The sequence below is a fragment of the Mercenaria mercenaria genome, chromosome 17, assembly GCF_021730395.1.
Source record: "Mercenaria mercenaria strain notata chromosome 17, MADL_Memer_1, whole genome shotgun sequence".
Lineage (NCBI taxonomy): Eukaryota > Metazoa > Mollusca > Bivalvia > Venerida > Veneridae > Mercenaria > Mercenaria mercenaria.
The window spans coordinates 15,759,039-15,831,127 of record NC_069377.1 but is presented as its reverse complement, the minus strand read 5'-3'; the positions used below and the strand labels follow the sequence as shown (position 1 = coordinate 15,831,127).

Genomic DNA, 72,089 nt, shown 5'->3' with positions numbered 1-72,089 from the left:
AGTTTAGATTGGCAGACCTTTAGTTCATCTTTCAGTTTTATTTCAAAACTTGAGTGCATGTAGTAAGATAAAAACCATATTGCCTCTTCAGTTTTCCACTTTGATACAGTTTTGAACAGTTTATTTGATCATCATTAATTCAAATGATGTGCACAATGTCATGCAAATAGATATTATCAGACAAACATTGAATATGATATGAGAATCGTGAGGGAAAAAAACACAAATGGCTTTCGGGGAAATAGTGATAACAAATCGGTATTACTACACTGACAAGCACTAAAAGAATGATTTTCATCAAAAAACTCAAATTCATCATGAAAATGAATTTTAAGTAGATAAATTTATCTATTCTTGGATATTATCTGCTTTTAAATCAACTTTTCTCTGTTTTTGTTTACCCTGTATTAAGGTATTTGTTACATTAGCTGTTTCATGATGTTAGATGATGAAAATTGAGGAAAACATGTATTGTTATAAACCTGTTTGACAACACACGATATTATTTTTTATGTGAATTTTTAATGACCATTCATGATTCTATAAATCAAATCAAATAAAGATTTTATAAGTTTAACACTGAATACAGAAGGCTTGAAAAGAGAATAGTTGTCAGAAGTCAGTAGTACTGTCTTTCATTTGAAACTGAATTAAAACATGGGTACAATTTATGCTTTATGAAAATCTGTTCTTTATTCCATAGGAATCCAGCCAGGATAGAAATAATCTGAAAAGTCTGCACTGAATTGTTGTCGTAGATAACTGTCTTCTTTAACGTAGTTTTTATAGTAAACAGTTGTCCCCCCTGCCAGCCAAGCGGCCCACCAGCCGAATGTTCCCGTTGTCATTATTGTATGATTGCACATACTCAAAACAGCTAAGTCAACTTCTGGTTTCTTGTGAATGAAAACTAGATTCAACAGCTTCTGATAACGTCCCAACTGCCATATGACCCATCTTATATCGTCTGAACAAATGAAGAATGTCACTCTTGGAAATCGCTTTTTAAAATAACCCATCGCATTTTCGATGTAAGTTATGGGAGCTATATTGTAAGCTGATATCTTGCTTTCATTTTTAATCTGAGCAAAAAACATATCTCCTCTTCGTATATGAACACCAACATACGTTGAATTTTGCGCGTAGAACTTTGCCTTTCTGGCAGCACTATGAAAAACTTCTTCTGCCTTTATTCTCACATCGTCATGAAATTTAAATTCCTGTCTTAACGCATTTGCAACAGAGCCAAAGTATTTCCATGATTGTAGATAGTAATAGAGTTTAACATAAATCTGTGTGAAATTCAACAAACTGGGATCAAAAGCACAGTGAAGGTTTTCAAATTTCTGGTAAGCGTACTTGCAGTATTGTTCACAGTGCACCTTTTGTGCTGATGTGTTGAAAATCTTAGCTATTTGGTCATGTTTGCTAATGCGTAATGTCATATTTTTGTGTTTTGCTATTCCAAAACCGGATGCATACTGGAACATGAGGTTTCCAAGGCGACCCCTGAAGGAAACACAGAGAACATTTCTGGGTGAATACCGTATTTCTGGTGGTTTTGACGTTGTCTGAATCCTCAGGCTGTAGTCTTGGTGTTTATTATATGTCTGGTTCCCAGCATCTAACTTCAGTAAAACTGTTAGTAGCAGTATTGATACCAGAAGAAATATATCTAAAATTAAAACAGTATAGATTGTGATTTACATTTAGCACAGTGAACACTTTTACAATTGCTTCCAGATGAATTCACACATCTACTTTTATTTAACTTCACTTCAACATAGATTTAAATGAAACTCAGTTAGATAAGTTTCTTGTAAGTTTTAATGAAGCTTGATAATAGATAGAAATAAATATTATTATTATCATCAACTTACATTTTAAAGCTCTGGCATGGTTAGGGAAATTCACAATAAATATATTCATCCTGATACTGCCTGACTGCTGTATGCTACTTTATAACAAAAGACAACACATTTTGTCTTCTACTTCAGCTAAAGGGTGTGACTAGATAATTGTCATCAATAAATAATGGCATACACATATACAAGACAGGGGTGTTTCTATTTCAGCAAAAATAAATATAAGGTGATTATTGAATTAGTGATATTATTGCAGCATTTAGATTGCAAGAATCAATGACAATTCTGAAATATAGTGTCAAAGTAGCTGTAGTTTTCATACAATATTGATGGCAATCTAAATTTATTTTGTTTTCAACTTTAATCTACAAAGATTCTGTTGAGACCAAGTAATCTGTAACAATGTTTTTTTTTTCTTTATTATGACTGACACTGATGTTTTCTCTGAAAAACCTTTTCTCTTTAGGCTCATCTCAACAGAGTTAGAGTCAGAGATAAGAGAAATTGTAAATGTTTTCTGAAAGCTTATTCAAACTAAACTAAGCAGTTATGAACATAATGTAAAGTGTAATATACATAATTGCTGTTATAAGCTCGCTCGTAGTGGGCTCCACAAAGGGAGGTAATAAAGCAGTTGATGAAATGTTCATTGCCTCATTTGCATAGCTCTTTTTGCAGTACATTCTAACAAGAATTCTTTACCCTTTAAAGCAACTGGTTCAGAATTTTGGCAAAATGGGGTCAAAATAAAGTTCTCAAGATTTACAAGTGGGCATTGGTTTAAACTTCATGATATGCAGCCTTTTTGCGAAGTAGCAATATAAAGTGGAAAAAACAATGATTCAGACAGAGTAAACTGTGAGATAGTTCTTTTGAACTCATTAACATAATCCGCATTATGGAATTTTACAAATGTTCCATATACCTTTCCACCTTTTTTCTTATTTTTCCTTAACAGGACATACGCTTTATATCAAACATCAAACAGATAAAAATATTCAAATTTCTCACTCCAAAAGTGGGAAAGGGTAGCTTTAATATGGTTAAAGTCATTTATTAATTGATGTGAAAGAAATTATATCACAAGGGTGCAGCCCTATTGATATAATAATATGCATCTGAAAGACAATGATTTTATTCAAGAGAAAATCAAGGCTTTGATTCTAACATGATATCAAGGATTACAATCTACATCCTTGACAACATCCACCAAATTTGTGCCTTTATTTTCAGGGTGCCGCTATGATGTTTGTTGCAGTGACAGAATAATTGTGACGTAAAAACAATGATTTTATCTTATAATAACACACTATCAGACTTCTTTGTAGGAAAACAAATAAGCGTGTCCTAGAATTTACTCTATTACTTAATATGTTTGTGTTGTATATTTTTTCCATCTTTCTAATAATAACCATTGTATTTCAGCTCTACAGTGCCTGATTTTACTAGTTCAAAGAGACTGTGATATTACATTAGGAGACAACAATGGCTATCTGGCCTTGCATCACTGTGCCAAGAACAACAAACTTGACTGTGCCAGATTTCTTGTCAAACAGGGAACATCATTAGAAGCTACACAGGCGGATGGCAAAACACCAGCTCATGTGGTAGGCTCATAACATATAATATCTGTTTGCTTTCTTGTATGTTTGTTGCATTCAGCTGTTTTTTTTTTCAAAAGTAATTTACTCATACAAGGCACTGACAGTTTACTTAAGCAGTATGCAAGGGTTTTTATTAGTATTGATCTGTTTTTCTCAAGTACTACTCCCGCACGATAATTTAAACAACAGCATGTTTATATTATCGTTTGATTGTTATGGTTCTCATGCATCATTGAACTCAAAAAGGTTGTCAATGATAGAAGTTAAATGCATACTGTAATGTTATACAAAAATATTTTCTGTATTGAAACGTTTTAATGAAGAAAAGTCATAATTATCAAACATGTTATCGTTTGAGTTATCGTTCGGGATTTATAACCGACAACCTCTCCACATGAATCAGAGGTAGATGGTGCATTGCTACATGTATATTGTCTTCAGTCAGTCATTCAGTTATACTGTACTTTAAAATGATATGAGCCGTGCCATGAGAAAACCAACATAGTGGGTTTGCGACCAGCATGGATCCAGACCAGCCTGCGCATCTGCGCAGTCTGGTCAGGATCCATGCTGTTCGCTAACGGTTTATCTAATTGCAGTAGGCTTTAAAAGCAAACAGCATGGATCCTGACCAGACTGCGTGGATGCGCATGCTGGTCTGGATCCATGCTGGTCGCAAACCCACTATGTTGGTTTTCTCATGGCGCGGCTCATATATGAATTTTATTTTTCAGGCAGCCTTGAATGGTTCAATAGATGTGTTACATTGGTTACTGGATAAAGGGGCAGATCCAAATAGTCAAGATTGTGAGTTTCTTTTTTGAACTTAGATAATTTAAGTGAATGTGATTAAAACAGAAACATTTTGTGTTTCATATATTTTCTTTAAAGTCTTTATCATCTTTTGAATGGTAAAAAACTGAATATGACTTATGACTGAGAAAGTTCAGTAAGGAGAGAATATGCCAGTAGAGGAGTAGATACCCAAAATTAAGGTGATTGACTGGTAATGGACCAGTAATGATAATCAGCTACATCCAGTGTATGTGTTTTTGCCATTCTTCATTCATAACAAAAAATATTTTTATAATAACTGGAGAATGCCGAAATCACAGATGGAAAAAATGTGAACAAACAGAAATTACCATATGCCATTATAGGTCCAGTTACCTTAACTGCCAGAATACACTTTAACTAGTGAGGCACTTTAACAATGAAAACTATTTCCAAATAGCATACCATGGCTTTAAAGTGTGAAATAGTTACCTATGATTATTTACATGTGTGATGCCATCATAATTATGGTACATATGCAATGAGTTTACTGGAAGTTTTCTAAATGTTTTCAGATTTTGGAAACACACCTGGTCACTATGCCAGTGAGGGAGGGTTCCCAAATTGTTTGAACTGTTTCCTACAGCATGACGGAGAGATTGACATACAGAACATAAAAGGTGACATGCCGCTTGATACAGCCAGGAAATATGGTCATCCTTTACTCATGGAAAAAGGAGGTTTGAATTTTTTAATTTGTCTTTTTGATAGTAAAGCAGGAATGATTTAGGAACATCATGATCATGTCTCTGTGATTAATTTGTTGATTTTAGATTTGTAAATTATGTAGTTGATGTTGTAGTTTTATTAGCTCCACTATTCGGAGAAAAGGGGTGCTATTCTACTCGTCCTGGCGTTGGTGTTGGCGTTGGCGTGAGCTTTCTTGGTTAAAGTTTTTTGGCAACCTTTGTTTTTCTTTGTTACTGTTGCTTATATCTTACTGTATCTTCACATTAACATTGTTCAGCATGCAAACAAAGTATGTGCAGGGGCTGGGCCCATTATACCCAAGGTCAAGGTCACCAAGGTGTTATACTTAGGTTATTTTTAAGGTTAAAGTTTTTCGGCAACCTTTGTTTTTCTGTCATGTCTTTGTTACTATTGCTTATATCTTACTGTAACTTCACATAAACATTTCCAGCATACAAACAAAGTATGTGCAGGGACCGGGCCCATTATACTCAAGGTCAAGGTCACCAAGTTCTTATACTTGGAATTATTTTCAAGTTAAGTTTTTTCGAAAGCTTCGCTTATAGACAGATCTTTGGTACTTTAAAAGATGATGACTTGAAATTAAAAATATTTCTTTATAATCATCATCTGCATGTGTGGTTACAATCCCCATATCTCTAAATGTATTTTTGACAGAATTATACCCTTTTTATACATAAAGGTTTTTGGCAAACTTCGCTTTCTGGATATAACTTTAGTACAATATAAGATAATGACTTGAAACTTAAAATGTATTTTTATCATCATCATCTGCATGTGTAGTAGGGTCTTTTTATATCTTGGTATATCTTCCTTTTAAAGTAGAGGTCTCTTATTGAGACATAAACTCATTTTACTGTCATATTGCCGAAAAGTGGAGCACGCTGTCTTACGGACAGCTCTTGTTTAATTATGCTGTTGATATATGAATTATTCCGTTATTTTGTTCTACTGTAAATTTATGGATTATTTAATTCAGTTGTGGAATATTAAGCTAATTTTTTGATTACTTTGTACTTTGGTAGATTATTCAGTGGATTTTTGGGTTGTATGTAAATCTGTAGATTATGCTGTTGATTTATGCACAGTTGTTTCATGAACCAGTGACATATTTGAAACTAGGTCAGCTGTACAAGGTTTATGCATGTACAATGAAACATCAGTAATAGTTGATGCACAGGGTCTCTCTCAAGGCGTGTAGTCCTCATCCATTATTAGCGTGTCTGATTTTTAAAAAAAATCTATGAGGTATTGTCGTCACTTGATCGATGTCATCGGCATTGGTTAAATTTTTCGTTTAGGTCCTCCTTTTCTCAAAAGCCATAAGAGCTGCAGCTTTGAAACTTTGCACACTTGTTAATCATCATTAGTTGACTGCGTAGGCCAAGAACCATAACTCTGATATTATGCATTTTGTCAGAATTTTGGCCCTTTTTGTACTTAGAAATTCTGAACTCTAACTTTTTTCATACATACTGACCAGCACTTGCAGACAGTAGATGGCACCCTTAGGCAGTGCTCTTGTTTTAAATCAACTATGATTGGATCATTTGCAACCCTGGATTACTTAAGCATTTTATTCATCCTCTTGCAACTAGGTGTGACCAGTGTTTTTACTATATCTTAAAAACTGAATGAAACTCTTATTCTTCCCAAATTTTTATTATTATCTTAAAATACAAAACAAGATGTTTGTGGAATAATTAATATAGACTTTACAAGCTTAAAATTTGAAATGTGTTTTGATATATAATCAGCTTTATATAGGGAACTTTGTATTGACTAAAGTTGTATATAAAATATGTAAAATTGCATGATCACAAAGAAATCAGTTACCATCAAACAACTGTCACCATCATAGATTTTTAGGGATAAAGAACATTTTCATTGCTTTTTGGGATAAAAAGAAGTTTCTTCTGCCTTTTTCAGACTAGTTGTAAAAGAGAAACTTTATTTAGATTGATAAGAAAGATTTATTTCATAGATCTAGTATTAGTTTCATTTTATTTACTATTGTTGTATTTTATCGTCAGTCAAGAATGAAGATCCATGTCCTCAGTGCTATGAAAAATACAAGAAGGTACAATGGGACACATTGCACCCACCTGCTAATGTGGAAAGAAATATTACTATTGCTGGTTCTAGTGCTTACAGAAACCCAGTGCCTCCTGGACAGTAAGATTTCATCTTTTTCTCCTTCTTTGTTTGTTCTTTTAAATAATTGTTTTCCTTCTCTACATGTATCTTTCAAATCAAATAACCTTGAAAATACTTTAATAAATCATATTTAAATTGTCATGCAGAACTTTAATGTCACAAACTTGGAACACGACGGAAGCATTTTGCTTTCTTGGAATGTCTGGAGGATACATTTTGCTTTCTTGGATTTTCTAAAGGATACATCTGCTTCTTTGTATTGTTTCCTAGAATTGTTCAAGAGAAATATTTACTTCATTGAATTGTCTAATGGAAAATTCTTTTCCATGAATTGTCTAAGGGAAACATTTGCTTCCATGGATTGTGTTATGGAAACATTTGCATCCATGGATTGTCTTATGGAAACATTTGTTTTCATTGATTGTCTTATGGAAACATTTGCTTCCATGGATTGTCTTATGGTAAATTTGCTTCCATGGATTGTCTCATGGAAAGATTTGCTTCATTGGGATGTTTAATGGCAACATTTGCTTCATTGATTTGTCTTAGGAAAACATGTGTTGTCTTTTATTGTTTAAAGGGAAACATTTGTTTCCATAGATTGTAAACATCTGTTTCCTTGGAAACAGGAAAAGGAAACATAGGCAGCTGCTCAGGATGGAATAAAGCACCACTAGCTTCAGCCTTTAATAGTTTTTCATTTTATAATTGCTTATGTGATTTCCTGAATTTAATACTATTTTAGAACCAAGTCAGATAATCTAGATTGATGCTGTGTTTCCTTTTGCCTATAGTTTATATTTAATCTTTTACAGGAAGATACCTACACAGTTGCAGCAAAATTTGATGAAGCACGAGGCACGGCGTAAGAAAGAAGCTCCCAAGAAAGTAGTCCAAGATAGAGATATGGCATCCAAGTTTTATGGAGATCATCTTGATCCAAATGAACTGTTTAAATTTAAGGTGCCAGAAGGCAAAGAACAGTCACTACACCTGTAGGGTTTATTATGAGATTATTTATTGACATATCGGAAGGTCACAGAGGTCGTCCCTGTGTTTTTCACTGCTTTTTACCAAGAAAGGTTGTTCTAGCATCAAATATATGAAATCTGTGCCAATTTGAATTTAGTTCAGCTCTTTTCCTCAACTTAAAATTTAGTCACAACTTTCAAACAATGTTACATATGTGCTGTCTTGTACATAACTAGACAATTGTTGCCTTGGTTATAACCATTGTAGATTATATGTATTAAAGTCATTATGCACTTTTCGGGAAAGTTATCTGGAAATGGCATGGAGCAACCAAGTATAAACCTCTAAAAATGGGGGCTGCAGCAGTCTGAAAACATTATAACTTAAAAAATAGACAACAAATCTAGCATTTTTTAACTGCATTTAAAATTTTAACGCTTTCAGTGTTTTATTATATTAAGTAAAGAGAATTAAAACATTTTTCTTTAAATAAAGTTTACTCGAGATTTATACGCAATTGCAAGTTATGCTAAGTAATATTGGAATCGGCAGATCTTGACTTATCATTGGATGGAGTATGAGAACTCACTTACTAACTATTTCCGTATATTTGATTTACATCACCTGTAAACTGAGCTGAAAAAATATATAAAATTTTAGATTGAAGTAAGTTAATTGAATTTAACTGGAATTCATCAGGAGTCATTTGTAGTTATATGAGTGATGTGCTTAATTTAAGTTTATTGCCACTAGTAGGCATATTATATGTCAGAATATATATATATAGCGATGTCACATCAACATTTTGGTAAATGACAATCATTTTACTGAAATTCACTGTGCTACATGCCAGTCTGTAGTAAACTTGAAATGGAAAAAAGTTTCCAGTTTTCATAGGCAATGGAAGTTTAGTATACCTTGCAGGGTGGCCACCCACTCTGGAAAACAGGGAAAACAGGGAAAAAGGCTAAAACAAATTCCCTGCATGGAAAATTCAGGGAATTTGAAAATTTTGAAAAAATCAGGGAATTATCAGGGAATTTTTCAAAAATTGAAAGAAAAAATTTAAAAGAGTGTATGTCTTGGCTACTGGTGGTTTCTCTTCTTCATAACAGTTACATTTATTTCATATAATACAGAATACTATACTTAGCAAATGCGCTCACTGTTTGATGATTCTAAAACTGTTACTCATCAACTATAAGAGATATGTTTTTGTTTCTAAAATGGAGAGAAGCTAAAATGGAATTGAGCAACCATTGCCCCAGAGCTCAAATACTAATACATTTATTATGAACAAATAGTTTTGTTTGTCTTAAGATGTTGGAGTAATGATCCTTTTATTAATCCCCCGCCACAAGTGGGGGGGGGTTATAGAAATGGTCTCCATCCATCCTTCCGTAACATTTTGTGTTCGCTCTGTATCTCCTTAACCCCTTGAAGGATTTTCATGAAACTTGGGTCAAATGATCACCTCATCAAGATGATATGCAGAACCCATGAGTCAGCCATGTTGGTTCAAGGTCAAGGTCACAACTCAAGGTCAAAGGTTTGAGCCTTCCATTTCGTGTCCACTCTGTATCTATTAAACCCCTTGAAGGATAATCATGAAACTTGAATCAAATGATCACCTCATCAAGACAATGCAGAACCCATGAGTCAACCATGTTGGCTATAGGTCAAGATCACAGCTCAAGGTCAAAGGTTTGAGCCTTCCATTTTGTGTCCGCTTTGTATTTCCTAAACCCCTTGAAGAATTTTCATCAAACTTGGGTCAAATGATCACCTCATCAAGACGATATGCAGAATTGATGAGTCAGCCATGCTGGCTCAAGGTCAAGGTCACATCTTAGAGTCAAAGGTTTGAGCCTTCCATTTTGTGTCCATTCTGTATCTGCTAAAACCCTTGAAGGATTTACATTAAACTTGGATCAAATGATCACCTCATCAAGAACTCATGAGTCAGTCATGTCAACTCAAGGTCAAGGTCACAACTCAAGGTCAAAGGTTTGAGCTCTGTATCTCCTAAAACCCCTTTTAGGATTTTCATGAAACTTGGCTCAAATGATCACCTCATCTAGACGATGTGCAGAATTCATGGGTCAGCCATGTCAGTTCAAGGTCAAGGTCACAGCTCAAGGTCACAGCTCGAGGTCAAAGGTTTACCCTTTCACTATCCATACCAGTGGCGGGGGATTAAGCTGTCTTTCAGACTGCCTTGTTAAAATACACACAAGTCTCCTGTTAAACATTTTCTGAATTTTTATTTCTGATATTTCAACAATTAAATTTCAACAATAATATTTCTTCACTTTCACAAAGTTACTAAGATTAAAACACAGAGTTTCCTTTAAAATTAATTACACAGAGTTGATCACTAAGAGTCCTTGATTTGTTCACAAAGTAAAGTGACTAGCTTAAGTAACACAAAGTATCTATATATCAGGTTTATATACCTTCTTATGATTTGGCTTATTAAAGGATGCATCACTTTTGAAAATCATCAGACAACAACAATCTGATTAGGTCTAAAACCTGGAAGTCTTTGGTGATAAAACAAATATTTAAATCTATTAAATAAAGATCTTTAGATAAATACCATTGACAACTTCTTAAAGAGACTGGACACAAGTGCTATAAGGCAAACACCTTAGCTTTCTTGACATATATAAGATTTGCACAGATTATGATGATAAAGAAATGAATTTTCAAAATACAAACTAAATCAAACATTGAAATAATATTTAGACCTCAAAATTAAAAGTATAATTTTCAAAATCTACATGTTTTAATGAGAATTTTGAAATACAATAATGTTTATTTTTGTTTTTACATGATATGTTACAGTATATGATGTTCTGTAATAGAAAATTATGCATCATAAAACATTGTACCTTGAAAGCAAGCAGAAGTTGTTACACAACTAAAAACTAAAATGAATTGAGTGTCAGTACATTACTGACATTAACAAAATGTATACCAACATTTGAATCATGCATTAGAAGTACCTGTGTATTGGTAGTAGTTGCTTGTTAGGCTTTTGCTAGTTATTAACAAACATTAACATTAGTCTTGAATAGCATAATCATGAAATGTATTTTTAAAACCATAAAATTAGCAACTTCATGAGAAAACTCTTTGGCTTTGAAACCAATAATGGAAACAAGACTAGCCTGTACATTCTGTGTAGTCTGGTCAGGATCCATGTTGTTTGTTTGTGCACATTAACTGTAACAGCCATAGGTCTATAAAGTTAAAATGAACAGGATGGTTCCTGATCAGAGTACAGGCTTTTTTAATCCATACTGGCCACAAAGTCATTATGCTGGTGTCCCATGTCATGACTTGAGTTTAAATTAAACTCAGTTTACCAGAAAGATGAAATTGTTGTTATGAATGCAAGGTGTTGACAGTTGTATGCTAATTTAGTGGACTAATTCATTTTCGAAGAAACTTTTATGTCAAATCTTGAAGACCATTTGTCTAGATTTAATATTTTTCTTTAAAGTTAAAAGTTAAACAGTGTCTTTGTGGCATTGTAAAGGAGAATGTTAAAAATCAGGCTCAGTTCATTTACATTAAAACATGATAACTGATTAAAGCTGTAATCACATTGTTAATTTGAATAATCAATGTTATAGGCAATAAAAGACACTGGAATTAGTATCACAACAAGTTACAAAATAAATAATGGTATGTACATGTATGTGAAATGTAAGTCATTGCTGCTGAAGTATTGAAGTTTTCTTTTCTTGAGCTGTTTTGAGTTGTTACCATGCTTACTACTCTTACTGAAGTTGCTCAATGAGACCTTAAATTACCTATATAATTGGTTATTCAAACAGGATTCTGAAAATAAAATAAATAATTAATATATTTTGAAAATATAATAACTAAATATAATTTCATATGTATATAAAATAGATGTAAAATAAAGTTTATTGGTGGAGAGGGTATATATAGAAGGGGAGGATGGAGGCCATAATATTACTACATTTATATTCACAATTGTTGCTATGCCGAACAAAGTATCAGGGAAACTGACTAACCTGTCGGGGAAAATTCAGGAAATTATCAGGGAAATTTACTTCGGATTTTTGGTGGCCACCCTGCCTTGGAATACCTGCCTTCATTCAAAGCTGATCTTGATGTAAATGTAGCATTTTTGACATGGTAAGCTTGGCTCTGTCTTTGAATATACTTTACCATTCAGCTGCTTCTGCGATATTTTTTTACTAAGATAATGATCGAGATATCTTTGTTGACTTTTTTTTTTTGTTTTGTTTTTTACAATCTGGAAAATTGTTTCTTTTATGTTCAGTATTTTATTATCTTTGGTCACCTCTTGAATTTCCTGATGAAACGTTTGCAAAGTGTTTCTAAATATAACAATATGTAAGAAAAAAAAAGAAATTGACACACACCATATTCAAATGTGTTTGCTATTGTTAAACATCTTCAGTACTTCTGTTGTAAAAATGTATTCATTTATAAAGTAATTTGCAGATTTTAGCAGTATGACTATGCATTCTAACACTATCCGATTCATTTTCCTATTAAACAAAGAAGACTGAAAACAGTGAATTACTATACAACAATTCACTGTTCTGAAGTCACAATTATTACGTCATAGCGGCGTGCTGGAAAAGAAACCGATTGAAAACGGGCAACTGTTTAATGAATGCCGTCAAGGATGTACTTTAAAGTCCTTGGTAACGTGTTAGAATCGAAATAATATATCTCATTTAGTGATTTGCTCTTGAATAAAATCATTGAATGTCGTTCAGATGCGTATTATTGTATCACTCGGGCTGCGCCCTCGTGAAATAATTCCTTTGCATTTGATCTCCAAACAATGATTTATTCAGCAACAAATCACTAAATGAGATATATTATTTCTTAATCAAAAAATAGTACAGACTTAATTTATAGAGTTCAGTGATTTAATGTAACTGACTTAGATTATAAGAGAATGTTTTTGCATGTATTTATTGAAGTTTTACTATTCCTGAATGAATGACATTTTTACTATTCTTGAATGAATGACATAAAAGTTATTGGAATGTTCTATTCAAGGCAGATATATGTTGTTAAATTACTATTTTTGCTCAAAAATAACAAGACTTGGTAATAGATGATTTTATGATTGCTTGTTTATCTGTATGTTTGAGAAAAGGTGTTATAAGTGGATAGTATTGTTGTCACATCTTCAACTGAATAATGTGATATATTTTTGTGATTATATTGTAAATGTATTAAATTTGTTATTTCTGAATATTGAAAAGTTTTTCTTTTTGTTGACACTTGCTTCTGAAGTGTTTCTTGTTAGTCATTTACTGGGACACACGAGGGGACTGCTTACCCTCTCCTGTCAGTCTGTCTGTCACACAAATTGAGATCCTGTGACTGGGACACATGAGGGGACTGCTTACCCTCTCCTGTCAGTCTGTCTGTCATACAAATTGAGATCCTGTGACTGGGAACACATGAGGGGGACTGCTTGCCCTCTCTCTGACAGTCTGTCACACAAATTGAGATCCTGTGACTGGGGACAAATGAGGGGACTGCTTACCCTCTCCCGTCAGTCTGTCTGTCACACAAATTGAGATCCTGTGACTGGGAACACATGAGGGGGACTGCTTGCCCTCTCTCTGACAGTCTGTCTGTCACACAAATTGAGATCTTATGACTGGGGACACATGATGGGACTGCTTACCCTCTCTTGTCAGTCTGTCTGTCACACAAATTGAGATCCTGTGACTAGGGACACACGAGAGGGACTGCTTGCCCTCTCTGTCAGTCTGTCTGTCACACAAATTGAGATCCTGTGACTGGGAACACATGAGGGGACTGCTTACCCTCTCTTTCAGTCTGTCTGTCACACAGATTGAGATCCAGTGACTGTGAACACATGAGAGGGACTGCTTGCCCTCTCTGTCAGTCTGTCTATCACACACATTGAGATCTTATGACTTGGGACACATGAGGGGACTGCTTGCCCTCTCTCTGTCAGTCTGTCACACAAATTGAGATCTTATGACTGGGGACACATGATGGGACTGCTTACCCTCTCTTGTCAGTCTGTCTGTCACACAAATTGAGATCCTGTGACTAGGGACACACGAGAGGGACTGCTTGCCCTCTCTTGTCAGTCTGTCTGTCACACAAATTGAGATCCTGTGACTGGGGACATATGAGGGGGACTGCTTGCCCTCTCTCTGACAGTCTGTCTGCCACACAAATTGAGATCCTGTGACTGGGAACACATGATGCGGACTGCTTGCCATCTCTCTGTCACACAAATTGAGATCCTGTGACTGGGGACAAATGAGGGGACTGCTTACCCTCTCCTGTCAGTCTGTCTGTCACACAAATTGAGATCCTGTGACTGGGGGACACACGAGGGGACTGTTAGCCCGCTCTCTGTCAGTCTGTCTGTAATACAAATTGAGATCCTGTGGCTGGGGACACATGAGAGGACTGTTTGCCCTCTCTCTCTCTCTCGATCCTGTGACTCGGGACACGAGGGGACTGTTGGCCTGCACTCTGTCAGTCTGTCTGTCACACAGATTGAGATCCTGTGCCTGGGGAGGGGAGTGCTTACCCTCTCCTGTAAGTCTGTCTGTCACACAATTTGAGATCCTGTGACTGGGGACACATGAGGGGGGACTGCTTGCCCTCTCTCTGTCAGTCTGTCACACAAATTGAGATCTTATGACTGGGGACACATGATGGAACTGCTTACCCTCTCTTGTCAGTCTGTCTGTCACACAAATTGAGATCCTGTGACTAGGGACACATGAGGGGGACTGCTTGCCCTCTCGGCCAGTCTGTCTCACACAAATTGAGATCCTGTGACTGGAGACACACGAGGGGGACTGCTTGCCCTCTCTCTGTCAGTCAGTCTGTCACACAAATTGAGATCCTGTGACTGGGGACACATGAGGGGGATGAGGGGGACTGCTTGCCCTCCCTCTGACAGTCTGTCAGTCACACAAATTGAGATCCTGTGACTGTGGACACATGAGGGGGACTGCTTGCCTTCTCTCTGTCAGTCTGTCTGTCACACAAATTGAGATCCTGTGACTGTGGACACATGAGGGGACTGTTAGCCCTCTCTCCGTCAGTCTGTCTGTCACAAAAATTGAGATCCTGTGACTGAGAACACATGAGGGGGACTGCTTGCCCTATCTGTCAGTCTGTCTGTCACACACATTGAGATCTTATGACTGGGGACACATGAGGGGACTGCTTGCCCTCTCTCTGTCAGTCTGTCTGTCACACAAATTGAGATCCTGTGACTGGGGACACATGAGGGGGACTGCTTGCCCTCCCTCTGACAGTCTGTCTGTCACACAAATTGAGATCCTGTGACTGGGAACACATGATGGGGACTGCTTGCCATCTCTCTGTCACACAAATTGAGATCCTGTGACTAGGGACACATGAGGGGACTGCTTGCCCTCTCTCTGTCAGTCTGTCTGTCACACAAATTGAGATCCTGTGACTGGAAGACACACGAGGGGACTGTTGGCCCGCTCTCTGTCAGTCTGTCTGTCACACAAATTGAGATCCTGTGGCTGGAGACACATGAGGGGACTGTTTGCCCTCTCTCTCTCTCGATCCTGTGACTCGGGACACGAGGGGACTGTTAGCCTGCACTCTGTCAGTCTGTCTGTCACACAGATTGAGATCCTGTGCCTGGGGACACATGAGGGAACTGTTTGCCCTCTCTCTGTCACACAAATTTAGATCCTATGAGAACTAAAAGTACCACATATTTTAATGAAACTGCATAGATGGCAATATAGCACATCCTTTCATTATGTTTCTATTGTAGAAATTATGGTTTGTAAGGCAATAAATAATCCAAACACGACAAGAACGTGGCACACCTTGCAATATTTTTTGAAGTACATGATACATGATTAGCTCATCTGGACACAAAATGCTCAAGGTGAGCTATTGTGACTACCTTGTGTCTGTCGTTATGTGGTGTGCACCGGGCATCATCAATATTTGACTTTTAAAGTCAAAATTTAAGCTCAAGCTTTAGGAAGTTCTACACATTTGATAAATCAAAAGTAAAGGTGTAACGTTATTTATCTGGATAATGTAGAAACACACCTAGACTTTGCATTTGAAATGAAATCACGATGAATTAATGGCAAAGTGTCAGTAAATTTACTTCAACAGCAATGCTACTAGTTTTTATACGCCCTTCTCTGAAAGAGCGTGACGTATTATGTGAACACCTGTGGCAGGCTGGTGGTCGGCATCCAAAAGCATGTCCGCTCTCAAAATTACAGTTTTCATCCGATCTTCACCAAACTTGCTGACAATGTTTGTGGGCATAATATCTCGCCAAGTTTTATAAGCAGCCAAATCGCCCCAGGCACTCTTGGATTATGGCCCTTGAATTACTCGAAATCTGTGAATTTTGCCTTGTCCGCCCTCTAAGTCGAACAGTTTTCATCCGATCTTCACCAGACTTGCTGACAATGTTTGTGGGCATAATATTTCGACCAAGTTTGATAACCATCCAAATCGCCCCAGGAACTCTTGGATTGTGGCCCTTGAAGTAGGGGTCTGGTTCTTGCGCATGACACGTCATCTTATTACAGGGAATATTTATTCCAGGTAATTTTAAAATCCCTTCATGGATGGCAGAGTTATGGACCAGACAAGAAACATACCATATTAACCTTTAACCTCTAAGTTTGACCTTGACCTTAGAACTAGGGGTCTAGATCTTGCACATGACATGTTGTCTCATGGGGAACATTTATGCCAAGTTATTTCAAAATCCCTTGATGAACAAAGTTATGAACAGGAAATGAAAGAGACCCTGTTAGCCTTTGACTTCTAAGTACAACATTTACTTTTGAGCTAGGGGTCGGGGTCTTGCACACGACTCATCGTCTTATTATGGTAAACATTTATGCCAAGTTATTTCAAAATCCCTTCATGGATGGCAGAGTTATGGACCGGGCGCTAACAGACCCTGTTAACCTTTGATGTCTAAGTGTGACCTTGACCTTGGAGCTGGTGTTCTGGGTCTTGTGCTTGACATGCTGTCTCAGTATGCTGATTATTTATGCAAAATTATTTCAAATCCCTTTATGAATGGCAGAGTTACAGCCCAGACTAGAATTTACACAGACACACGGGTGGACGATGCGATTTTAATATGCCCACCTTTGGGGGCATAAAAATCAAAGATTTATGAATTGGATACAAATACTAGTTAACGACACTCATTCTTTAGTAGAATTTATTACGGAATGCATTAATGTACCATAATACTTTTCAATACAATATTTGTATGGAGAACATACATAGATGAAATATTTTCCTACCTACATGACTAACAAATAAATATTTTAGAGATATACATATATCTTCCAATATACACAGAGGCAAATTTTAACAAAAATTATTGCCGAAATCTACCTACATTGCAAGCTTCACAGGCACATTGCACACTATTACAGTAAAACCTGTGCTAGACAAACACCTGTGAACAGAGACCAGCTGACTCTTAACACCTCTACTTCCATTTTTCTAATTAACCATTGTTTAGTTTATTCTAACCTGTGACTAAAGATTAACTGTTCATGAACGTTTACTTTCCCAAGCATATACAGTAATTTCAATGATACAGTTCAGTATATTATGTGATATGGAACATATACAGAATTAAGTTGTTCTAAGATTTTAGATTTTCCGAGTTTTACAGGGTATAAATTCTTTTTCATATAAAATTCATATGTTTAAAATAATGTTAATTTCAACATATTTGTTATAAACTGAGAAAAAATGCCCTGGAAATGTCACCAGATGAATAGCTGCTGATGGTATCAATATAAATATATATATGATTGGAAGAATGCTCTTAGCAGGAATGAAGTGGAAAAAAATACTAGTACTCAAAAATGTTAAAATAATGAACTGTTTTTGAATTCTATAACAATAAGTCTCCTAAAGCAGAACTTCTCCAGATTTTCATTTATTGCACATTCCCTAAAGTAAAACTAAAACTACAAAATAATCAGCAACAAATGATTGAACAAATTTATCATCGAACAAAAACTTGTAACAAAACAAAATGTACTTTACTACATTACACAGAGCACACTAGAACGTTGATGTTTTTTTGTTTTATTTTATGAATCCGGCTATCAAGTAAATATGTAACTAGGACAGAGGTATATATGATATTATGTTATGGACTGATTTAAGCTTGACTATTAATCATCAAAACTCTGCATGAGTACCACTGGCTCAGTAGGTAGAACACTAGAATATGAATTGAAAGGTTGCTAGTTATATATCCTCCACCTCTGATTTATGTGCAGAAATTGTCGTGTTACTCATGGAAAACAAACAAAGAACACTGGTTAGGTTAACAGGGCACTGTCATACAACTAGAACACTGTTGAAAAAATGGCATTATACCCCAACAAACAAACACATAACAAAACTTTAAATAGGTAAAAAGCTTATATTAAAGAGATATTTGCAATTATGTTATATCACAGTAAACCACCAGTTTTCTATCAATGTTTGGCTAACTCCATTCTTGTTGATACTGCCAGAAGTCATTTATTTATTCAGAATTTTGAAATAATTTAATTTTACATTTATTATATATATTGTGGTACAAAATTAAATCAACACATTATAACTCACAATTAAAGACAACAAAATACAAAAAGAAATAATGTAATATTAATAACAAGAGCTATCTGAGGACAACAATGCTTGACTTTTCAACAGTCTTGTCAACTGAATGAATATAAAAATTAAAAAAGGGACATAATTTTGTAAAAATGCAGAGTAGAATTATAAAACCTGATCAATGAATGTCAGATTGTCAAAGTGAACAAATGTGTGAAGTTTCAATCCATCCCAATTAATGGGTACCGAGATACCAGCTTACATACAAAAACCTAACTAAAAATTGCCAAGTTGGAAAAGGGGCATAATTTTGTAAAAAGGCAAAACAGCATTATGGAATCTGTGCAATGTAAGTCAGTTAATCACAGTGAATAAGTGTTTTAAGTTTCAATCTATTCCCACAAGTGGTTACTAAGATACTAACTTACATACAAAAACTTAACCAAGTCAGGTTGCTAACGCCGATGCAGGGGTGAGTCCAATTGCTCTACCTATTCTTTGAATAGTCAAGCTAAAAATGAAAGGTTTGGGAGATATGTAAACATTTCACTAACCCTTCAACATACATAGAGATACTGAGAACCCACCCTTGAAAATTCAATACGCAAAAATCCTGCTAATACATTTTTTCAACATTTCGATGTACATTCAGGGAAATTTCCACTTTTCTTACACGACTCCTTATATAAATCATCAGTCTACACTTTCTGCTATATGAGATGTCTATATTCAACACACTTCCTGGCTAATAAGTCAAAAATTAAACTGTTAAAATTAATTCCTGACATCATGTAATAAAATTTTGCTGGTCAATAGTTAAAACTCGTGGCCCTCAAGTTCTCTGGGCCTTAATCAATACTTTTGAGTACCTACTGGCAAGCCATTCAGTAAGTGTACAATATATCAGTTGTGCTAAAACTGTGAATACTCCACGGCAATAGTACAATATTCTTCTGCAATTGTCTGGTCATACTTACATAGTAAATATCACTTGTAACAAAACTTAAACTATAATCTTATAATAATGATATCCAAAAGTTTACATGCAAAGGATCATTACCAGTAAACCACTTTAGTAGCCAGTACTTAAGCTCTAACACTAGTCTGTTGTGTAAAACTGCCATAAAAACTTACTCAATAAATATCTCGCAACACACCAGTTTGATACAAAATTTAACAACATCCTGCAAACCATGTCAGATGAATTTAAACTCAGAAATAATATAGGCCTTATATAGAATAACTGATAAATAAGGCACTAAAATGAAATAAGGCAAAGCCTCATAGCGAGCTCAAAGAATTCAAGTTCAACTTAAAAAAATATTACAAAGAAACCATTCACTACTCAAAAGAAAGTGAAAATGTGCAAGAACATATTCACTTGAAACAAAAGAAGTGTACATTGTCATCATACCTGTTACAGCGAATATCAAACCTTGCAAGTTTTACGAGAAGCCAGTATCACAATGACGTCATTTCCTATTTGCCACATTCTCGTACTACTGGCTTTAGGATTTTTAATGATAATATTTTCCAATTTCTTTCCAATATTTTATCTTTAAAAGGAAAATTATTATTTTTGCAACTCACTGTAAAGCTTTCTTGCATGATTTTTAACTGATAAATAATTTTTAGCAATCAAATGAAGTTCTGTATTCACTGCGGAAAAAACTGCTTCCTGTCTGCTAGGGGCGCCTTGTTCCGGCCAAACTTACAAAATCCATCACCAAGTGTGAAAGTATACTTGCATTACTGTAAAGCTCGATTCTGCTCTTCGAGCTCACTATAAAAATCTTTTGTTTATGAATTGTATATCTTAAAGCACTTTAAAATAAAAACATTTCTCTTAAATGAAATTTGTCATCTCAGAACAATCAAATTACCAACTCACCCAAACAGTAAAGTTAGTAGCTAAACCATGACCTCCTCTGTTTTAGATCCTTATCACTAAACAACAGAATGTTGCTTAAACAAAACTGGACTCAGCAAATTAAAAACATCTGAGTAAGTTGAAAAATAAAGCTGTGGATATCCCTCTAACCCAATATACTATCTTTATGACCAGATATTCATAGTATTACACTTGTACATTCACCAATACCAATACATCAACATCTGCAGTGATAAGCTACCCCCATTACATAAAGCAATAATATCTATCATCCCAGTAAGTATAATTATACAGTTACTATTCATAAGCCATTAAACTATTACCTAGCTCAATTCAAAACATCAGGACAAAGTTAAATAATTTCCATAATAAATCTGTAGCTCAAATTCCCAAATAATATGTAGTACAGTAACACATTACGTCTTGTGTTATATATTTTCTGGCTCTTAATTTGATACTATTTCTATCAATGTTTTGGTCAAATGTCCTTCATCAAATTAAACAATTTCAACTATAATCACTACAACTTTGAATTCATCAATAAATAAAATGTGACCATTTGCATCTGCCATTTGAAACTGGTCAAGCGGGATAATACTTCCATTTAGATGAACTCAACTCTGTGATCTGTACCATAACAATATGTCATACCGCACCACTTGGTATCTCCTTCTACTTAAAATACCATTTACAATTTTAAAAATCATACTTTGCTTTTTAAGATTAAAGAATTAGTTCAAAAGACAACTTTGATTAAGAAACTCAGTCCTGGTGTCTAGTTTCTCTTACAGTATTATTGGAATGTACAGTCTGGTAGTAATAATACATTCAATGTACTTGAAAGACAACTGCGACTCATCACATAACTATATGCTTCCCTTTACATTGACTAAAGAATTTTTAAAGTATCACAGACAACCCCCATGTAATTTCACCCAAACAAATCATCAAGGTCATTTCTAGCAGACGACATACTGCTAGTTGTGTTCTGGGTATTAACTGGCTGAGGCTGCATCAAGTTCTGTCCTCCCATTGGCTGAGACTGAAACATGCCTCCTTGACTTCCCATACTGCTTTGTTGAAAGTTCATGCCACCACTAAATCCTGAACTCATCCCTGAACCCCCAAATCCAGTGTTCATCATTCCTTGTTGTCCCAACATGTTCTGATTACCCATCATGCCTTGTCCTCCCATCATGCTTTGTTGTCCCATCATTCCTTGGTTTCCCATCATTCCTTGATTTCCCATTACGCCTTGTTTACCTATCATGTTTTGGTTACTCATATTTCCCATCATGCCCGTCTGCATAGATGAGCCGCTGGAACCCTGGCTCAACTGGTTCATTGCCATTTTAGGCTTCTGTGAATTACTTGACATAAGATTATCAAATGATGAAAGATCTATGGGCTTATTTCCCTGAACTGTACTTGGGCTCTGACCAAATGAATTCTGGGAAAATGTACTTCCACTTGATGAACCAAATCCACCTTGGTTCATAGATGGCCCATAACCAGTTGAACTCATTACACCCATTCCAGACTGAGCTGTCCTATTCCCCATAGAACCACCACTAATACTGCTATTCATACCCATTCCTGCTGATCCATTGTAACTGCTTGTAGGTTTATTAGCAGATGAACTAAGTCCTATCACATTAGATTGCATTAGGCTAGATGTTAGGTCTTTAGGCTGCTTAGAAGTTTGTTTAGGCTTAATATTAGACTGCGGGGTTGATGATTTCGCATCAAGAGGTTTCGATGCTTTCAAGAATCTTTGTTGCTCCTGTTGTTTAGCAATTCTCTGTTTCTCTTCAAGTGACAATGTTACCTGTAAGGTAATTAAAGAAAACTTGAAACAAAAATTTAAATAAACTTAAATTAATGACCACAACAGACTGGGTACATCTAAACATGAAAGAAAAACTTTTGTACCTAACATACAAAAAATACTAAGTTTTTACCTTCAAGTACTGTAAACCTAGAAATGTTTGTTTAACGTCACAACAACCCAATACCTTATAGGTCACATGGCGACTTTCCTGCTTTGATGGTGGAGGAAGACCCCAGGTGCCCCTCTATGCATTATTTCATCACAGGTGGGAACATGAGTAGAACCACTCACCTTCCGTAGTTGGATGTCATCCTCACATTCAATGCCCTGAGCAAGGCTCAAACCCAAACCCAAATAGGTGAGGGGTAAGTGATTCGAAGTCAGCGACCGTAACTATTTAGCCACGGAGGCCCCAAACCTAGAATTCATTTCAAGGTTTTCAAGTTACAGAAATCAGCAATGATATTATATTCACGAATTTAGTCACAAAATCATCAATACCTTGATATAACGCTAAAATATCACTGACAAGACTCAAATCACAGAAATATGCAAAATACTGCTGTCACAAACATTTCTGTGTTGACAGTATGTCTAAAGCTGTTTAAATGAACTCGTCAAATTTACTTTTGCACTTATTTTTTCAGACATTTGCAATTCAGTTTTTCAATTTTCAAATAGTAATCAAACCTTGGCTGGCTGACTCATTGCTGGAGTTGGTTTTGCAGAATTTCTTGGCGGACTGGCAGATTTATCACCTGCCCCCATTCCAACTCCTGACAGAAATGAATCCATCTGAAATAATGAAAGACCATGTTAGTTGTATCTTTATTTTAAAAGATTTCATGAATAATAATTTCTAACACATTTAAATATCTTTCCCATATTTAGTCAAGTTATCAATTGTTATTGGCAGATGTTAATTAACTAAAAAGCAACATATATCTATGTTGCTTCAGTTAGTCATTGAGTATGACATAAGGGAAACTACTGATAGTAGTAATTAGGGCACACATTGTTACGTAATTCATAGACCCTAAAGTATTACCAAACGGCAATAAAACATACCATAGTTTTTGGTTTTTCATCTATTCCACTAATCAGAGTTTTATCATCTTGTTCTGTTATTTTTGTGATCTCCATATTCCTGAAATACAGTCACATTCACTTACAATTTAATCAATTAACATAAAAAGGTATACAGTGTAAAATCAAGTGTCCACCATTAACAAATTATGAATGTCAATCATTCTTAAATACTAGAGATGCTTTTGAGAAAAGTGCATGTCTCCCACAACTGCCTAATCATCTAAATAGTAAGTCAGTCTTTATATACTGTTTACTTAAAACGTACCCTATACTACCAATTTCACATACGCTTTCGTGCAGGCAAAACGTACCCTATACTACTAATTAGTAGTATAGGGTACGTTTTGCCTGCAGGAAAGTGCATGCGAAATGAGGATTTTTTGGTAATTCAAGGGCCATATTTCCAAAGTGCCTGGGCCGATTTGGCTAGTTATCGAACTTGGCCGAGGTCTTATAGTCAGACACATTTTGTCCGAGTTTGGTGAAGATCGGGTGAGAAATGTTCGACTTAGAGTGCGGACAAGCTTTGTGACAGACAGACAGACACACAGACAGATAGACAGGAGTAAATCAATATGTCTCCCACACCACTGTGTGATGGGAGACATAATTAGTCAGGCAGAAAAGAATATAATTATGCATATATGAGCTGCGCCATGAGAAAACCAACATAGTGGCTTTGCACAGGCAGGTCTGGATCCATGCTTTTCATTTTCAAAGCCTATTGCAATTAGAGAAACCATTAGCGAACAGCATGGATCCTGACCAGACTGCATGGATGCGCAGGCTGGTCTGGATCCATGCTGATCGCAAATGCACTATGTTGGTTTTCTCATGGCATGGCTCAATTATAATTATGCATATATATTAAGAGTTTGGTGACACTACATAACAAGTTTGCTGAACGTTGATGATGTTAGTTCTTTCTACCTTTTTGATCTTGCAAGGACGTAAAAACCATTTCATTTTATATGACATAAGTCAGTGCAAGTCTGCTAAAGACCGAATTTGGTTTATTAATGTAATTTTAGAGCAGAAGTTACCATATTTACTGGAAACAAGAGGACCATGATGGTCCTGAATCGCTCACCTGTTCCCACATGACCCAGTTTTGAGTATGACGTCGTTTTTTCTATTATTTGATATAGTGACCTAGTTTTTGAGCTCATGTGACCCAGTTTTGAACTTGATCTAGATATCATCAAGATAAAAATTCTGACCAATTTTCATGAAGATCCATTGAAAAATATGGCCTCTACAGAGGTCACAAGGTTTTTCTATTATTTGACCTATTGGCCTAGTTTTCAAAGGTACGTGACCCAGTTTTGAACTTGACCTAGATATCATCAAGGTGAACATTCTCACTAATTTTCATGAAGATCTCATGAAAAATATGGCCTCTAGAGAGGTCACAAGGTTTTTCTATTTTTATACCTACTGGCCTAGTTTTTGACCGCATGTGACCCAGTTTCAAAACTGACCTAGATACTATCAAGGTGAACATTCAGACCAATTTTCATGAAGATCTATTGAAAAATATGGCCTCTAGAGAGGTCAAAATATTTTTCTAATTTTAGACCTACTGACCTAGTTTTTGACCGCAGCTGACCAAGTTTCAAACTTGACCTATATATCATCAAGATGAACAGTCAGACCAACTTTCATACATATCCTATGAAAAATATGGCCTCTAGAGAGGTCACAAGGTTTTTTCATTATTTGACCTACTGACCTACTTTTTGAAGGCACGTGACCCAGTTTCGAATTTGACCTAGATATCATCAGGATGAACATTCTGACCAATTTTTATGAAGATCCATTCAAAAGTATGGCCTCTAAAGAGGTCACAAGGTTTTTCTATTTTTAGACCTACTGATCTAGTTTTTGACCGCATGTGACCCAGTTTCGAACTTGACCTAGATATCATCAAGGTGAACATTCAGACCAACTTTCATACAGATCCCATGAAAAAATTGGCCTTTAGAGAGGTCACAAGGTTTTTCTATTATTTGACCTACTGACCTAGTTTTTGATGGCACGTGACCTAGATTCGAACTTGACCTAGATATCATCAAGGTGAACATTCTGACCAATTTTCATGAAGATCTTGTAAATATATAGCCTCTAGAGAGGTCACAAGGTTTTTCTATTTTTAGACCTACTGACTTAGTTTTTGACCGCATGTAACCCAGTTTCGAACTTGACCTAGATATCATCAAGGTGAACATTCTGACCAATTTTCATAAAGACCCCATGAAAAATTTGACCTCTAGAGTGGTCACAAGGTTTTTCTATTATTTGACCTACTGACCTAGTTTTTAACGGCACGTAACCCAGTTTCGAACTTGACCTAGATATCATCAAGGTGAACATTCTGACCAATTTTCATGAAGATCTTGAGAAATATATGGCCTCTAGAGAGGTCACAAGGTTTTTCTATTTTTAGACCTACTGACCTAGTTTTTGACCGCACGTGACCCAGTTTCGAACTTGACCTAAATATCATCAAGGTAAACATTCTGACCAATTTTCATAAAGATCCGATGAAAAATGTGACTTCTAGAGTGGTCACAAGCAAAAGTTTATGCACGGACGCACGGACGACGGACGCTGCGCGATCACAAAAGCTCACCTTGTCACTTTGTGACAGGTGAGCTAAAAAAATCCAGATTTCAGGTGACTGATGTTAGATGCCAAAGAACCCACCTATAAAATTATCTTACTACGAGCCTTTCATTCTGGAGTGCCAACAACAGGTCTAAACTACCTTGTCCACCAAGACTTATATTCATAAAGTGAAAGTCTTAACCATAAACTTCCAAATCATTCATTCTATCTGACTCAGTCCTTAACAAACCCAAGGCCAAGCTTTGATATACATGTACACTGCAGTGAATAAAGAAATGACTAAATTTTGCATGTTGCGTTAGGATACCAACTTTTGTTCTTGTTTCATCTGTTCCAGTTGTTCCAGTTTACTTCTATGTTCTGTCTCTATCTTAGTTATCATTTCCCTTATCAACGTAATAAATGCTGTAAACTGAAATACAAAACATAGCAAAATCTTCAGACACTCTTGACATAATTGTGTACAATGAAATACATACACAGTATAACATGACTGTAGATACACAGTATAACATGACTGTGCTCTTGTTATGGTTTGTATCTGTTGAGCTGATGAGGCTTGTGGGGAATACAACTTTTACAAGTCAATGAGATAAACAGTATGTTATGTATGGTTTATGAATGCATGTTATTCACACTGTCTACCGTCAAAATACTTATTACACAAGACGTCCAAACAGTACTGACTGGAATAGGGAAAATGTATTTTATTGCAATGTGGTAGTATTTCAGACAGAAAAGTGGAAAGTATTTCTCTAAAAGTGGGTTGCGCATATTTTGTTTCTTCGTAATTTGACATGATTTAATGTGCAGTTTACCCTGTTACACTGGTATCATGATATATACACTCACAGATAAACTAAAACACAGAAGTTAACCCTTTTTTTATCCAACTATCTCTGGCGGTTTCTTGTCCTTTCAGATCATGGAGTACATTCAATATCTATGTACTAGAATTCCACTTAAGACAGTGCTAGAGGGTGTGAGAGGTATTGCACTTTCCATTACCTCTCATGAACAGACTCAATCAAACCAAGTCTGCTATAATTTTGCTTGGTTGCATTCTATGCTTCCAAAGGATCTTCATGTAGATTTTATTATTCATTTTGCAAGATCCAGCTACCAGTATATACTCAGGTTTACTAGCCATGTCTTGAACCATGGTCTCAATGAGCTGTCAGGATTACAGCAGACCTCACACACTCAGAATTCTTTTCTGAACATTTTCCTATGTCAAATGAGTCTTTCCTTTGTCTGCCTGGTACATTACCATTATTTACCGAATCTCCAATGGATATACAGTAAGTTTTTATTTACCTGTCCTAAGTTTAGACTGTGTTCAATTGAGACTGTCATAAGAAATGGAACCACTTTCCCTGCTAGCAAATCTTTGGTGATACCGAGTTTATCATGGGAGAATGCAACTTTGTAGATACCTGAAACACACCAGATCACACATACTATTGTGATAACATTAGAGAAACACAACAGATTTTACAGCAAAACATAAAATACATGAAATTTCTATTGTGGATCTGAAAATTATCAATAATTGTGAGCTGTCATTGAAAGGGGACATCTTGATCATAGCCTGTTAAACTAAAATTGGAAAACAGTCTCATAACTCCAGCATCTGATTGGTTGTTTTTGAAATAAACTGAAAATTGACCAATGGCAAATTGGCATTCTCTAACTTGTCTTCAAAATTACTTTGGAACCTTGTCAAATTATCAAAATTTTCTACTTTTGCAACCATTACCTTTTCTGTTAAAAAAATTTATTTCAGATTTAACTAAAGTTGACAAAGTGTATGTAAGAATTAACTTAAATAGCAAACAAACACATCAGAAAATACAACATTAATGGATATAAGGGCCGTTTTTTAACTAACCAATCCAATAACCATGATAACTTTAAAAGTATAACCAAGACTACAAATTAACAATGGTTCCCGAGATGGTATTTGTGGCAGCATGGTTAAAATCTCATAAATCAAAAATACTGTGAATAATATTATTGTGCTGTCAATAACTTTCATGGTTTCAACCCAATTATTCTGTTGAGACATGAGTTCACAGATTTGTTATGAAAGATAAAACAAAAAATTAGCCAGTAACTTACCAAGAATACTCATTAGCACTGCTGGTTCCCGAGATGGTATTTGTGGCAACAAGGGTAAAACTTCATCAAGAACGTACCATTTATCCATTGACTCCAACAGTTTACCCAGTGACAGTAAACAATTCACCCGAACCTAGATTAAACAATCACTTGTATTAAGCATGTCTCGATACTTCAATTTAAGATTTGTATTTACCCTGAAAACAGCTCTATGGATACCTTAATATTTAATTGTATCATTTCATGCTGTGAAGGCGGAGAGAATCAAAATCTGATGATACTGAGTTTATTCTTATTATTGCTTAATTAAGGTTATTCATAGAAACAACTTTGTGTCTGGTATGTATAATCAAACTTGCTAGAGCAGCCACTTCTATAAAGAGACCACATGCATTAAGGGATCACTTTTTCAGTCTCTTTTTGTGTTATCTTAAAGAAATTATGTTGTATTAAGGTATTAGGTCACTAATAGAGAACCTCCTTTTTAAAGAGTATTCAATTCCTACGCTAAACCTACTTTAACTGCAATTTTTAGGGGGACGTAGGTTCAAGCCCTACTGGGACCAAATTTTTTCCGCTTATTTTCCTTTTTTTCTTGTAAGTTTTTACTTCTTTCATGACTTTTTATTGATTTCTTGTACAAAAATGGAAAAAGATGAATCTTATAAGCGATTTATTGATGTTCAAAGTGAATTAACTACTTAAACAGAAGGGGTAGAGTTACATATCTTTAAAAATATTGAGTTACGTGCCGTGAAAGTTCTCTGTTTTGCTTTCACCCTTAGATTATATATTGTGGAAGAAATTTAGGTGGGTTTTACGTCTGCCCTAAGGTTATTTTTAATTGGAGTAAGCAAAATTCAAAACAGAAACACAGCATTCTACCTTATTTTTTCAATGTTGAAGTATGAATTCTGTCTCATTAAATCCGTTTACTTGAGGCACCATAGAAAAAATGATGTTGAAATTTTTATTTTGTATTTTATAATTGTTTACCAATAGTTTGATGTTTCTTTTATTAAAATTAATGGTAAAATGAGTGCTCTGCAAACGTTTTGGATAGCAGCTATCACTTTGAAATTTGTCTCTACTTGAGCTTGAGGAGATACCATAAGTTATACAAAATTTATAAAAAATGGCACGGTAAAAGTTATTTAAAAATTGCAAAATAGTGCAAAACACAGTCACCTTTCAGAATATACCAAGCAAAAGCCATTTTGTAAACATTACTATTAGTGTTCTAATACCTTAAGAGACTATTTGTACGAAGAGACCATCTGTTTTACAAGACAACTTTTTTCCCTTTCCTTAGGCGGTTTCTTAATGCAAGTTGTACTTTATAACAAGAGCACCGCCTTGCGGGTGCTGACGCTCATCTGATTTTTTTTTGTGTAATAGAAATATTGTCCTACCCATGATTTTCTAAGTCTAAAAAGGGCCATCATTCTTGCAAAAAGCAGGATAGAGTTATGTTTCTTGATGTACAGTGTCCACTTATGATGGTGAAAAACTGTTGCAAGTTTTAAAGCAATAGCTTTGATAGTTTATGAGAAAAGTTGACTTAAACATAATACTCAACCAAGAAAATGATTTTCTAAGTCCAAAAGGGGCAATAATTATTGCAAAAAGCAGGATGGAGTTATGTTGCTTGCTGTACAGGGTCAGCTTATGATGGTGAACAAGTGTTGCAAGTTTCAAAGCAATAGCTTTGATAGTTTAAGAGAAAAAGTTGACCTAAACATAAAACTTAACCAAGAAATCTGATATTTTCTAAGTCCAAAAGGGGCCATAAATCTTGCAAAAAGCAGGACGGAGTTATGTTTCTTGCTGTACAGGGTCAACTTATGATGGTAAACAAGTGTTGCAAGTTTTAAAGCAATAGCTTTGATAGTTTAGGATAAAAGCTGACCTAAACATAAAACTTAACCAAGAAAACTGATTTTCTAAGTCCAAAAGGGGCAATAAATCCTGCAAAAAGCAAGATGGAGTTATGTTTCTTGATGTACAGGGTCAGCTTATGATGGTGAACAAGTATTCCAAGTTTCAAAGCAATACCTTTGATAGTTTAGGAGAAAAGTTGACCTAAACATAAAACTTAACCAAGAAATCTGATATTTTCTAAGTACAAAAGGGGCCATAAATCTTGCAAAAAGCAAGATGGAGTTATGTTTCTTGCTATACAGGGTCAGCTTATGATGGTGAACAAGTATTCCAAGTTTCAAAGCAATAGCTTTGATAGTTTAGGAGAAAAGGTGACCTAAACATAAAACTTAACCAGGCAACGCCGACGCAGACGCCGACGCTGACGCCGACAACCGCTCAAGTGATGACAATAACTCATCATTTTTTTTCAAAAAATCAGATGAGCTAAAAACAGAACATGTTTTTCATCAATCTCAGTTAACCCTCTCCAATATTCCTTGAAATTGTACCATTACTGACTTGTTCTCAAATAACAGCTATGAATATCCCCACATCAAAGAACAACTGACCAACTAATCAATCATATCATCACATTTTCACATCTAATTGGAAACCAACTGGCAACGACTCAATTCATAGTCTCGTGTTCTACCCTCTGTGCTTACAAGGTCAGCTTGTTACTAATGTATGTGTATATAAACTTACCCCTGTTATAGTTGTGCTTAAGCACAACTTCTTTATCCTCGGTACTATGGAATTTTTCAGTGATGTATAGTCTATCAGGTCAGCAAATGTGGGAATGATGTTTAGACATAATTCCTGAAATATGTTTTATATACTGAACAAAACAGCTAACCCGCATATTTACTACTGTGCAAGTATCTTAAAAATACTAAATGTACTTTTTGGAAAAAAGACATACATTTAGACCAACATAGTAAAAAAAAAGTTTCAAAAACTGGAATGTGCAAAGATATGATTTTCTTCCTTCTACTATACTATGCTCTATTTACAGGATACAACAATGATGCTATTATAATAAAGTTTCTGATGTCACTTTCTTCTTGCATAACGTTAACTGCTTGTTTGCAGTAATTTCTAGTGTATTTTTGTGACTTCTGAAATAATGGGTTAAAGCTGCAAAATGGGTACAATGACATTGCTTGCTTTTGTTGAAATTTTGAAATGTTATCAAAACCACATTGTTCTAAGTGAAGCTAAATTTCAAAAAGTACTTTCTGTAATATTCAAGATACTGTCAAAATAACAAATGGTAGGTAAGTTGTTTTATTTGCAATTTTACGTACAGTCAGTGAAACACCATGCAAGAACATGCTGAAATGATGTTTCAGTACAGGTCACACAATACTAATTCACAACATTTTTAAAAATAGGTCAGTAAATAAGCATAACAATAACCCTTTAGTACTGCTGAAACATTCTCAGGTACTAATAAACTTTGATAACGTGGCAGTTGAGTCCAATAAGTCCAGGGGTGTTCAAAGATAATCCGTCATAGATCTATTGTAAAGCAAATATTGGATTTACCTGTATTGGAAAATAAACAGTGTTGATTGTATTGAGGTCAACTGCCACATTATCAAAGTTTATTAGTAGAATTGGTTTTGGCAAACACATCCAAATAAATGACAATAGCAAAACCAGTATGCCTGTCAAGGTTTACATTAAGCCACATTTTCTAAATGCATTTTTTTCATAAGTACTTGTAGTATTCTCTATCCCTTGAATAATAAAAACCAACTTCCCACTGGTATAACTCACTTGGTCTATTAAGTACCCCAAAATCCTCATAAACATCTGTTTGAAACAAAGCAACTGGTCATGGTTTCATATATTTGCATAGTTTCATATTATGTCATGGTTTCATTTTATATCATAGTTTCCCGTCCCTAGATTTGCCACTATAATGCCACCCTTTTCAATGGTGGAGTATTTAGACAATTTTCCACCAAAATGCCACCTAAAATGCCAGCAAAATGGTGAAAAAATGAACAGGACAGTGGCAAACAGGTTTGCCACTAAATTCCAACTTTTTCCACTTGTGTACACCTTTAGGTGGCAATAAGTGGAGTATTTAGACAGTTTTACACCATTATGCCACCATTATGGTGGAAAATTTGTTTGCCACTTAATTCCACCAATAGCCACCTTCATGGTGGCAGTAAGTGGAGTATTTAGACAAACTACCACTAAAATGCCACCATTATGTTTTAAAATCTATTTTCCACTAAACGCCACTTATTTCCACTAATCGCCACCTAACAGGTGGAAATAAGTGGACAAAATTTCACCAAAACACCAATATGGTGGCAGTCCTATTTTACACTAAATGCCACCAAATAGCTGGCAATAGGTGGAAAATACTTGGCAACTAGTGGAAATCGGCTGCACCTGAATCTGAAAAAATCGATAGTAAGCAAAAATCAAATTATATTAATATACTTTTTATTTTTATGCAAAAATCAAAGACCCTTCACAAGAAATCACAAAAGATCTGAACACAAGATTCAGGATGTTGTCAATGCAGTCTTATTTTTTTCATATTCCAGGATGGCTTAAGCAGATGGCGAATGACTCTCCAAATTTCACTCCTTTGGATGTAAGGCCATTTTTCCAGCACACAATCTGTAAAAGCAAACCATACATCTATTAATAGATATATTTTTCTAACATTCTGAATGATTTTGCAGAAGATAGTAAATTTCCTCTAGGGGATATGAAATCAAAAGGCTGAACTAACTTACTGACATAACAACAAATTCAACAAACTTAATCTATGTCAAATAATATGCCACATCTTTATTAAAACTCTGATAAGTTTCATAAAAATCTACACTGTAGGAAAATTTCATTCACTCAAAATTTACATTGTTTTGTGTGAATTATATGCATCTTGAATCAATAAAAGTGCAATAACTGCAAGAACTTGAGAATTGATGAAAGATGTGGAAGCACCATTTCTCTGCTTACACTTGTGTCAAATTTCATGAATATCTATCAATGGATTACTTATAATGTAGGAATTTATTGATTGAAAAACAATTTAAGGGCAATAACTCTGGTTACTGAAGTAATCCTGACAGAGATTGCACATGAAAATGCTGTCCTGTAGTGATCTACATTTTTGTAAAGTTTCATGAAAATCCATCAATAGATACAGGAAAAATCCTGATTTTTACCAAATCAACATGATCAAAGGGAAATACTTCTTTTACTAGGTAAATAATTGAGCAGGGTTAAAGAGCTTGTAATAATTACATGAGGTTTAGTGATCCTATTGACAAAGCTACTATAATATTTTTCCAATTACAAGCATTTTCAATTAATCTGACAGACAGATGAAACAGAAAGGACAATGCCAAAAATAATATCCCTCTACCTTTGGCAAAAGATAATAATAGCAATGGGTTTTTTTTATCACATTTATAATTAATATTTGTCATATAATATGCCAAGAAATTCTATTAATTGATGTATTTCTTTAAAAATGAAGAGCTATTTAAACATTAGCTTTTATAAAAACATAAAATATTTACCTGATTCAGAATTATCTTGATGTTTCTTTTATGCAGTAATAAGCTGTATGCTGCTCAGGTATATACAGTCAAGCAGGCAGATCATATCACAAAGCTGCACTTTTTTCACAGAAGGTTCCTGGTATGAACAGTTTAAAGAAAATATTGTATACTAAGTGCTAATCAATAATGTAAATAATTACAAAATGATACAATTTTACAAGCAGTGTTGTAAACATGATTGAGCTATATTCCAGAAAATAATGGGATTTATCTATCTGCCAAACTTCCTAAGACATAAAAGGAGATTTGTTGATTTTAATTTCAAGCAGTTTTGTAAATGTTGTTTCAAATTCAAGTATTTGTTAAACAGTAACAATTTAAAAAATAAACAATATAATATTGTTACCTCTCATGATGTGTTTCCATTTTCTCCCTGACTGACTCATCAAATGCCAGATTTCAAATTTTGGTATTACTACACAGATAAATTGATCCCACACATACACCTTTTTTGTCAGCTATAGGTGTCAAATACTTAAGTTGAAAAGCTATTGTAAAAACATCCTTTTTATATACACTTCTCTTTTTCAATTAATGAAGAGAAAAGGCAAGAACTATTTCTTTGCATATGACCGTATGTTTCCTTGCATATATAAATCTTAACTGACCCAAATTCCACCTGGGGTTGTTTCTATACATTAGTGTGGGAGCTTGTAACTTGATCTATCATTAATCTTATCTTGAACCAACTTTCACTCATGCAGAAATAATACACTGCAGACACATTCAAAAATGTTCTTTTCAGATTCAGCCAGTACAGCCAATTCCCACTAGTTGCCACCTATTTTCCACCTTTTTCTGTCTTTCAGAATTATTGAATGAAAAAGTGACTTATTAATATTTACATTGAATATAATACAAAGATACAATAAATAATAAATCTGTCTCACAAATAATCAATATTCAGAGTTTCTGTATACCACTCTGAATATAAGTTTTGTCCAGCTGGAGTCAGCGTAGACTTATTTTCATTTTAACGAAAATCCTTTGAAGAAGGAGCCTTGGTATACTGTTTTGCAGATGTCAGTCAGTCCATCTGTGAGTCGTTTGGTATGTAGAACAATGTTCAGTAGGTCAAAGGTCAAGGTCACAGTGAGCTGGAACAGTTAAGCTGTCTACAGATGTTAATTTGAGAACTCTTAGACCTAGGATCATGAAACTAAATAGGGAGGTTGATCATTACCAGCAGACTACCCCTATTGATTTTGAGGTCAGTTGGTCAAAGGTCTAGGTCACACTGACCCAGAACACTAGAACTTCTTTTTTGCCCAATAAACAGAAAATGCTTTGGTCTAACATCACATTTGATAGAGAAGTCACTTAAAACTGGTAAATGACCCATAATTATTGATCGGAAGTCAGTACATCAAACGTCCAGTGCACAGTGACCAAATGATTTCTGTTTCTTGTACAGTTATTGAATGCATCAAGGGAGTGGGGCGGCATTTTATGTCCTAAGAGCTGTTGTCAATGTGGAGTTTTAGCAAAGTCAGGGTCCTTGTCAGTTAGGCCTGAAGTTTGAAGTTTAGTGTCCATTACACCTTGATTCCAACCTGAGTCCATGTGAAGATTTTTATACGGGGTAATCCAATGTCTTACAGTTCACTTTTAAATCAAACATCACAAAAATTTCTAAGTTCTTTTTCCACCTATTCGCCACCAAGAAAATTTTCTAAGTCCCTGTTTTCCACTAAACACCACTCAATTTCCACCATGAAAAAAAACTATGTTCTACTTTCCACCAATTTCTTCCTTTTTGCCACCATAAAGAAAAACTATGTTCAAGTTTACACTTAATGCCACCTAAATGCCACCAAAATAAAGTGGCTTTTGGTGGCAAATTTACCACTTGTGTGGAAAAAGAGTTGAATTACAACTAATGCCACCTATTTCCACCTATTGCCACCCTTTTTTCATGGAAATAAGTGGCAAATAGTGGCATTAGGTGGCAAATCTAGGGACGGGTTCATTTTACATCATAGTTTCATATTATGGATTAACAATGAAAAAATGCAGTACATGCTTCCGTCAATGACCCCTAGCATTCCAACAAGAGCTGTCACTATTGGTGACAAATGCCCCCAAAGCGTGCCCAAGAATGCTACAGTTGTCTGCGCAAAAAAAAACCACACATCATATGGTGACCTTGACCTTGATCTTGACCCGAGAGACCCGGGTCATAAGCGTGACACACCTCAATATGGTTAACATTTGTGTCAAATTATTTCAAATCCCTTAATAAATGGCAGAGTTATGGACCAGACAAGAAACACCTTTGAGTTCTAAGTGTGACCTTGACCTTGTAGCAAGGGGTCTGGGTCTTGTGTATGACAATTCATCTCAATATAGGGAGCATTTATGCCAAATAATTTTAAAATGCCATCATCAATGGCAGAGTTATGGACCGGACAAGAAACAGACCATATTAACCTTTAACCTCTAAGACCTTGACCTTAGAGCTAGGGGTATGAATCTTGCGCATGACAAATCAATCGTCTCATTATGGGAAAATTTTATGCCAAGTAATTTCAAAATCCCTTCATCAATGGCAGAGTTATGGACCAGACACGTAACAAACCCTATTAACCTAAGTGTGACCTTGACCTTGGAGCTAGGGGTCTGGGTCTTGCACACAACATGTGATCTCATTATGGTGAACATTTATGCCAAGTTATTTCAAAATCCCTTTATGGATGGCAGAGTTACAGCCGGGACAAATATTTACATGGACGCATGTACGCATGCACAAAGGCACAGACTGACAGTGCGATTTTACTATGCCCACCTTCAAGGGCATAAAAATATTTAAAAAATACACGCACATGACTGTGAAAATACAGTGGTGGAGATCCCAGATTAAAAATATGCATCATTTGATCCATAACTGTCACTTGTAAAAATACATGTCATAAAATATCAACTTGCTGTTTGAAATCTTTGCATACATTTCAACAACACAAGCATAGATCTGATCCCTGTTTTGAGCAATTCATAGTATGAACAATATTTTTTTCTTGAAATTGAAATCAATTGAGTTCAAGAAGTTATAGTAAACATGTACCTTTATGCCATTTGAAAATTTGGAGAGACTTGCAAAAACACAAACACTTTACCATGTGCATAATTTACAAAGAACAACATTGACTACACAAGTGCATGGACATATATAACTTGTTCTACAATTTATACAGGAGTTAAAGGGGCTTGTTTCCAAATGCCAATCACAGTTAAACTGTTTTCAAAACAATTAAGAACATGAGGAAAATAGCTAAAAAAAAATACCACAGTAAGTCACATCCAAATTTTGAAAATGTAATCTTTTACATTGTATTTAGCTTTAAAATTGAGTGTATTTTATAGAGAACTATTATATAGTCAGACCTGTCAGAAAGAACAGCCTTCAAAATTAAAAAGAAGAGAAGGAACCTCTTTAATGATAAAAGTGCACTTAATCTATGGTTAAATACAACAAGAGCACCGCCTTGCGGGTGCTGACGCTCATCTGATTTTTTTGTACAATAGAAATATTGTCCTACCCATGATTTTCTAAGTCTAAAAAGGGCCATCATTCTTGCAAAAAGCAGGGAAGAGTTATGTTTCTTGACGTACAGCGTCCGCTTTTGATGGTAAAAAACTGATGCAAGTTTTAAAGCAATAGCTTTGATAGTTTATGAGAAAAGCTGACTTAAACATAATACTCAACCAAGACAACTGATTTTTTCTAAGTCCAAAAGGGGCAATAATTATTGCAAAAAGCAAAATGGAGTTATGTTTCTTGATGTACAGGGTCACCTTATGATGGTGAACAAATGTTGCAAGTTTCAAAGCAATAGCTTTGATAGTTTAAGAGAAAAAGTTGACCTAAACATAAAACTTAACCAAGAAAACTGATATTTTCTAAGTCCAAAAGGGGCCATAAATCTTGCAAAATGCAGGATGGAGTTATGTTTCTTGCTGTACAGGGTCAACTTATGATGGTGAACAAGTGTTGCAAGTTTTAAAGCAATAGCTTTGATAGTTTAGGAGAAAAGCTGACCTAAACATAAAACTTAACCAAGAAAACTGATTTTCTAAGTCCAAAAGGTGCAATAATTCTTGCAAAAAGCAGGATGGAGTTATGTTTCTTGACGTACAGGGTCAGCTTATGATGGTGAACAAGTGTTGAAAGTTTCAAAGCAATAGCTTTGATAGTTTAGGAGAAAAGCTGACCTAAACATAAAACTTAACCAAGAAATCTGATATTTTCTAAGTACAAAAGGGGCCATAAATCTTGCAAAAAGCAGGATGGAGTTATATTTCTTGCTGTACAGGGTCAGCTTATGATGGTGAACAAGTGTTCCAAGTTTCAAAGCAATAGCTTTGATATTTTAGGAGAAAAGCTGACCTAAACATAAAACTTAACCAGGCAACGCCGACACCGATCAAGTGATGACAATAACTCATCATTTTTTTTCAAAAAATCAGATGAGCTAAAAAAGGAATAGTTGCCTTTATAAGCACTGAACTTTCTTCAGAGGTGGTCTTTAAGCAAAGGGAAAACCGTGCTTTTTTTGCATGTCCAATTTTCGCTTTCATTTTATTAAACAAGATAAAGATATTTCAAAATACAGTAATTTATACTCTGAAATCATTAAAATTTAAAAAAAGTCCTAACTTTTTTTTATTTCTTCATTGAATAAATTCACACAAAATAACATTTCTAACAGTTAAATTTCCCTTTTATTTTATCCTAAGTATTTGAAATCCATGATTTAATGCCCAGTGAAATGGTGACAGTTTTAAACAAAACCATGAAACTAAATGACTTTACAGTAATCAGTATTATTAACATTTGCCTACTAATGTGGTTTAACGTCGTACAGACACAATTATAGGTCATATGGCGACTTTCCATTTTGGTGGAGGAAGACCCCTGGTTGCCCTCCATTCATTATTTCATCACGGGCTGGCACCTGGGTAGAACCACTGACCTTCCATAAGCCAACTGGATGGCTTCCTCACATGAGGAATTCAACGCCGAAAGAGAGGCTAGAACAATCTATGGAAAATTCTACTTTAAACATGCTTATTAACACTACTATTGAAATGAAAAAATCGCCATATACATTTACTATTCACACCTAAGCAGGCTATACTAAATTAGGTTGAAAATATGTTTAACAAAGGTTGAAAATCTGTTTAACAAGGCAGTCTGAAAGACAGCTAAATCCCCCGCCACTGCTATGGATAGTGAAAGGGTAAAACCTTTGATTTTAGCTGTGACCTTGACCTTGAACTGACACGGCTGACTCATGAATTCTGCACAACGTCTTGATGAGGTGATCATTTGACCAAAGTTTCATGAAAATCCTTGAAGTGGTTTAGGAGATACAGAGCTGAAACCTTTGACCTTCAGTTGTGACCTTGACCTTGAGTTGACATGGCTGTCTCATGAGTTCTTGATGAGGTGATCATTTGACCAAAGTTTGATGAAAATCCTTCAAGGGGTTAAGGAGATACAGAGTGGACACCAAATGGAAGGCTCAAACCTTCGACCCTTAGTTGTGACCTTGACCTTGAGCTGGCATGGTTGACTCATAATTTCTGCACATCGTCTTGATGAGGTAATCATTTGACCCAAGTTTTATAAAATTCCTTTAAGGGGTTTAGGAGATATAGAGTGGACACGAAATGGAAGGCTCAAACCTTTGACCTTCAGTTGTGACCTTGACCTTGAGCTGACATGGCTGACTCATAAGTTCTGAACATCGCCTTGATGAGGTGATCGTTTGACCCAAGTTTGATGAAAATCCTTCAAGGGGTTTAGGAGATATAGAGCGGACACAAAATGGAAGGTTCAAACCTTTGACCCTAAGTTGTGACCTTGACCTTGAGCCGGCATGACTGACTCATGGGTTCTGCACATCGTCTTGATGAGGTGATCATTTGACCCAAGTTTTGTAAAATTCCTTCAAGGGGTTTAAGAGATATAGAGCGGACACAAAATGGAAGGCTCAAACCTTTGACCTTGAGTTGTGACCTTGACCTTGAGCCGGCATGGCTGACTCATGGGTTCTGCACATCGTCTTGATGAGGCGATCATTTGACCCAAGTTTTATAAAATTCCTTCAAGGGGTTTAGGAGATATAGAGCGGACACAAAATGGCAGACTCAAACCTTTGACCTTGAGTTGTGACCTTGACCTTGAACCGACAAGGCTGACTCATGGGTTCTGCACATCGTCTTGATGAGGTGATCATTTGACCCAAGTTTGATGAAAATCCTTCAAGGGGTTTAGGAGATATAGAGCGGACACAAAATGGAAGGCTCAAACCTTTGACCTTGAGTTGTGACCTTGACCTTGAGCCGGCATGGCTGACTCATGGGTTCTGCATATCGTCTTGATGAGGCGATCATTTGACCCAAGTTTTATAAAATTCCTTCAAGGGGTTTAGGAGATATAGAGCGGACACAAAATGGCAGGCTCAAACCTTTGACCTTGAGTTGTGACCTTGACCTTGAACCGACAAGGCTGACTTATGGGTTCTGCACATCGTCTTGATGAGGTGATCATTTGACCCAAGTTTGATGAAAATCCTTCAAGGGGTTTAGGAGATATAGAGCGACACAAAATGGAAGGTTCAAACCTTTGACCCTAAGTTGTGACCTTGACCTTGAGCCGGCATGACTGACTCATGGGTTCTGCACATCGTCTTGATGAGGTGATCATTTGACCCAAGTTTTATAAAATTCCTTCAAGGGGTTTAGGAGATATAGAGCGGACACAAAATGGAAGGTTCAAACCTTTGACCTTGAGTTGTGACCTTGACCTTGAGCCGGCAAGGCTGACTCATGGGTTCTGCACATCATCTTGATGAGGTGATCATTTGACCCAAGTTTTGTAAAATTCCTTCAAGGGGTTTAAGAGATATAGAGCGGACACAAAATGGAAGGCTCAAACCTTTGACCTTGAGTTGTGACCTTGACCTTGAGCCGGCATGGCTGACTCATGGGTTCTGCACATCGTCTTGATGAGGCGATCATTTGACCCAAGTTTTATAAAATTCCTTCAAGGGGTTTAGGAGATATAGAGCGGACACAAAATGGCAGGCTCAAACCTTTGACCTTGAGTTGTGACCTTGACCTTGAACCGACAAGGCTGACTCATGGGTTCTGCACATCGTCTTGATGAGGTGATCATTTGACCCAAGTTTGATGAAAATCCTTCAAGGGGTTTAGGAGATATAGACCGACACAAAATGGAAGGTTCAAACCTTTGACCCTAAGTTGTGACCTTGACCTTGAGCCGGCATGACTGACTCATGGGTTCTGCACATCGTCTTGATGAGGTGATCATTTGACCCAAGTTTTATAAAATTCCTTCAAGGGGTTTAAGAGATATAGAGCGGACACAAAATGGAAGGCTCAAACCTTTGACCTTGAGGTGTGACCTTGACCTTGAGCCGGCATGGCTGACTCATGGGTTCTGCACATCGTCTTGATGAGGTGATCATTTGACCCAAGTTTTATAAAATTCCTTCAAGGGGTTTAGGAGATATAGAGCGGACACAAAATGGCAGGCTCAAACCTTTGACCTTGAGTTGTGACCTTGACCTTGAACCGACAAGGCTGACTCATGGGTTCTGCACATCGTCTTGATGAGGTGATCATTTGACCCAAGTTTCATGAAAATCCTTCAAGGGGTTTAGGAGATATGGACCGGACACGAATTTGTTACGGACGGAAGGACGGACGCAGACCATTCCTATAATCCCTCCGCCACGGCGGGGGATTAACAAAATAACATATTTTAAGCATATCAATATACTGTTAATCAAATATCGTAAGTATAAACACATTATGTGTTAGCATTAAAACAGGTGTTCTGTTAGTTTAAAACACTCTAATGTTATTTTAGTCAAACAGTGTAAGATGTTATTCAGAAATTGCTATTATAACAATACCTGAACAAAAGGAGCATCTGCCTAAAACAGTACAGGTAATCATTTGTCACAACATCTCAAAAATATCTTCTGTGGCTTTAAGTTTGTTGTTTTGTCACACCAACATAATACAGGTCATACAGAGACACTCCTGATTGAAGACCAAGGTGCCCCTTACAGCATTTCTGGTACTGGCAGGCACCTGGATAGAACTGCAGACCTTCTATATGCCAGCTGGCTCCAATTTCAAGTAATTGCTTAGTTAAGTCTGTTATTTCAAATGCTTGTGTTTGCCCTTTATACATCTTCAATGTTGACTTTTTCATCTACTGTGAAGTCATTAATATTCGTGGGGGACTAATCCAAACGAACAAGGAAAATTCCCATTCATTTTATAGTCAGAAGTTGAAATCCACGAATTCATATCTCCATGAAACTGCCATTTTGACCAATACCCGACGAAATTAAATGATTTTACAGTATATCAGAACCGTATATGACTATTTCATATATTAAAATACAACAATTTTTTGAATTTTACAGAAAAGGAAGTATAGAAATAAAAAATTTACTTAAGCAAATACTTAATGTTCGTTATACCGTGCTTTAACAGAAATATAATATTTGTGTGACTTAAATAAGTACTGCAGATAAATACTACTAACCACAGTACATTGTTATAGAAAAAAATCAACATTAAATAACAATAATTTAAGCAATAGTGCAATTTTAAAATAACTAAGTAATTACTTAAGTTTTTTGTGAAACTGGGGCCTGGAGAGCTTTCTAACATGACCTGAGCAGGCTCAAACCCACAGAGGTGAAGGTCAAATTATTCAAAATCAGCAAGCTTAACCACTTGACTATACTAATAGATTCTTGTAGTTTGTGTAGGATATAAGATAGTAAATGTTAAAACATGTAATAACTGTTACACAATTACTTTGCATAATTCTGCCATACTCTATTGACCTGTGAACACAGGAACATTGTGGAAATAAATACTGTAAAACTTGTATACAATATGTAACAATGAAGCGCGTGACAGCAAAAAAATTTTCTATTTATAGACTGAAAACCACCATAGATGATAAAATAGGAAATGAACATTTGTGTACACTATATAAAATGAAATACTTAAAATCAGCTCACATAATTTTTTTTAAATTATGCTAAAACCGTTCTGTCATGGGAACACACACTTGTGAACTTCCCAATCTCATCAAGACAAATATTTTAGCATTTTCTATCTCACAAGGACATATATTTGAGCATTACCCTATCTCATGGGGGCACATGACATGACTGTGTGCATTTCACTTTCTCATGGGGACACATATTTGTGCACTCCCTATCTCATCGAGACAAATATATGAGCATTTCCCTATCTCATGAGAACACATATTGGAACATTACCCTATCTCATGGGGGCACATGTGCATTTACCTTCCTCATGGGACAACAAAATTGCGTGTGTATCTTTAATTCTGGTGATAAAATTAATAGGAAATTTGCTCATTTACTGGGACCTACATTCACAGACTAAAACACTGTAAACCAAACACAATACCAGCTCAGTGAATATTACTGTTACATTGTTTCAATTGACTGTGGAACTATTTTCCTGAATTTGATGTTTCATCAATCCAAGATATCAAATTCCAACAAGGAAAACAAAATAACTTCTGGTTTTTCCTTTAAATTCTTAAATTTTATATCCAAACAAAATAACCGTGTTTTTAAGAAATCACTCAATTTTGTAGCAATAACAAAAGTTAGGTGCCCAGTTCAAAATCCCTATACAATAATGATACAAGGAAATATTCAAGCTCCACTGTCAAAAATGAACATTTTTAACTAAACCCACATACCTGTATTTGAGAGTTATCAGACTCCAGTGCCCTATATATCATAGGTAATACATGTGTTTTGATATCATTGGCTGGTGTCTTTTTCAACAGCAAATTCATGTTTTGCATGAATAACAGCAGTATCTGAAATAGACGTCGAAAACCAAAAATTAAAATCTACTCTGTATTGTAAGCCATAATAACATGTATGAGCTGATTGTTTTTATTTTTGTAAAAGTCAGACTGACATCAAAGTTATGACAGCATTCCAGCTTTAATAGAGACTGTAGTTGGGGTAAGTTTTGTGACACTTGACAAGACAACAGACATATTCATGCTGTTATGAATTCGCAATTCTTGGTTGCATATACTTCTTAGGTTAATCATTCTTAATATTTCAGGTATTTGAATTTTGCATGTTTCGGCAACTGGCAATATTAGCCAAAAATAAAACCATCACATATCCTGTAGACTAGGCATTATTCTGTCTACAGTAGTGTGTCTGTTTTGCTGAGATTCATGCCAGTTTTTTTTTGACAGTATTTGGTGATTCAAATTCAGTGAGCTTCACATGGAGAGTATCATTAATAACACACACTAGATGAGAGATACTTTAGAAGCATCAGACTGATGACAAAAACATTACTGCAACTGGCTTAAATCACAAATATTTTGCTCTAAAATTACTAAGGTGTAACTTCCGAAAACCGAACAACCTCCAGACCAGCCTAAATGTTTGGCATTTGGAAGTTTCCGAAATTCAGAAGTTTGGAAATTTGCAGGCAAAGCAGATGAGGTGCACTATATTTATCTTTTCTTACACCTTTCTTACACATCTTAGGATGAAAGAGATTATTATCCTTTATGATAATTGTACAAGTTTGTATAAAGTAATTAATTAATATATTAATGAATTAATTACAAACATTAAGGATAATCAAGTATGTATAAAAAAAATTACCAACATAAGAAATATGAAAACATCTCTTTAATAACAGCATTTAATCAAATATTAGACACATACATTTTACCTTCATTGAAGTTCGAGTTTGTCAATATTTAATAGATGTTTATAATGCATAGTTTACTCGATGTTACTGAATCAATAAAAACATTGATCTTTCATTCAAACATTTAGAAGATTTTTCACACTTAAGGTATTTAATTCATCATGTTTTCAAGTTAATCACCAATTACTTCTTTACTTTTGCATCAAATGATCATTGTTATTATAATGTGTGTCAAAATAAATGTGTGCCGCTAATAGATACACAAAAGAACATGTTGACAACTTGCCATGAATTGTTTTGGATTTACAGGTGACACTTTTAATCCGGCAAATATTTTGCTGTTCGGTTTTCAGAAGTCAATTTAAGTGTTAAAATATAAACAGTCCTTCAAAAATCGTCCGGTTTTCAGAATTCAGAAGTTCCGGTTTTCAGAAGTTAAAAATATATAGAAATAAGAACAAGAACAAGAGGACCATGATGGTCCTGAATCGCTCACCTCTTCCCACATGATCCAGTTTTGAGTATGACGTCGTTTTTTCTATTATTTGACATAGTGACCTAGTTTTTGAGCTCATGTGACCCAGTTTTGAACTTGACCTAGGTATCATCAAGATAAAAATTCTGACCAATTTTCATGAAGATCCATTGAAAAATATGGTCTCTAGAGAGGTCACAAGGTTTTTCTATTATTTGACCTATTGACCTAGTTTTCGAAGGTACGTGACCCTGTTTTGAACTTTACCTAGATATCATCAAGGTGAACATTCTCATTAATTTTCATGAAGATCTCATGAAAAATATGGCCTCTAGAGAGGTCTCAAGATTTTTCTATTTTTATACCTACTGGCTTTGTTTTTGACCGCACGTGACCCAGTTTCGAAACTGACCTAGATATCATCAAGGTGAACATTCAGATCAATTTTCATGAAGATCCATTGAAAAATATGGCCTCTAGAGAGGTCAAAAGATTTTTCTAATTTTAGACCTACTGACCTAGTTTTTGACCGCAGTTGACCCAGTTTCAAACCTGACCTAGATATCCTCAAGATGAACATTCAGGCCAACTTTCATACAGATCCCATGAAAAGTATGGCCTCTAGAGAAGTCACAAGGTTTTTTTTATTAGTTTACCTACTGACCTAGTTTTTTAAGGCACTTGACCCAGTTTCAAACTTGACCTAGATATCATCAAGGTGAACATTCTGACCAATTTTCATGAAGATCCATTCAAGGGTATGGCCTCTAGAGAGGTCACAAGGTTTTTCTATTTCAAGACCTACTGACCTAGTTTTTGATCGCAGTTGACCCAGTTTCAAACTTGACCTATATATCATCAAGATAAACATTCAGACCAACTTTCATACAGATCCCATGTAAAATATGGCCTCTAGAGAGGTCACAACGTTTTTTCATTATTTGACCTACTGACCTACTTTTTGAAGGCACATGACCCACTTTCGAACTTGACCTAGATATCATCAAGATGAACATTCTGACCAATTTTTATGGAGATCCATTCACAAGTATGGCCTCTAGAGAGGTCACAAGGTTTTTCTATTTTTAGACCTACTGACCTAGTTTTTGACCGCACATGACCCAGTTTCGAACTTGACCTAGATATCATCAAGATGAACATTCAGACCAACTTTCATAAAGATCCCATGAAAAATATGGCCTCTAGAGAGGTCACAATGTTTTTCTATTATTTGACCTACAGACCTAGTTTTTGATGGCATGTGACCCACTTTCGAACTTGACCTAGATATCATCAAGATGAACATTCAGACCAACTTTCATACAGATCCCATGAAAAATATGGCCTCTAGAGAGGTCACAATGTTTTTCTATTATTTGACCTACTGACCTAGTTTTTGACGGCACGTGACCCACTTTCGAACTTGACCTACATATCATCAAGGTGAACATTCTGACCAATTTTTATGGAGATCCATTCACAAGTATGGCCTCTAGAGAGGTCACAAGGTTTTTCTATTTTTAGACCTACTGACCTAGTTTTTGACCGCATATGACCCTGTTTCGAACTTGACCTAGATATCATCAAGATGAACATTCAGACCAACTTTCATAAAGATCCCATGAAAAATATGGCCTCTAGAGAGGTCACAAGGTTTTTCTATTATTTGACCTACAGACCTAGTTTTTGATGGCATGTGACCCACTTTCGAACTTGACCTAGATATCATCAAGATGAACATTCAGACCAACTTTCATACAGATCCCATGAAAAATATGGCCTCTAGAGAGGTCACAATGTTTTTCTATTACTTGACCTACTGACCTAGTTTTTGATGGCACGTGACCCACTTTCGAACTTGACCTACATATCATCAAGGTGAACATTCTGACCAATTTTCATGAAGATCTCATGAAATATATGGCCTCTAGAGAGGTCACAAGGTTTTTCTATTTTTAGACCTACTGATCTAGTTTTTGACCGCACGTGACCCAGTTTCGAACTTGACCTAGATATCATCAAGGTGAACATTCTGACCAAATTTTATGAAGATCTTGTGAAATATATGGTCTCTAGAGAGGTCAAAAGGTTTTTCTATTTTTAGACCTACTGACCTAGTTTTTGACCGCACGTGACCCAGTTTCGAACTTGGCCTAGATATCATCAAGGGGAACATTATGACCAATTTTCATAAAGATCCCATGAAAAATGTGACCTCTAGAGTGGTCACAAGCAAAAGTTTACGCACGCACGGATGGACTGACGGACGCACGGACGGACGACGGACGCTGCGCGATCACAAAAGCTCACCTTGTCACTTTGTGACAGGTGAGCTAAAAAACAGGACTTTAAGTTTTGTGCGGTTTTCAAAGGTTTCCGGTTTTCAGAAGGTCCGTATAGGGGGCAGAAAAATTCTCAAAACATGTGGAAACCCTAGGCCTCATTGCACACTTGTAAGACCAGTTTACATATTTTGAGAGTTCTTTTAAATTTCTAAGTTCAGTGTGCCCAATTAGTTAAAGCGTAACTACCTGTATTGGAGATGTTATCTTAAACATAGGTATGAGTTCTGGCAGTATAAATGTAGTATATTCTTTGTCTGAAGCGTGCTCTGCTATCTGAAGAATGTTGGGTAATACAAACGGTATCATGTCTGGATTTACACACTCCTTCAACAATGGAGGTAGTATTCTTTGGAGGTTAACTCTCTGAAAAATACGTAGTTTGGATTAATTTTTCTGTCCAACAGCATATACACATGTGGGATTTTAAATGACTCCATTCTGTTTATAATAAATTCAACAGGAAAAGACAAAACTTTCTTTACATCATGAGAAGTTTTTTCAGCTGAAACATCAAAATTTCTTTTTTCTTTACCCATTATAAACAAAGTCAATTTGACCAGAGCACTCTATTCCTGAAATTATGCCAACATGAAATCATTATTACAAGACAATTATTTCATTGTCATGACATCATCCATGTGATAAAACCTTAATAATCAAGTACATATTAAAATGATTAAAACACACTTTTATTGATAGTCTGACTTCCCTCAAAACTTGATAGTTAAAAATTACATTGGTTATCATCTAGAAACAAAACTTCTGGACAAATAGCAAACATACCAAAACACAAAAGAAAACTGAGGCAATAAAATTATGTCTAGTTCAAAAACAGAGAGATATTATTTGTTTCTTTCAAACAAACAAGATTTTTTTTTGAAGATTTGGCCTGAATTTTTTTTTACTAAACACTGTTTCTGCTTTGCAACAGTAGACAGTTAAGCTAACAACTGTTTCTGGATTCTGAACTAGTACTGACTTGTTCTCCACAAGTTACTGACAACTTCCCCATATGAATTACTTGAATATATCCTCTTCTATCAAACCATAATTATAGGAGATCATTTGCCTGGCATAAGGGATCCAACTCGCAACCTTCATAGTCACACATTTCATTTACTAACTCATCTATCAAGCTTGAAATTCAACACTCAAAGATGCAAATCTTACAATTTATTTACACAGATCCTTTTTTAATAATAAGGTAAATTCAAAACTGATACCTTTGGAAATTTAACAATAATTTTTGGCAGTCCTTTGAAGAATTTTGACTTCTGAAGATTGTCTTGTTGAAACAGGGAATCCATGTACTGTAGAGTCATTGAGCCTACATCTTCAAAGAAGCTTATCTGAAACAATAGTGACTTGAATATTATATGAAACATGCCCCCCACCCTGAAAATGCTTATAATATGTAGGTAAAGAGAATTTATATAAACTTCTTCTTCTTTACGTACGCGACTACACTGTCAGACCAGTAGCCTCGATGAAACTTGTGGTTTGCCGCAGATCCTCAATGCCTCCATACAGTTTCTGGTGGACTGAGGTATCTATCGGCCAAGTTGCAGCTTGCTCCGCAGTCTGATCTTCCTCACCACATGGACAAGTTGGCGATGATGCCAGTCTGTATTTCTTGTACATGTGAGCATTGAGCTTGTTGTGCCCTGAGCAGAGCCTGACCATTCATCACTTGTTCAGACCGATCAAGGAGATGAAAAGCATCTTCCTCCATCCTTGGTCTCATTAGTGCCTTGATGATGGTGACTTTCTCCTTGTAACTCGCAGGTTCTGTTGGTTGTTCTGACTTTATTATTTATATAAACAAATCACCAATACAATACACTAGACCAAGGTGCCTATCAGAACAGATATGCATGCATCTGCTAATGCAATAATAACAGTTTCAATGCTACTTTACTGGTTTTCATCTTGTTACATGTTCAACATTTGCATATGTACTGAAATTTCTGTTATCATGTCTCACAAATCAGCAGTGACATTTTAGTCTTTTTAACTGATTAGAACTAAGCAACATATTCTCTCTCTGAAAGTTGACTGTATCGAATGATATTTGATGCATGATTGTGTCTGTCAATAAGTGTCGGTGTTTTCATATTTGTGCAGATAAACCATATCCATCCATTCTGACAATATTTTTTTTTGAATCTAGCAGTCTGAAACACATTGTACTTATAATTTTTATATGTTTTAAATCTGGAATGCAAGATTACATCTTCATTTAGAGAACACATTTTTACTCCATCACATTGTGACATAAATACATAGGTATCTGATGAGACTTCAGATATATTGTGACATATAATGACATTGTATTGAGTTCGACTTAAATGGAAAATACATACACTAAGAAGGAATTTGGACTTGACTTGACTTGACAGTTTTTCTAAATAGCCAGAATTTCAAGTTAAATAAGTTAAAGAAATCAATTTCCAACTGTAGATGCAGCGTATCACTTTATCTCTATACAAAAATTGTTTTTTTACAATACGAAGCCTTTAGACTTTGCAAGAGGGTAAATTTCTGTGCTTACCTTTGCCAGCTGGTCTGGATCTGGTCTAACTGTAGGTTCTGTGTTAAACAGAAGCTTTACAATGTCTCGTAACTCAGATGGAATCTTTCCTAGAAGAGATCCTCTCCATTTTCTTAACTGTACATAAAATACAATTGTTGGAAAACAATAAGGAAGTAAGATATAATAATTACAAATTTATTTTCTACTTTTTTACAATCATCACATTATTACATAGAATTTGACACAGCAATTTCTGTTAAACAGCAAACTTTCTTAAGTTCCTGAATGTCTAAATAAAGACAAAAACACAAATCAGACTGAAATAACATTCATATAAAAGAAACTTTATACTGACGACATTTCTATCAAATTATGACAAATTTTCAGCTGCAGTCCATACAGGACAGTTTTTTACAGTTCACACTAAGAATTCACTGTTACAGCATTGGCCTCATAGCAGATATGGATAATTAGGACTTTTAGTCTTTTTAGATGTAAATAGTTGTCCCTTGTGGGTGGGCATGTACAGTACACTCGAAACTCATTATAACGCTACTCGATATACCGCGGTATTCGTTATAACGCGGTAGCTTCTTGGCTCCGGAATTTTCTGGGGTAAAAAAAAAAAAAAAAATATTTTTTTTACCCCAGAAAATTCCGAGTCCGCGGATGTTATTTAATTTGATCATAACCAGCGTTAAAACTACATGTACCTGTACATTGTACTTTAACACCTTTGCCATGACAATTTTAACTGTGTCAAAAATCAATAATTGTTTGCTGGCTTACTTGTTTGCGTATCGCCTTTGTTAAAGTTTGAATACATGAAGACATGTGACAATTGGGCAATCAGTACTGTGTCAAAATTAGATTGTTTGCATAACAAGCGTGTAAAATTGGTCAGTCAACTATCAAACCGTTTAAGTTTGCACCAATTAAGCGGATGACATGAACACTTGAGTGAATAAAAAATCAAACAACAGGCCCAGTTTTGTAAATTATAAAATGCAGCCGTTTTTCATAATCATCATTCTCAGTTCATCGGAATTTGCGTAAATTCGACCCACTGAAAGCCATATTGAGAATGTTCTCCCTTTTTAATATCGTATATTAACGATGGCCATTTAACATTTTTCTATCTTATTTATCGATTTTCTTCATGTATTCAAAATTAATTTTTTTAAGACTGCGGTTTTTTCTCTTTTAGTTACATAAACCCCAAGTGCAATTGCATTGCCTATGTAATTCTCATGATCGCGCACTCCTCACACAGCGTTATACATGTTTATTTCCGGGATAAACAATTCTAACTTTCTTTTAGAATCACGACAAAATGAGAAGATGACACAGCGTTATAATTCTTTTAATGTATTTTTCAGTAGCATTTAAGGTAAATAAATGTCCCGTTTATACGATTCTTATTTCTTATTAACATAAAACGGCGTCCAAAATACATTACCGGTAGGTGGGGTATATTGCATTTACCGCTGATACGATCAACCCGCGTTATAAATTTAACCCTGCTAGATCCGCGGGTCTCGAACCTTGGACCCCGATGACAGCGTTATAACAGGGTTCCAGTGTATTTGTATCAAATCACAAGTATACTCTTTTAGAGTTAGGCAATTACTGAAGATGATGATGATGATGATGATGAATTAAAGGTAAAACCTATTTCACAGGAATGTAGGAAAACCTTGTCCTAGTGCATTTATAACAATACAAGAGCTGTCTGTAAGACAGCACGCTCGACTTTTCTCAGTGCTTGACTCTGAATTAGAGCTTTGCCAGTAAAAAAAAATCCAAGTTAAAAAGGGACATAATTCTGTCAAAACTCAAACAGAGGTATTGGAATTGTGTCTCCTGGTGTAGACTTTGATAGTAAATAATTATTTTGAGTTTCAAGTCAAAAGCTTTAATAGTAACAGAGATATTTGACTTTATCAAATATTTTTACAAAAATTTATAAGCTAAAAAGGGCCATTATTCTGTCAAAATTCATACCAGAGTTATGGGGATTGTTTCTCCTGGTGCAGACTTTGATGGTAAACAAGTATTTTAAGTTTCAAGTCAAAAGCGTTGATAGTAACAGAGATATTTGACTTTATCAAAAACTTTAACCAATAATTCTAAGTTAAAAAGGGGCATAACTCTGTCAAAATTCCATCAGAGTTATGGGAATTGTGTCTCCTGGTGTAGATTTTGATAGTTAATAACTATTTTGAGTTTCAAGTCAAAAGCTTTAATAGTAACAGAGATATTTGGCTTTATCAAAAATTTTAACAAAAAAATTATAAGTTAAAAAGGGGCATAATTCTGTCAAAATTCAAATCAGAGTTATGGGGATTGTTTCTTCTGGTGTAGACTTTGATGGTAAATAAGTATTTTAAGTTTCAAGTCAAAAGCTTTGATAGTAACAGAGATATTTGACTTTATCAAAAACTTTAACCAAAAATTCTAAGTTAAAAAGTGGAATAATTCTGTCAAAATTCAATCAGAGTTATGGGGATTGTTTCTCCTTTTGTAGACTTTGATGGTTAATAAGTAATTTAAGTTTCAAGTCAATAGCTTTGATAGTAACAGAGATATTTGACTTTATCAGAAACTTTAACAAAAAATTCTAAGTTAGAAAGGGGCATAACTCTGTCAAAATTCAAATTAGAGTTATGGGGATTGTTTCTCCTAGCGTAGACTTTGATAGTAAATAACTATTTCAAGTTTCAAGTTAATAGCTTTGATAGTAGCAGAGATATTTGACTTAATCAAAAACTTTAACCAAGGGCGATGCTGACGCCGACACTGGGGCGAGTACAATAGCTCTACTTTTTCTTTGAAAAGTCAAGCTAAAAATGGATCATGGTAAGACAATGTCTTAGAGATTATATCTGAGAGTAAAAAAATATACAGGCTATGAGTAAATGGAAAATCTTAGATCTCTTGCAAGCTTTGGAGGCCCTCTTAGTATCTTAAAGGTCTATAATTTATACACTTTCTCCCCCATAATACTCTTACCTCTTCGGCATTTTTCTTGAATGTACTAAGTTGGTTGTTGCACTCATAAAGAGGTTTACCATTGTTAAACATGGAATATATCAACACGCCTAGTGAGAACATATCACATGCCAGGCTGCATGACTCCGATATAGCATACTCTGGAGCCATGTAGTCCAGGTTAGGCTGAGCACAAGGGGCTACGTCAGGATCCCAATCTTTATATGGAAACATTGGCTGAAAATAAATTAAATTAAAACATTCAATTCAGTATCGCTTAAACATGTGAATTACAAATCAAAATACCGGTATGCTCACTGGGACTGACAAGCAACTTGTCAACAACTCTTTTGTTTTACTAGGCAATTAAACACACATTTTCTTCATTTCGTCCAAAAGTCTCAATATTGTAAATAAAATTGTTTATGTGATAATTCTCCGTTAAGGTTACCAAACATGCATACTACCCGTAACTCGAATTTGAAACAACCATGTTCCACACGGTTTTCTTTGAGACTGTATTTCTACAAATGTGTAGTTGCATATGTAGCAAACAATGATTCAAACTGTAAATTTCAGATCAGCTTATCTTATTATACAGAAAAGTGAAACATACTGCCTGATCAGGAGGATTCTTGTTCAGTATACAGAAGTCAAATCCTGCTAGTTTCCAGGATCCATTCTTGTTGACAATGATGCTTTCTGGACATATGTTGTTGTGCAGAAGTTTAGCATCGTGATGGAGGAACTGCACTCCTTCTGTTACCTAAAATATACATCAAACATTATTCTAAATTTTCCTGTAAGTCAACCTGTTCTCTTAACAGCACTTTGTCATCAATCAAGTCTGCCTTTTCTTTTTACTATTTATGGGGTTTATTGTCTACACAATTTAAGGTCATACGGTGACTTTCCAGCTTTTGATGGTGGAACTAGATCCCAGGTGCACCTCAAAGCATTATTTCAGGTATTAGTGAGTGCTCAGGTAGAACCAACAACCTTTCTTAAGCAAACTGGATGACAGAATTTTACACCTCAAGTGGGGCTTCCAACCTACAGTCGTAGCCTTAACCACTTGGCCACAGAGGCCTCTTCAAGTCTGTTTAAACACCTGTTAAAGTATTTCATTTGTAATAGAACAGCATATAGAAAATAAGACTTTTAATTGATTTCTGATAGGTACCATTGTTGTCTCCAAAAGTCCTTGACAACTCTGTATCGTAGTAACGTATCATAAAATTGCCATGAAAGACAATTCCCGTTTTCAGATGAAATCTTCCTTAGAAAGGCGCTGCTTCAGATTTGCATCATGTTTTTCTATACTGTATTCATATAATGTTGTTGTAGTAAAGCAAGCTCTTTTGATAGATTTTAGAAAGGATTTATTCAAAAAATGTGCAATCGGATAAATATGTATGAACACCATCAAATAATCCACTGGGTCAGTGATTCAGTAGAATTCTCATGTTAGCTGTTCTTCCTATCATTATTTAAAGAATTCAACTTTAATCACACTGACAAGATTTCTTTATTTTCTGTTTCCTGTTACTGGTTTTAAACATTTGATCTTGTAGAGTACACGTACAGGACTTCCCTATGAATTCATTCCTAAGCACTTTCACCAAACTAACTAAGAGATAATACATCTAGTTCAATACCTGTAGAAGTCCATACTTAATCTCCACATCATATAGCTCGTGTTCTTTTAGTTGCTTAGTAACTGGTTCTGGAATGTTGTCACGGTTACCTAGGATGTTTGCAAGGCTGGCTAAGACTGGCTCTGTGGCAAATGCTAAACACTCCCTAAAACAAGTATGATGCTGTTTGTAAAATCATTCAATTTCACTGGCATAAAGTTTGCAGTTTCCTTCAACACAGGTATTGTGTGTGAATTCTTCACACAATTGTTAAAGCTACTGACCACTAGATAAATCATATATTGAATAATTTTATGTTTACATATTATGAAATCATTCAACATCATGAGCATGAAATTTCAGCTACATGTATTTTGCTCGCATATATAAATAAGTGGCTTTCAACTTCTGAAGACCTATGAAAGGAACTTTAAATTCCATGCAGCATAACCACAAATATGATGAAAATTACTCCCCAATGAATTATGACCTAGCAGTAATTCATTTCGTATTTACATTCTAATGACTCTGAAGTTATGACAAAGTAGCTAATTTTCTTTATTACTAGAAATACATTCTGCATGCCCACGGGCAGAATGTCGAGCCCGCCAGCACCTTTGGCCTCTAAGTGTGACCTTGACCTTAGACCTAGGGACCTGGTTCTCACGCATGACACTCCGTCACATAATGGTGAACATTCTTGCCAAGTTACATTAAAATCCCACCATGCATGAAGAAGAAATGCTCCGGACAAACTTCAATTTGACCTTTGACCTCTAAGTGTGACCTTGATCTTAGATCTAGGGACCTGGTTCTTGTGCATGACACTCCGTCTTATAATGGTGAACATTCATGCCAAGTTACATCAAAATCCTACCATGCATGAAGAAGAAATGCTCCAGACAAACTTCAATTTGACATTTGTCCTCCTACTGTGACCTTGACCTTTGAGACAGGAACATGGAGTTTGCGCATGACACTCCTTCTCATTGAGGTAAACAATTATGCCAAATATAAACAAGATTGGTCCATGCTTGTCAAAGTTATGGTCCAGACAAAATTGGACGGATGGACGCATGCACGCACATACACCGACCCGCCAAAACTGATGACTATATCGAGCTCACCGCAAGCGGGCTCGACAATAAAAATAACCTCATCTCTAAATTATATACCTCTTTAGTTATATACCTACCTCTTTAATGAAAAAATCAAAACAGTTAAATGCTGACTTCACTAGGTTCCGTTAAATTATTTACCTTGACTCTTCAAGTGGCTGCATCACAGATAATATTTTTGGATGTCTGAGTCGAGTCAGTTGTGAAGCTCCATGCCGTAATGCTTCCAATATCAGTTCCTTGTCGCGACGGGAATATTTCTCTATACTTTTCTTTTCGAACAAAAATATTGCAGCATCCTAAAATTGAATACAGTAAGAACATAATAAAAACTTATTTTGTTGAAACTTTCCAAACCTGATAGCTTCAGACAGCATACTTATGTAAACCTTTTTAGTGCCATGATTCAAGTCTCTGTTCAGAACTAGATAGATTTCAATTTAAAGTATAGATTTAAAAGACTGGTAAAACACTGAAGAAAACAAATCATATATGTACTGAAAACAAGGATGAAAACATAAGTTGCAGTTATATATTTATGAAAACATGATTGTACAATTTTTTCAAGCATTGATCCTGCTCTGTATTTGAAGACTCTTTTAGACTGAAGTAATTTTTTAGCCAATCATTTTCCATTGTGATCAAATTAGACAAAGGTGAGTCACACTATTCTTGCAAAGTAAAGTACTTAACTTTCATAAGGTAGAAAAAAGAATATTGACAATCAAAATCTGTTTTGGCTGCCAGTACAGAAAGCATTACATGTATCAGTGTTTAGCCTCATACTACTAAGGCATGTCCTATACAGTTAAAATGTTTTTGCAACGTTCCTCTATTTTTGAGAAATATTTTATTTACAGACTTTTAGATTATAGTTATTTCAGAAAAATACCATATTTCAGGATCCCGTAGTACTTTGATACAAATAGCAACTAAATAATTCACATTGTACATTTATATGCAAATTGCAACAAGTCTTCAAACATGTCTGGTTAAAACACTGCATGTAAAATACTTAGAACAGAAAGAAAGTTTAACATGTGTGCGAGTCCGGGAGATGTGGTCAGGGGTGGGGAGATGGGGGCAAGTAGGGGCAGGGGTGGGCAGCAGTAGGGGGTAACTTGCTAGTATTTACCTGTTTTGTGGTCTTTTTCATGCCACTGTATATTTTCCACATGAGTCCAGGGCCTGCAGTACCTATCTGTCCATACACCTCAAAATCCTTAGACAGTGGGTTGCCTGGAAGGGCACTGGATACTGCACTCTTAAGTTTATTAAACATGTCCATTATCAGCAAGCAACACTACAATTAGTCTGAAAAAAAAGGAGATTTAAATCATATACGCCATATACAGGTGCAGCCATGATGCCATGTAGGCTATATATATTGTAGCTTGAAATGGACAAAACATATACGCATTTTTAAGGAAGGAAATGTGAGCTAATAGCGAAAAGGAGTGGAATGGATACAATATTTGTCTAGAACAGATGGTGCGACATATAAGTGAATGGGCATGATTAACTGTTTCTGCTGTACACGAAAAAAAATTACAGCAGAGAAAATCACTCCGAAGCTGAGCTCGAAACAAGGCAGTCTGAAAGACAGCTAAATCCCCCATCACTGTTATGGATAGTGAAAGGGAAAGCCTTCGACCTAGAGCTGTGGCCTTGACTTTGAACTGACATGGCTGACTCATAAATTATGCACATCATCTTGATGAGGTGATCATTTGACCAAAGTTTCATGAAAATCCTTCAAGGGGTTTAGGAGATACAGAGCTCAAACCTTTGACTTTGAGTTGTGACCTGGACCTAGAGTTGACATGGCTGACTCATGAGTTCTTGTTGAGGTGATCATCTGACACAAGTTTGATGAAAATCCTTCAAGGAGTTTATAAGATACAGTGGACCCTAAGTTGTGACCTTGACCTTGAGCCTGCATGGCTGACTCATGAGTTCTGCACATCGTCTTGATGAGGTGATCATTTGACCCAAGTTTCATGAAAATCCTTCAAGGGGTTTAGGAGATACAGAGGGAACACAAAACGGAAAGCTCAAACTTTTGACCCTAAGTTATGACCTTTACCTTGAGCCGGCATGGCTGACTTACAAGTTCTGCACATCATCTTGATGAGGTGATCATTTGATCCAAGTTTTATAAATTTCCTTCAAGAGTTTTAGGAAATAAAGAGCGGACACAAAATGGAAGGCTAAAACCTTTGACCTTGAGTTGTGACCTTGACCTTGAACCGACATGGCTGACTTGTGAGTTCCGCACATCGTCTTGATGAGGTAATCATTTGACCCAAGTTTCATGAAAATCCTTCAAGGGGTTTAGGAGAAATGGAGCGGACACGAAAGTTTTATGGACTGACAGACGGAAGGACAGAGACCATTCCTATAACCCCCCACCACTTGTGGCGAGGGATTAAGAAATATCACTCACCCAGGACGATTTTTTGTCACCCAGGGCTACCACTAATCTGAATCACTGTACTGGTACTGATGATAAACTCGAACAGATGAATAAGTTGACCACCTTCAAATTATTCAATTGCAATTGTTTTTTTGTATAATTGAACATGCCGTCTAATAGCAACCACTTACAACACCAACTGGTGTAAACAAAAACAAAATTGGTAAATTATCTGTATAAATAAATGACTTACATTTGTCTGCTTAAAAAAATATCTATCCAACTAGAAATGTGTCCATGCCAGGGACACAGATGCCCCCACTACATGACAAAGGACAATTTTTTTTTCCTAGGCCAGGGGCCATAACTCCTACAATACTGAATGAATCAGGACGCGAAACCCCAGGTGCACAACCGCAAATGCTGACCAACATTCTTTTAAACTTTGGTGACTCTAGGTCAAATACTTTTGGAGCTACGCGCGACACATTAAAATGACCAATTTTTAACTAAGTCAGGGGCCATAACTCCTACAAGACTGAATGAATCCCAATTCGAAACCCCAGGTGCACAACTGCACATGCTGACCAACATTCCTGTAAACTTTGGTGACTCTAGGTCAAATACTTTTGGAGCTACGCGCGACACAACATTAAAATGACCAATTTTTAACTAAGTCAAGGGCCATAACTCCTACATGACTGAATGAATCCGGACGCGAAACCCCAGGTGCACAACTGCACATGCTGACCAACATTCCTGTAAAGTTTTGTGACTCTAGGTCAAATACTTTTGGAGCTAGGCGCGACACAACATTAAAATGACCAATTTTTACAAAGTCAGGGGCCATAACTCCTACACGACTGAATGAATCCGGACGCGAAACCCCAGGTGCACAACTACACATGCTGACCAACAGTCCTGTGAAGTTTTGTGACTCTAGGTCTAATACTTTTGGAGCTAGGCGTGACACAACATTAAAATGACCAATTTTTACAAAGTCAGGGGCCATAACTCCTACACGACTGAATGAATCCGGACGCGAAACCCCAGGTGCACAACTACACATGCTGACCAACATTCCTGTAAAGTTTTGTGACTCTACATCAAATACTTTTGGAGCTACGCGACACAACATTCTCAGAAGGACGGACGGATGGAGGACGGAAGGAAGGACAGATGGACAAGGGCAAATCTATATGCCCCCCCACCCCCCCCCAAAAGTGGGGGCATAAAAATACTGGGGAAGAGGATTTTTTTGCGCATGCTCACTGTCAACACACGAAGGCCTGACATTGGGTCACTTTTCATTACTTGATCGGGTATAACTGTTGCAACATTTTTGAGAAGTTTCAATATAATACAATGGAGAATATTTTTTTTAATGACAAAGTGGTCGAATTTATCATCAGTCAATGTTCGTACAGTCCCCATTTTACATACCCCTTTCAGGGCCTCACTTCTTGTGAGTTTGCTTACTAAATATCAATTTAAATTATGTCAGTTATTCAGTAAGAGCTAAGCTTAATTTTGATACCAACCATTGATAACAATTTGCAGAAATTAAAAAGTTACAGGTAAAAAACCTCATTTTCTGTTCGAGTTTATCATCAGAACCAGTATACACAGGTAATACAGTACATTATAGTACATGTACATTGATTACCAAACTTTTAGAGTTTACCATCGATAACAATTTGCAGAAATAAAAAAGTTACAGGTAAAAAACCTCATTTTCTGTTCGAGTTATCATCAGAACCAGTATACACAGGTAATACAGTACATTATAGTACATGTACATTGATTACCAAACTTTTAGAGTTTAGGGCCTAGTAACAAAATGTCTACCATTGCATGACTTGTCGTTGAACATTGCAATGCAATATTTCTGCTGGATTAAATTATCCCTGTTTCTCATATTCTCAGGGTTTCTCATATTCTCGTTTTTTGCCTTAAAGTTGTCAAATAATTTAATGTTTGTTATTTTCTAGACAGGAATGGTACAAAACTGACACACTGAAAATTTCAAGTGATTTGAACGCATATTGACGAAACTATCAGCATTTTACTCAATTTTCAAAAAAATCCTTTTTAGCTCGACTATTAGAAGAATAGTCTAGCTATTCTACTCACCCTGGCGTCGGTGTCACACCTTGGTTAAGTTTTTGCAAGCAAGTACATACAGCTATTATTTAAAGGCATATAGCTTTGAAACTTATTTGTTCTTTTTCTAGGTCAATTACCAACCTCACTGGGTCAAGTTCCATAACTCTGACATGTATTTTGGGCAAATTATGCCCCTTTTTGGACTTAGAAAATTCTGGTTAAGATTTTACATGCAAGTTACTATCTCCAAAACTAATGCAGATTTTGAATTGAAACTTCACGTGTCTTCGGGGTTATAAAACTAGTTGATAGCAGCAAGTCCCATAACTCTGACCTTCATTTTAGTGAAATTATGCCTCCTTTTGGACTTAAAAAATTCTGGTTAAGGTTTTACATGCAAGTACATACAGCTATTACTAAAAGGCATATAGATTTGAAACTTGTTTTTTCTTTTTCGAGGTCAATTACCAACCTCACTGGGTCAAGTCCCATAACTCTGACATGTATTTTGGGCAAATTATGCCCCTTTTTGGACTTAGAAACTTCTGGTTAAGGTTTTACATGCAAGTTATTATCTCCAAAACTAATGCAGATATTGATTGAAACTTCACATGTGTCTTCAGGGTTATAAAACTAGTTGATAGCAGCAAGTCTCCTAACTCTGACATGTATTTTGGTCAAATTATGTCCCCTTTTCAACTTAGAACTCTTTTGATATTTTACATTTTTGGTAGTATTTTCCTGCTTCTGGGACAATATTTCCAATAGTCGAGCTTGGCTGTCTTACGGAGAGCTCTTGTTTTTTTCTGGTGATGTTAGCAAATTTGCCATAAATTATTGATTATGCAATTAATTGTCATATTTCTTGATGTATTTACTACAGAATATATCTTTTTATTACACAATGGTAATTTTAATGTTTTAAATTCTACAGCTTATTTGTGACGAAAAGTCAAATCTAAATCCACGGGAATACGACAAATTCTTGGTCCTTTTCCATACATGCCATAATTTTTCAGGACATTTCCGGGATTCTGAGTTAAAATTTCCGGGATTTTTACCTTTTGTCCGGGAGATACACTGTGACAATGGTATTCGTCTGTTTCATGCAAAAATATCATAATATTACATGTAGTTTTCTGAAATAAACATTGTTCACAAGCATAGATAATTTGCTGCAAATGTCGTCTAGCTTTCTAAGGGAGGTAAATACAGGCAATACACATCTATAGTTCGGCACGTGAATTTATTGCGGTCCCAAGGTGAACAGAATTAGGAGACTTACTATATATGAAGAATCAACCTGGTCGTCGTGATTTAGATTCTAGCTAATTTGGTATCATTTTAAAGCTTAAACGTTTATCTAATAATTAAATTGAATCCTTAAAGGAATAAAATAAATCTTGTAGATAAAATCGACGATATAAATTACTTGGAGTCGGGTCAATTTTCATGGGTCGGTCGGCAACGGCATTCAACATTTTAATTTAGAATATGTGTGACAATCGATCTAGATCTTAAATGATTACAACCTTTTAAAATAATTATTGTTTAATTGACCGTTTTCAGTAATATCTTCCATAAAGGCTACATGTAGCTTTACCGCCAACATGCTAAAAACAACGAGATTTTCAACTACTGTTCCTAATTTCAGTACTGGTACGGATGATAAACTCGAACAGATGATAAATTTGACCACCTTCAAATTATTCAATTGTAATTGTTCTTTTATATAATTGAACATGTCGTCTAATAGCAACCACTTAAACACCAACTGGTGTAAACAAAAACAAAATTGATAAATATTCTGTTTAAATAAATGACTTACATTTGTCTGTTTATAAAAAATATTTATCCAAAAATACTGGGGAAGAGGATGTTTTTTGCGCATGCTCACTGTCAACACACGAAGGCCTGTCATTGGGTCACATTTCATTACTTGATCGGGAATGACCGTTGCAACAATTTTGAGAAAGTTTCAATATATTACTATGGAGAATTTTTTTAAAATGACAAATAAATGACTTACATTTGTCTGTTTATAAAAAATATTTATCCAAAAATACTGGGGAAGAGGATGTTTTTTGCGCATGCTCACTGTCAACACATGAAGGCCTGTCATTGGGTCACATTTCATTACTTGATCGGGAATGACCGTTGCAACAATTTTGAGAAAGTTTTAATATATTACTATGGAGAATATTTTTAAAATGACAAAGTGGTCGAATTTATCATCAGTCAATGTTCGTACAGTCCCCATTTTACATACCCCTTTCAGGGCCTCACTTCTTGTGAGTTTGCTTACTAAATATAAATTTAAATTATGTCAATTATTCAGTAAGAGCTAAGCTTTATTTTGATACCAACCACTGATAAGAATTTGCAGAAATAAAAAAGTTACAGGTAAAAAACCTCATTTTCTGTTCGAGTTTATCATCAGTACCAGTATCATAAAACAGTTATAGATTGCATAATTCTGTCAATTCTTAATCAGGGTCATCATAATAACTGACTGTAACTTAATCAGTGTCATCAAAAGATCGTCGCGTGATCAAAGCGGGCTTTATCAACACGTGTCCCGCTCGAAGGCATGAAACTGATATTGGATAATTAGGAATAAACAATGTGACTATGAGGACTATTGCGTAAAATTCAACAACTTATAGACAAAAAACAATTTTTTTAGGGGATCCTGTATTTTTATTTTTCCGGGACATTTCAACACTGTCCAGGACACCGGGACGAGTATGTAATTTCCGGGACAATCCCGGACAATCCGGGACGTATTTCTGTGGGTGTGGGTGGTATCAAATACAGCTGGAGCAATGATATAAATTTCTATCTTCTTCCCAGCTTCTTCCCAGAATCAAAGAAGTATAAAATACACAGAATGGCAACTGGCTGTAATCTCGCGTGAGCTCGTGTCAGAGCGTGATTCGGCGTTATCTTACTAAAAACAAACATCGGCGAGCATGGAATTACAATTTGTACCTTTAAAACTACATTAAAAATACATGTTAGCTTCTAAAACAAAATTAGTTTAATTTGAAATGGTCTTAAGACTCGAAGTACACGTTTTTTTTTTGCCATCGAAAGAAGCGTGGTCATATGGTGATAATTATTTTACCGATGAATAATTGCTTTCACATACAAAATGGCGCGTGGAGAAAGCGCCACTTCCGGTAAACGAGATCTCGTTTTTTTGTCACGGGAGGTTGGCGAGATTTGCTCTATATGCCTTTCAAGTGGCCAATCTATTTATTTTTATAGCTCTTTGCCAGAATACAGTAACAAAATAATTAAATGGGATAATTTTTGTAACATTTTATGACTCCATCTGAAAGACAAGTAAATTTTCTACAAAATAACAGCCAAATGCTGTTTATGAAGTGGTTAAACTGTTACTGGGAATAAAAACAACCCCTTAGGCCCCCGAGAATATGAGAAAACAGGATATCTTATATCCGAATTTTCTATCCGATTTTTAAGCAGTTGTTAATAACTGTAAACTGAATTTATGTTGGTGGTATATCACAAAGTTAATGACGGCAATATATCATGCTTTGCTTGCTATTAATGAACCTTCCACATCTATGTTATACTTACTAACTAACGACATAAAAATACCAATATTTTGCACTAGACAAGTGTCAAGTATTGGACAGGGTATAATATGGTTACTCTCACAATCACAGTCGTCTTTGTTTCATATGGATGGGTGGATGGATGGATGTTAACTTGAACGTACCGACGTTCTGAAAAAAAATAAGACCAAACGCATGTTTTCCCAATAACTAAATCATTCCATACATGTATTCAAAATTTCTCCTCTCCACGATCAAGAAGGTAGCACTTTAAGTTAGTCCAAAGAAGAACAAATTTAATACACTATTTATTTTTATAGCTCGTTGGTTAGTCCATTTTGTGACCCATTTCAGTGGTAACTAGTCTCGGATTGGGACTACAATAAAGTCTACTATGAATTACCGGCTGTTGTATTAAAGTGCTGCAAAAAAACGACTTTAGTTTGGATGATGGACCCGTAATCAAACTTGGCAATATCCAAGTGCATAATTGCTTGTTTTACTTGAGCGGCTCAGCATTCTTTGGGTGTAGAAGTTGCTTATTGCTCATATGCCTTTCCATTAAAACCGGAGAGTGCTGAGATCGTGTGTGGACGGTGTGTACTTTGCCAATTGTGATTGCAGGTCCATTACCTTAATGGTCAGAGACCACCAATTCCAAAAAGTACAGGGAACTTACTGGGAATGAGGTAAGTGTATACCTGGGAATAAGGTAACGTCTGTGCGTTCTGATTGGTCAGTCATGTAAACAAACCCAGGAAGTGATTATTTTTTCAAAATTGATATTTTTTCACTGCATTTACAGTATTTTATTATACATTTGACAAAATTTGCTACATTTTATGTGTATTGAAAAAAAGTTTTATCAAACGAATTTCTCCCGCCATGCCAACGATGTAAACAGGGGGTCATCTCATTCACACGAAAATTACTTAAATAAAGTATCACTATTCATATGTTTTTCGTCCGATATTTTGGTAGAACTAAGATAGTTCTTGAAAAATATGTAGTAAGATATACATGTTTCGATGTATGGAAGGCCGTACACGCCATAATGTTATAATGTAAGTCTATGGGAAAACAATTGGTGGTCTCTACCCTAATAACGTTTCTCATCCATCTCGTACATCGTTAACTATATAGTCTATAAATATATCTGGTTTAATATGCCATGTTGTATGATGTGTTATGTTTATGTCAGATGCCCATAAGGGCCTTGACTTCAAATAAACTTTGACACTTTGAAGCAAGGGATACATGGTTGCAGCGTTCGGCCAAAATATCGACACTGCAATTCGTCTGACTGTTGCTTTTTGATGACATATGCTTCCTGGCCGTAAGGCTAGAGTTTTTTTAATAACTTCGGTTACGGGAGCGCCGGGTCCTAATTCTCCAAAATCCAAATAAAAATAAAAGGCAGTGGCTAGAGAACCGGAATCGGTTCCCTAGACTGCGAAATTATTCGTCCGGAACCGGTTCTCTAAGCAAAATACCGTGCATAGGCTAGGGAACCGGAATTTTATTTCTATGCATAATGCTGCCGAAATCCATTTTGTTCACATTTAAATTCTAAGACGCAAACAACGGAAAAGGTTTTCTACTTTCGTTTTTAAACAAAATGGCCGATCGTCACTGTTATTTTGCAAGTGTCTAGACAATTTGGCTTGTTTGAATTTAAATGTAAGTTATTTAAGGCTGTTTACTAGGTAGAATAGGATTGTTTACTATTTTATAAATGCATGATGTGTAAATTGCAGCAGGTTAGCTTGCATTGGTACTAAACTGGACATTTTGGTTGTTCCACAGCGTGTCCTAGTAAACATCCATAGCGTTACGGCAACACATGCACCTTTTCCATATAAGAGTATATAAGGGGGAAAAAAAATTTCAATTTTTTTTTTTTCGTTTTAGGCTTAAAACAGTGATTTTATTTTTTTTATTTTTATTTTTTTCAGGGGGCGGCAACCATATGGGCACCAAGACTGGACGGGCACCTGTGATTTCGACCAGCACATGGCAGCTGACATCAAAAGGAGTGTCGGCAAAATTTTCCTTTATTGATTTTCTTTGATGTGGGATAAAAGTTAACTGGTTGGGTATTGCAAGGTGAATGACGTAATTTGACATAATTCTACTCCAAGTAAAATGTACTTCAGATTTTTTAAGTGGATTTTCGTTTTGTAGCTGAACAACAGTAAATCTGGTGATTTTAATAAAATGCTGACTGTTGCCATAAATTTAAAAAACAATAAACTATTTTTTGTTAAATAAGATGTTTTCTAATTAGTATGGTGATGATAGTAATGATTATGATGATGATGGTGATGATGGTATTGAAGGTAACTGTACAAAGTGAAAATATGTAAGTTTGAATGTAGTACCTTTGCTGAATGTTTTTAAAATTCGCAATTTAAATCTTAAAGTCTACCTCAAATTACTTTCAAAGTTGTAGCCAGATATGGAGTTCAGTAACTTTTAAGAGACCCCTCACACTTAACAGGCTTGGGACTGTCTGGCATGTATAGTGAAAAATGGCCCATGTCGGAGCATAAATGGAAAATGGAGAAATCATCAAAGAAAAAAGTGAAAAGTTATTTCCGTCTTCCTTAACCCTTACAATGGTACAACCGATCAGTTTTGCCTTTACGACCAGTGCAGACCTAGATCAGCCTGCACATCTGTGCAGACTGATCATGGTCTGCACTGTTCGCTATTCAGTCAGTACATTTTGAGTGAACACCCCTTCGAATGATAAATGGTATTGCCCAAATTGAATGATGGACCTGTCCATTTTAGAAACTTAGCATGCTAAGGGTTAAAAGGTCAGAAACACAATATGCATAGGATGTGACAACAGTACTACACTACACTATATATAATCACACCAACACCAGAAACAGAATACAATGCCAGGCGTGTTAAGTCTCTATTTATTAGCAAGCTATATATATGTTTAAAGCAGGCAAGCAACATGCAAAAAATTTCAAGTATTTAATAGTTTCTACAACATAATATTATAACATACAACATGGAGGCTTTAATAAAGAAACTTCAAATTGGGAAAATAACTTGTCTGATTTATCTAGACTGTGTTGTGAATCTACATTTGCCTGAAACAACAATTTTTTTAACCCAGTGGCACTTTTACAAAATAAAATTTTTTGTGTTTTTTTTTTTCATTTTTTTTTCCGATGCTAACATTTTCCTACTTTATTTTTATTTTTATTCCCTCCTCCTAATGCTCATTTTTGGAAAATCTCCCGTAACCCAACTTATTAAAAAACTCTGGCCTAAGGTACGTGTCCCAGCTCTTTCACTTAATTACAAGGAACTGTACTGGTGCAACCGGTATTCTGGATTCTGTACCAGTACACACCTGTTCTCAGCCGGTAACTGCCAACTTCTGTTTAAAATTCAATGTTAGAATAGTACCACAAAGTTGGTTTTAGGACAAATTTCAAGATGTTTTTTTTTTAATGTAAAACTGATCCATAATTTATATTTATAACAGGTCAAACTTGTGTTTCATTAAACGGTTTCACATTTTGCTGCATGGCATCAAATTTTGATATGCCGCTCCAAATCACACAACATGGTTTCAGTATGCATTAGACGGCGCCAAAGTTTAATGAATCATTTCACTTTACACTGCACGAACTCATGTTGCGTTAAACGTCTTCACATTGGACTGCATGGCATCAAGTTTTAATACACCGCTATCAATTACATAAAGCGGTGTCAATATGCATTAGACGGCATCAAGTTGTAATGAATCATTTCATCTTACACTGCACGTACTCACGTTGTGTTAAACGGCTTCATATTGAGCTGTATGGTATCATGTTTTGTTTAGCAAATAATCAAGGCCTTCGCGTTGTTTATCGTCTGATTTACCACGGTTCAGAGTTCAGATGCGTAAGAATTGAACCACGAGGGCGTTAAATACTGAAGCGTCTGAACGATGAACCGTGGTAAATTAGACGATAAATCAGAAGAAGGCCTTGATTGTTTTCATTCTGACTTGCTCATTGATATATTTTTATAAATACTACACTGGACTTTATCTATGCAAGGAGTAATGTAACGGACGTCATGGGACAATTGACGTCATAATTGACGTCATAATGCTCTCTTTACGGTCCGCGCGTCAACCGTTGTTTATCGCAGAATATACAGAACTTGATTTCCTTCTTTGTTTAACTGGAAATCAAATTGAGCCATGTTAGAATGGATGATTTCATATTACGGTGCATCGCAACAAGTTTTATATTGCATCGTTCCATGTTTAAATGGATGGAATGAAGTTTTGTATTAAATGGTTTCAAAACACAATGCGTTGAATGTAAATATATTGGACGGGATGGAGTTTTAGACTAGACGGCATTGAAATGCACTGCACTGACTGACTTGTTTATGAATGGATTGTATATTTACTAATTTTGGCGGTAACCGCCGCCCATAACTGTGTTTTGACAAAACAAAAGTAACGCGAGCTATTTAAACATTACAAACTTTTAGTAACATCTCGAAGCCGATAAAGCGGGACAGATCTACCTATCATAAAAATCAATAAAACCAATAATCTGATATCATCGCTATCGGACGGATTCGTTGATTTCCGTACTAATTGTTGTTGTTGTAGTAACACGGGGGAAAAATCGATAATTAACATCTTTGGTCATTATCTGATGCATTTACAGGCGGGCGGTTTGCTAAACGATGTACTTGAATTGAATGAAGTTCTGGTAATTATTAAAGTGGAAATCAGATCAGATTCTGCAATATCCTTGCTAGAATTTAAGCAATTATAATATTTTTTGTTTCAAAATGAAGTTGATTAAGCTTTGTATTATAAATACGGAAGTCGAAAAATTATATAATACTTTATAAATTGTCAAATAAAAGTAATATTTAAGAATATGAATATGTTATCTAAAATATTTAGAAATCGTTACATTTTATACATCGAACACATAGATTTACTTTCTTTTTAATACATGAAACATCATGCTAACGTATATCTATGTACAGAAAAGAAATATTTACGCACTAGAAACTGTCTGTAAATAAAATAAATATTCAAGAATATGAATATGTTATCTAAACATCGTATATACTTCCTCTATACAAAGAAGTATAAAATACAATTTATTTTTATAGCTCTTTGCTCTATACGCGCTTTCTTTCACATATTATGAACATTAGAATATGAGCTTTTGATTCTAAAATATTTTCAAAATTCTAAACCACTAACGTTTTTCGATTTTCATCGCAAAAGGTAGTAAAAGCAGCAAATTCTCATGTATTTCTATAACATAAAGTTTGTCAGTAATTAAGTTTTGAAGCCTTCATAAGAAATATAGCATTTTTTTTTCAAGACATCTAAAAAGTATTTAATCGTCGAACGATCTGGAAGCCGGTCGCTTTAAAGAAAAAGAAATATAGAAATAAAACTAAATACTTTACCCTTACCATGCTGAACACGATTGGTTCTTCCTTTGAAATCAGTGTAGACCATGATCAGCATGCACATCCGTGCAGACTGATATGATCTGCACTGTCTGCCATTCAGCCAGTAACTTTTTGGTATGCACCCTTTTCATAATTAATAGTAATGTCCAAATTGAAAGATAGACAAGTTCATTATTGTAATTTAGCATGGTAAGGATTTAGTTTCTTATTTCGTGCCTAAATAGAAATATCATATTTGCGTGACATGAATAAGTACTGCTGAAAAATACTACTACCATAGTATACTTTAACTATAAATATATTGTTACAGAAAAAACAACAACATTTAATAACAATAACTTCATCAGTATCTCAATTTTAGAATAGCAGACTTAACTAATTAATAACTTAAGATTTTTCGTGAAATTTGGGCCAGGTTCTTTACTCAGTAAATATTCACATCTTACATTAATGCATGTTTTTGGTACATTCTTTAATCATTCGTTTTAAAAAATTGCGATATCTATTATTTGATTTAATTGTAACAAATATCTTAAAATTACCCTTTGACTTTTATTGTGTATTACTTAGGGGTAAACAATATCCGGTCAGTGTTGTTTCAAGGCGGGTCATAAAAGATATGTTACCCCACTTATTATAAGTGAGAGGTATTTTTATTGTTTTATGGTTTTTGCGTTGTAATATATGTTTTTCACTTTCTTCTGTCTTTATATAGTCTTTTCCCTTTCTTTCATGAATTTTGTTTTTACGATTTTTACCCTTATTTCATAAATCGTATGACAGTAGGAAGAATCAGTACAAATTAAGAAGCAGAATTATCAGTTCATCAAGGCCATCTTTCAAATTAAAGTTTGGTCATATTATGAATAATAGAAATTAATAAATTAATCATCGTTATATATTTCTTAAGAATGCTTTGAAACTCAATTACTGACAGACTATATTGTACGGAAACACATGAGAATTAGTTGCTTTAAGTATATTTTGCGATGAAAATTAAAAGCATTTGTATATTTATAATTGCGAATTAAAGACTAAATCCTCCATAGTGTTATTTTAAACGACAGCGGATCTAGGTTTCGGCGTTTCTGAGTTCAACAATTAATTTGTTTTAAATTCTCTAATTACAATCTTCTTTTTTTTGTCAATGTGAAGTTGCCTACAATCTATAACAATTTGTACCGCCAAAGTCAGACTAGCAGACGACAGTATTTTCCGTAACAACTTCCGAGTACTTACGGATAACGGCGGAAAATGCCGGAATTTTTTAAGAAATGTTCTCTGTACACTAAAATGCAAAAAGGACCAAACAAACCATTATAAAATTTAAAACAAATTACACATAACGAAAATTTAATAATTTTTCTACATTTTTAGGGGTATCGAATTTTTGATATTTTGCGGAAAATATCTCATTTTATCTGTTATATTTGAAAAAGTCAGTTTTTTTTTATCCGTTTCCTACAGAGTCTATATGAACTGAGGTGGGTCTATTTAAAGTCAAAAAGGACCAACCAAATATTAAAATATTTTTTAAAAAAAAACATTCATAATATCCGGAATAAATTAAACTTTAATTTGTGGGGTATCGAATTTTTGATTTCCAAATAGAACTTTTTCTATTGAAGTTTAAGTGATTTTTTCCTTCTTTGTTTATATAGGCAAATTTATCGATTTTCCAATAGATGGATGTTACTAAAAGTTGGTAATGATTGGCAATTATTTATGACGTATGTTAGTTTTGGCATTTCCTGTAATCAATCTCACGAATCAAAATCTGAATTTGAACAAATCTTGTGCGTTCACCCAAAGAGTTATACTTCTTAGGTTCGCCAGTCTATAAAGCTAATGAGCGTTGCCCATAGATAAAACTTGTTAATTGATTTACAATTCGACTTATTGTAATTTACAACATTATTGCTATAAGTTATGTATAATATTACACTCTATTAATAGAACTCGAACTAAATAAAATGTGTGCCAGCGTCAAATTTAATGATGTCTGCGGCGGAAATGTGGAACTTTCTGAGGACAAAAAAGTAGCGACATGGGTGTCAAAGAACTCCGATGGGTGGGCATGTAGCGAAGCGGAATTAAAACCAGGAGAAGTTATTGAAGTGAAAGTAGAAGGAAGTGGGCGATGTGATATCGGCTTTATGAAAAAGGAGCAAACTCCAGGTCTAATACGGGGAGTAGAAACTCCGTATAAATCAATAAAAATTTATCTGTATTATGCTGTCGTCCATACCTGTAAATATCGACCAGTCGTTAGCGATCGATATTTTGTTTTCGCTAGCGTGTAATTAGCATATTACCTCATGTTAATCATGGAGCTTTAACACTTATTGTTCAAAGGGTTTACCAGTCACATGTTAAGTGGTGATAATTAGATGATCAGAAATTGATCTAAAGGGATTCTGAAGCAAAAACAGCATGCGACTGCATGTGGTGATATGCTTAATTATTGTGAATTAACTCGAGCTCACTTCCATCAGGGTCACTCAAAATGAATTCATTTTTGAAAGACCCTGCATCCCTGAAGAAATAAGATAATCTTTTCTTTTCTTTTACCACGTAACTTCAAAGCTTTATCAAAGGGCCGGTTTTTGTTGGATTTGAATAAAAAAAATGGAAAATAACAGAAAGCTGACACTTTTCTTAATCTTGTAAAGCCATAATTATAATTATTGTTTATAATGTCAGATTTCTACATACAGAAACAAAC

General features: G+C 35.3%; 2 protein-coding genes across 3 annotated transcripts in view; one reads left to right on the top strand and one right to left on the bottom strand.

The window, feature by feature from the left end:
- LOC128550322 (serine/threonine-protein phosphatase 6 regulatory ankyrin repeat subunit A-like) overlaps positions 1-13,418 on the top strand; it is a 22,616-nt gene extending 9,198 nt beyond the window's left edge. Inside the window, exons 5-9 of the mRNA XM_053529161.1 lie at positions 3,291-3,472; positions 4,204-4,276; positions 4,819-4,983; positions 7,048-7,189; positions 7,987-13,418. Coding sequence (XP_053385136.1) covers positions 3,291-3,472; positions 4,204-4,276; positions 4,819-4,983; positions 7,048-7,189; positions 7,987-8,170 — 746 coding nt within the window. The 3' untranslated portion in view covers positions 8,171-13,418. The remainder of the gene's footprint in view (positions 1-3,290; positions 3,473-4,203; positions 4,277-4,818; positions 4,984-7,047; positions 7,190-7,986) is intronic.
- Positions 13,419-17,400: 3,982 nt separating this feature from the next.
- LOC128550321 (SCY1-like protein 2) lies at positions 17,401-64,063 on the bottom strand. 2 transcript variants are annotated; one of them, XM_053529159.1, is made up of 18 exons: positions 63,915-64,063; positions 56,922-57,100; positions 55,928-56,085; positions 54,690-54,834; positions 53,648-53,797; positions 53,053-53,268; positions 50,059-50,175; positions 48,731-48,856; positions 47,694-47,870; positions 43,699-43,821; positions 41,849-41,869; positions 31,012-31,125; positions 28,384-28,516; positions 27,580-27,698; positions 26,574-26,674; positions 23,614-23,692; positions 23,236-23,340; positions 17,401-22,542 (listed from the first exon to the last, which is right to left on the bottom strand). In XM_053529159.1, the coding sequence occupies exons 2-18, from the start codon at positions 57,072-57,074 to the stop codon at positions 21,646-21,648; spliced, it is 2,934 nt and encodes a 977-aa protein (XP_053385134.1). In that variant the 5' UTR covers positions 57,075-57,100; positions 63,915-64,063; the 3' UTR covers positions 17,401-21,645. The 2 variants fall into 2 exon arrangements, with proteins under 2 accessions (XP_053385134.1, XP_053385135.1); XM_053529160.1 differs by lacking the exon at positions 41,849-41,869.
- Between the last annotated feature and the right edge of the window lie 8,026 nt (positions 64,064-72,089).

Excerpts from the sequence above, each read along its gene's own strand:
- LOC128550321 (XM_053529159.1), bottom strand. The coding sequence starts at position 57,074 with ATGGACATGTTTAATAAACTTAAGAGTGCAGTATCCAGTGCCCTTCCA. Across the intron at positions 53,269-53,647 it reads AGAATCCTCCTGATCAGGCA|CCAATGTTTCCATATAAAGA; the intron begins GTATGTTTCACT and ends ATTTATTTTCAG. Across the intron at positions 50,176-53,052 it reads TCAAGAAAAATGCCGAAGAG|TTAAGAAAATGGAGAGGATC; the intron begins GTAAGAGTATTA and ends TTTTATGTACAG.